Raw genomic sequence first — 71,599 nt, 5'->3', positions numbered from 1 at the left:
TGTGCTCTTGAGCAAGGCACTTAAACCTAATTGCTTTTGAAGGTCACTCTGGATAAGAGCGTCTGCTAAATGACTAAAATGTAAACAACACTTTTTACCTCAACACCAAGAGTTTAACACCCGCAAATTTGCTCAGATAGGGAACGCTGGTAATACACACACCATCTTTGGATCAATGTGCACCCTCATCTCATGTGTGTTCTGTCAATCACAAGCCACATAAAAGACGAGATGCTAAGACTACCGTACAAAGGCAGGAGGCAGGGGCGCTCCAGTACAGTAGGTGGCTAGCTAGGATACCGGTAAACAGTGACCTTTGCCCCGCCTTTTGGGCACTGCTTTCCTGCAGTTCTGATAATGAGGCCAGGTGCTTAGCAGGCGGGAGCGAAGGACACTGTCTGCTAGCTAACACTGTGGTACACATCGGGTGGGAGGCGGGGGTGATACCGGTGTCTAGCTTGCTAGGTCACCAGTAGACAGTGGCATTTGCCATCGAAAAACTCAGATAATACCAAAATTTTAATCGCATATCCAGAACATCAAAAGTGTCACACAAGCATGAGGATGACGTGCTAAAGGGGGGGCATTCATGCATGAACAAATGGGGTGCTCGAGGGAGGAGGAGGCAATCTAAATCATATTTATATTTGACCTTTTTTTCTCTTAAAAAGCTGGTAGTCCTGATATGACAGTAACCTTTTCATAATGTTCAGGAGGAATCAGTCAGAGCTAAATGGGTCATGAATTAATCATATTCTTCAGGTGTCAGCCTCACAAAATGACTGTTATTATTTGCCGCAGCCATACTCAAGAAGTTTAAAGCGTCGTTGAAAAGTAATTTTGTCCCACAGTTGGATTCAGACAAAAAAGCGTTGAAATGATTTGGCATTAATGTTCTACATGTCAATGCACTGACGTTTGCATGTTGTCTTGGTTGTGTTTCAACAGGTCCTGGCCATCATCTCCATCCTCTTTATCGTGCTGTCAACCATTGCCTTGTCTCTGAACACCCTCCCAGAGCTGCAGGACATAGACGAGTTTGGCCAGGTGACAGACAACCCTCAGCTAGCTCACGTGGAAGCGGTGTGCATCGCCTGGTTCACCATGGAGTACCTGCTCCGCTTCATCTCCTCGCCCAGCAAGTGGAAGTTCTTCAAAGGTCCACTAAACATAATAGACCTGCTGGCCATCCTACCCTACTACGTCACCATCTTCCTGACTGAATCCAATAAGAGCGTTTTACAGTTCCAGAACGTCCGGAGGGTGGTGCAGATCTTCAGGATCATGCGTATCCTCCGTATTCTGAAGCTGGCCAGGCATTCCACAGGGCTTCAGTCTCTGGGCTTCACCCTGAGGAGGAGCTACAATGAGCTGGGCCTGCTCATCCTATTCCTGGCCATGGGCATTATGATCTTCTCCAGCCTTGTCTTCTTCGCCGAGAAGGACGAGGAGGACACCAAGTTCAAAAGCATCCCGGCCTCCTTCTGGTGGGCTACCATTACTATGACTACGGTGGGGTATGGGGACATCTACCCAAAGACTTTACTGGGTAAGATTATTGGGGGTCTATGCTGCATAGCTGGAGTGTTGGTGATAGCCTTGCCCATCCCCATAATCGTCAACAACTTCTCAGAGTTCTACAAGGAGCAGAAGAGGCAGGAGAAGGCCATCAAACGGCGGGAGGCCCTGGAGAGGGCCAAGAGGAATGGCAGCATCATCTCCATGAACATGAAGGAGGCGTTTGCACGCAGTGTCGAGCTCATAGACGTAGTGGTAGAAAATAATGGAGAGAACATGGAGAAGGTGCAGGACAACCACCTGTCTCTTAGCCACAGGAAAGAGACTCCCAAGAGGACCACCTCAGAGATGGGCTTCACTCAGTCATTAGAGCCCAGCTCACCAGACAAAGCCCATCCCGCCAGCCCTCAGCAACTCAACGCTCAGAAACTGGAGGAGATGTACAACAAGATGGCTAAGACCCAGTCTCAGCCTAACCTGAACAGTAAGGACAAGGGGCATTTGTCTAAAGCGCCCAAGAAGAGAGACGAGATAGAGATGGGTATCATTCCCACAGAGCCTGCCCCAACCACAGACATGAGGAGCATGTCCAGTATTGACAGCTTCATGAGTTGTGCTGCTGACTTCAACGAAAGTGCTCGCTTCTCCCACAGCCCCAGCACCATTGTTCCAGGGAGGGTTAGCACCAACCCCGTGCTCGAGACCACCCTGGAGCACGAGGCCATTGTGTCCCCCCACAGTGCCACCAAGGTCCCTGGAGGACGAGGCTCCAAGCACGGCCTGTTCTCTGGCAGCCCCCGGGGCCTACGCTTCAGCAACCCGCTAAAGAACCGCTCCCTCAAGGTCAACTTCAAAGGGGGGGACGCAGACCCTTCCTCCTCCTCCTTACCACAGGGGCCAGGGGGCGGGGCCCTCTCAGATAGCTCTGCCCTCTCTGCCCACTCCCTCATGAGTCCTGAGGTGTCTGTCTACACCACTGCCAGCAGCAAGACTCCACCCCCTGAGACCCTGATCCCGACAGTCTTCACATTCCATGACGCATCCATCAGTAAGTTCATTGATGCTGACACGGACGAGGAGGAACACCTCCATGATAGCTCGGGTACAAACGCCTCCCAGAGGCTTCTGGGAAAAGCCAGCCCCAAGCTCAGCTCCTACAGCAGCCACCACTGCGTGGCCAACCACCTGGAGGGCTCCCAGAGAATGCTGGGTAACAGTGTGTTCCCCTTTGAGGCCCAGTCAGGTGGGGGACAGGGGAATCATGTGCTCTCCCGGGGAGAGAGGAGTCGTTCAAACACCCATAATGAGAGCAAGTGAGGTAGGGGAGGGAATAGATAGTACAGACAGGACCCAAACAGGAGGACATTGTGTATAACTCTGCAGATCTGGTCACACACTGTAGATTTAGGCATTACTGAATCAGCATTGTGCTAAAAGAAATGTTGTTGATTTCCTTGTGTTTTCTTCCTCAAAACTGGCCTTAGTTATATGTGACTATGTGTATGCATAGCGTGCGCGTTTGTTTGTATGTCTGTAGGTGTATGTGTATGCAGGATGATAGGCAGATAAACATACACACACAGTTATGCAGTATTTTATGTATATTGTTTTCCTTTTTTTATAATATAAATAGTATATTTTCTTTGGTCTGTTATTTTATGACTCTATCTGAGAGGTGAACTTTCATCCTTGTTTATCAACACGCCTCTGCCTCCCACCTCCCACCTCCCGGGTAGCACTAACCTCATTGACCGAATATTTTCAATTCTGTACAGGGTATTCTTTGTTGTTTTGTTTGTTTACTTATTTTTTTGTTTTTGATTGTGTGTGTTTTATCCAGACAGGTTAGGGTTAGGTTTAACCCGCTCTCCTTTATATTTTAACACTCTCTCAGATGTGTGGTTGTAGTTGATTGTCATACTTCGTATCCAATCACCATTGATACTGGGGAGGGGATAATAGCATCCATTTAGGCTGGATTGAAAGTACTGAAAACACTCAGATTTTCCATTTTAAAGTTCCACATTTGTACAATTGATAATACTGTAATACTGTAATGTGCAACAAGAACATGAAAAAAGAACACACTCATTGTGCAAAAAGTTATATTTTTAAAATATATTTTTAGAATGGTATATTAGAAGAATGAATTATGCTAAACTCATAGATTTGCATTGCAATACATTGTTTTATTTTAGAGAGAATATTACAAGATAATGAATTTGTATTTTTTGCTAGTAGTTAGGGTAAATGTTTGTCCTTCTATCCTTCGTACAATGTGAATAGCTTTGTATAACACTCTGTTAAATCCAGGGCATCTTTAATCATATCATGGACCCACAAAATGTTATTAATTAATTATAACAACAATAGTTTCAAAACAGCAGAATGTCCGAAATATTTCATGAAGCCAGGACAAACTCAAACACAGCAGAGATGAAGGGAGAAGGGAGGAGTGGAAATACGGAAGGGGGAGATGTTAAGATGGCACACAGGAAGTGAGGACAGGAAGAAAGAATAGGGAAGAGCACTTTATTTTACAGAGGGAATCATGATCTCATTGGATGACTTCCACACTATGGATGGTAGAGCGGTTGACCAGCTGCCAGAATTCACAACAAGCATCATATGGCTACATACACAGACACTGACAAACACAGAGCCACTCACATGCTCATACACATGCAGTCAACACATGCTCACAGGCATGTTTTATGTGGGTTCAATCTAAACTTAACCTATCCCAGTACATCTCATAGGTAGTATCTGATACAGACCACATTTCCAGCACAATATATCCACTACCCTCATACACTTTACAATGTTAAAGATACGATTTTAATTTAGCCTTTAAAACACCCGACTAAACACTCAATATAGAGTGAGAAAAAAGTGTATTGTTGACTTCCATTGTCCTATTTTTCTATTGTCAGACTACATGCAAAGAGATAGGTATTTCTGTGCCTCTGCCAGTAACAAACTTGCTTCCCTCCCCCATCTCCACTCTGAAAAGTCTGTCACTATAGCCTCAGTTTAATAGAGCTCACATGACAATTCAATAAAGTGTAAAGCAAATAAACACAGAGAACTGGGTCACCATGCTGTCAGGGTGTGGTATTAAAGCACACAAACACCCAGGCACGCAATAAACACAGCACACACACACACACACACACACACTGGTAGCACACAGAGACACACACCCCATAGACTTAAATAAATACACACATATTTTAGAATAACCAAAGCCAAACACAATCACACATGAGGGCATGGCCTACTAAAGAAATATACTATCAAAAAATCAAAGAGATCCCAAGGGGGGGGGGGGGGGGTAGGCTGGTGTGACCAACCATTTAGTTAGTGACAGTCAGATGATGAGAGAACAGTTGGGCAGAGAGCTAGCTGTCTGTTCCTCCTGATGTCTGTAGCTATTCCTGTGGACCTCAGGCCCTAGTCCAGCCCCACTTTATATCCATAGCCAGTCCACTATTAGATTATTTTATCCCTAACAATGGAATATTGGGCCATTTAGTCTGTATTGGAATTAATTGAATAAGCATTATAGAGCATTGTAGGACACTTGACCTCTGAACACACACCCGGTAGAAAAACCATTACACCCTGACTTACCAGAGCAGCATTACTTCCTTTAAGACACATATTAAATATAGATCACTTTATCATCTATGTTCATGCTGTCCTTTTCAAAGGGAAGATTGCTATTAAATCAATAGGACTACTGTACTGAGTCAAGGAATAATGCCTGTCCGTCTCAGAATACTTTGTCAACTGTCCCGTTCTCTATAGCTGAAAGTCCTCGGTGGCATCTAACCTTGAAGTCGGGTTCAGTTCTCAAGCCCCCACAATTCACGTTCAAAACATTCTGTAATTGCTTCAGTGAGTGGGCCCCTAAGTAACTACTGATTATGTGCATAACATCAAGGCCCAACAGCCCCTGTATTAAATCAAATACAAACTGAATTCAGACAAATGATTCATTCAAAAATGTATTTGGATCTTTCCTGTATTAGTGGTCTTCTAGGTCTAGGATATTGATGTATAACAATCAATACATTGTAACAAAGTTGGAGATGGGGAAATGGGAGGATATATGCATAGATCATACGAAAGTCAGGGTCTCCTTCCACATAAAATACTACAGCAGAGCTCATTCACACATGGTAAAGTCAAATTTAACAATCAATCAATCAAATGTATTTATAAGCCCTTTATTTATTAAAAATAAATAAAAATGGTCACAAAGTGCTATACAGAAATCCAGCCTAAAACCCCAAACAGCAAGCAATACAGATGTAGAAGCACGGTGGCTGGGAAAAACTCCAGAGAAAGGCAGGAACCTAGGAAGAAACCAAGAGAGGAACCAGGCTCTGAGGGGTGGCCAGTCCTCTTCTGTGCCGGATGGAGACTATAAGAGTACATGGCCATTTAAGGCCAGATTGTTCTCCAAGATGTTCAAACATTCATAGATGTCCAGCAGGGTCAAATAATACAGATTTCAAACCACGCATAATGGTGATCATGATTCCTGTTTCTCTTTTACACTTTTATTTTTTTTATTTTTATTTTATTTCACCTTTATTTAACCAGGTAGGCTAGTTGAGAACAAGTTCTCATTTGCAACTGCGACCTGGCCAAGATAAGGCATAGCAGTGTGAACAGACAACACAGAGTTACACATGGAGTAAACAATTAACAAGTCAATAACACAGTAGAAAAAAAGGGGAGTCTATATATACATTGTGTGCAAAAGGCATGAGGTAGGCAAATAATTACAATTATGCAGATTAACACTGGAGTGATAAATGATCAGATGGTTATGTACAGGTAGAGATATTGGTGTGCAAAAGAGCAGAAAAATAAAAATAAATAAATAAAAACAGTATGGGGATGAGGTAGGTGAAAATGGGTGGGCTATTTACCAATAGACTATGTACAGCTGCAGCGATCGGTTAGCTGCTCAGATAGCAGATGTTTGAAGTTGGTGAGGGAGATAAAAGTCTCCAACTTCAGCGATTTTTGCAATTCGTTCCAGTCACAGGCAGCAGAGAACTGGAACGAAAGGCGGCCAAATGAGGTGTTGGCTTTAGGGATGATCAGTGAGATACACCTGCTGGAGCGCGTGCTACGGATGGGTGTTGCCATCGTAACCAGTGAACTGAGATAAGGCGGAGCTTTACCTAGCATGGACTTGTAGATGACCTGGAGCCAGTGGGTCTGGCGACGAATATGTAGCGAGGGCCAGCCGACTAGAGCATACAAGTCGCAGTGGTGGGTGGTATAAGGTGCTTTAGTGACAAAACGGATGGCACTGTGATAAACTGCATCCAGTTTGCTGAGTAGAGTGTTGGAAGCAATTTTGTAGATGACGTCGCCGAAGTCGAGGATCGGTAGGATAGTCAGTTTTACTAGGGTAAGTTTGGCGGCGTGAGTGAAGGAGGCTTTGTTGCGGAATAGAAAGCCGACTCTTGATTTGATTTTCGATTGGAGATGTTTGATATGGGTCTGGAAGGAGAGTTTAGAGTCTAGCCAGACACCTAGGTACTTATAGATGTCCACATATTCAAGGTCGGAACCATCCAGGGTGGTGATGCTGGTCAGGCGTGCGGGTGCAGGCAGCGAACGGTTGAAAAGCATGCATTTGGTTTTACTAGCGTTTAAGAGCAGTTGGAGGCCACGGAAGGAGTGCTGTATGGCATTGAAGCTCGTTTGGAGGTTAGATAGCACAGTGTCCAAGGACGGGCCGGAAGTATATAGAATGGTGTCGTCTGCGTAGAGGTGGATCAGGGAATCGCCCGCAGCATGAGAAACATCATTGATATATACAGAGAAAAGAGTCGGCCCGAGAATTGAACCCTGTGGCACCCCCATAGAGACTGCCAGAGGACCGGACAGCATGCCCTCCGATTTGACACACTGAACTCTGTCTGCAAAGTAATTGGTGAACCAGGCAAGGCAGTCATCCGAAAAACCGAGGCTACTGAGTCTGCCGATAAGAATACGGTGATTGACAGAGTCGAAAGCCTTGGCAAGGTCTATGAAGACGGCTGCACAGTACTGTCTTTTATCGATGGCGGTTATGATATCGTTTAGTACCTTGAGCGTGGCTGAGGTACACCCGTGACCGGCTCGGAAACCAGATTGCACAGCGGAGAAGGTACGGTGGGATTCAAGATGGTCAGTGACCTGTTTGTTGACTTGGCTTTCGAAGACCTTAGATAGGCAGGGCAGGATGGATATAGGTCTGTAACAGTTTGGGTCCAGGGTGTCGCCCCCTTTGAAGAGGGGGATGACTGCGGCAGCTTTCCAATCCTTGGGGATCTCAGACGATATGAAAGAGAGGTTGAACAGGCTGGTAATAGGGGTTGCGACAATGGCGGCGGATAGTTTCAGGAATAGAGGGTCCAGATTGTCCAGCCCAGCTGATTTGTACGGGTCCAGGTTTTGCAGCTCTTTCAGGACATCTGCTATCTGGATTTGGGTAAAGGAGAACCTGGAGAGGCTTGGGCGAGTAGCTGCGGGGGGGGGGGAGCTGTTGTCCGAGGTTGGAGTAGCCAGGCGGAAGGCATGGCCAGCCGTTGAGAAATGCTTGTTGAAGTTTTCGATAATCATGGATTTATCGGTGGTGACCATGTTACCTAGTCTCAGTGCAGTGGGCAGCTGGGAGGAGGTGCTCTTGTTCTCCATGGACTTCACAGTGTCCCAGAACTTTTTGGAGTTGGAGCTACAGGATGCAAACTTCTGCCTGAAGAAGTTGGCTTTAGCTTTCCTGACTGACTGTGTGTATTGGTTCCTGACTTCCCTGAACAGTTGCATATCGCGGGGACTATTCGATGTTAGCGCAGTCCGCCACAGGATGTTTTTGTGCTGGTCGAGGGCAGTCAGGTCTGGAGTGAACCAGGGGCTATATCTGTTCTTAGTTCTGCATTTTTTGAACGGAGCATGCTTATCTAAAATGGTGAGGAAGTTACTTTTAAAGAAAGACCAGGCATCCTCAACTGACGGGATGAGGTCAATGTCCTTCCAGGATACCCGGGCCAGGTCGATTAGAAAGGCCTGCTCACAGAAGTGTTTTAGGGAGCGTTTGACAGTGATGAGGGGTGGTCGTTTGACTGCGGCTCCGTAGCGGATACAGGCAATGAGGCAGTGATCGCTGAGATCCTGGTTGTAGACAGCGGAGGTGTATTTGGAGGGCCAGTTGGTCAGGATGACGTCAATGAGGGTGCCCTTGTTTACAGAGTTAGGGTTGTACCTGGTGGGTTCCTTGATGATTTGAGTGAGATTGAGGGCATCTAGCTTAGATTGTAGGACTGCCGGGGTGTTAAGCATATCCCAGTTTAGGTCACCTAACAGAACAAACTCTGAAGCTAGATGGGGGGCGATCAATTCACAAATGGTGTCCAGGGCACAGCTGGGAGCTGAGGGGGGTCGGTAGCAGGCGGCAACAGTGAGAGACTTATTTCTGGAGAGAGTAATTTTCAAAATTAGTAGTTCGAACTGTTTGGGTATGGACCTGGAGAGTATGACATTACTTTGCAGGCTATCTCTGCAGTAGACTGCAACTCCTCCCCCTTTGGCAGTTCTATCTTGACGGAAGATGTTATAGTTGGGTATGGAAATCTCAGAATTTTTGGTGGCCTTCCTGAGCCAGGATTCAGACACGGCAAGGACATCAGGGTTAGCAGAGTGTGCTAGAGCAGTGAGTAAGACACACTTAGGGAGGAGGCTTCTGATGTTGACATGCATGAAACCAAGGCTTTTTCGATCACAGAAGTCAACAAATGAGGGTGCCTGGGGACATGCAGGGCCTGGGTTTACGTTTTAGTCCGGGGACTTTCCCCTAGGCGAGAATGGAGAAACGTCGTTCTCAGCGAGTAGCCTAGTCAACAAGCCTTCTGAATGCCCGTATGTTAACAAGCGACTAAAACACTCTGGTGTTGGATGAACTTCTATGAATTTAATGTGGCTTTTATATGTTTTTGTTTCCCATTTTCTTTTGTTATAAATAAATGCGCTCTATTGGACCCTGAGCTATCTCTTTGAAACGGGCCTGCTACTTGGCCAAACCAAACACACGGACTCCAGACAGACTCATTAATATCATTCTTACAACATGGTTGTAAATATGATGTCCCCAAAAGCACAATTGATTATTTATTTGATTCATCATTTTATTTCATCATCTCCAACTACCAAACAAACAGATGCAGCCAACTGCTAATGCTCCACAAACTGAACAGAATTATCCTCCCTTTTCCAGAGAATGTATCCTCCCCTCCGCTCTCTCACGCATGTCCTATGCTGTCCTTTTTAAGTTTCATGCTTCGTTTGTACCAGTTTATTTTCTAGGGTCTTGTCTCTGTGGTGTTCTGTTGTTTGACGCATGTAGCGCTACCAAGTTGTGACACAGAAACTGTACATTTCTTGTACATAGCAAAAGCAAAATGTCTATGATCTTTTTGAATCAATGTTCTCCCTTTACTGACTGAAAACGAAATACAAGTCCAGAATGAAATATCAGTCTCTGTCTGTTCTTGTTGGTATGTATTTATAAATACATCAACGCATTTCAAACAGTGTCCAATTCCACTAAAAACGGTAAGGAACTGAATGATATTTGCGTTAGATGTCAAATGTATACAGTATCTGCTATCTAATAGCGCCCTCCAGTGTCCGAGATCTACATTGTCAAAGCATACACTCAACAAGTGAAATATTTCTGTCTCTTCTTTGGTCTCTCTCTCCATAGCGCTCTCTCTCGGGCGGTCGGTCTAATCAATAATGCAAAGAGGGAATTCCAGACCTCATTATTTTTTCATTAACATTTTATGAAGCAAAGCCCTGCCCTGGAATCACTGCATTTCAGCCATGCCACTAACTACGTTTCCATATATAGTTTTTATGTGAGTAAATTCATACCATATTAAAAAAAAAATCACGACAGCTGTGATGGAAACAGGAAGTTTGGTACAATTTCACAAATGCCGACAGATAATTTGTTCGTTCGACATGGTATGATCTTTTTGTGTGGGTAAACTTAATTACACCTTTATGCGCTAATATTGATATAATAACCATCATATCTAAGTAAACTTGGAGTCACACGGTGATATGGTGTGTGGTCCTCCCACTACAAATCGGGAAAACATGCAGTTTATTAGGCTACAGATTAAATCAATTATGATGAACTTCACAGGGTGGCGAAAGTGCACGGTATGAAATTGATGCTCCTTTCCAATAAATGTCGAGGGTCTTATTATGGTGACATGATGATCGATGCTTGACTGCCGTTTGACAAATACAAATATTGTCACTCTTATCCAAGGGTGAAAGTATATTTAATTTGACCTCCTTTGTGTGCACGCGCGTGGTACAAAAAAAAATGCAGCTGAGCGGCCCTGTACGTTCTGCCGCCGTAGGCGAGACAAAACATTGCCACCCCCATTCTATCCCTGGTAAACTATAATAGTGTACAGCAGCCGCAAGCAATAGATTTGGCCTTCGGCCATTTTTTTCTCGGCTTTTAGCCGCCCACTTCATATGCATATGCTACAAATTAAACATAATTTTAACACATCTGGTTAGTAGGCTATACATTGTCAATAACATATCCTACTATTTTCAATCTGATTACAGTGATAAAATCCCCAATGTCTCTATTAAATACGTTTTTTTGTGCGTTGGTTGGGAAAAACAGCTTGCTATAAAGAGAAAATGTCGCTCTGAAAAATTCTCAGAAGAAAGCAGAATAATGAAAATAGAAGATTCAGGGAGGAATGGACAGAGAAATAGGCATTTTACCATATTTCTCCAATGCTCACCCATAATGTCTCGTTTGCTATGAAGCGGTTGCTGTTTTCAAATCGTTAAATATTAGACATCCTTACAAATCTAAGCATGGTACTTTCAAAAGTTACTTTTCCACCCAGAGGCTCTAACGACGCAAACAAATTTAAGTTTCAACTGCTGTCTACTGGTCTGTTGCTTAACCCAACAACAGAAGGGCTTCCCTAAAAGCTGCCTGGGTTTAAGCATCTTCTCTTTTCAGAAAGTGAAAAGCTCAATTAATAGGGACAGAATAGCAAAGTGCATTGTTTGTCTTCTCGAATATCGAAGGCTGCAGCTCAGCTTCAGAATGTCAGAGACGAATCAATAAATCATATTCCTCAGTCACGTCTTTTGTGGGCATTAAAGCTTGTTTCCAGCATGAGGCATCACGGAATTAAGCATTGTAGAACGCTTTATATTACCTGGATCCTTTTTTTTTTACATATATATATTTTTAATTTAAAGATAACAATAGGTATTATTTTTTCCCTTTTCTTTAAGAAAGGTTATGGCATACCCTCACTCAGTTTGAGCCCTGGTTTTAACCAAACACACCAAGCCCCTCTCAGACTTTACGGATTGCATGGTGACAGTATTGGAGGATGTGTCTATACTGACAAATCTGTGGATAGCATAATTGCATCTGTAATAGGCTCAAACAAAGCCTTCTTGTGGTTAGTGAAGTCGAATTAAAATTAAGACAATTGTTTAAATGTATTACTTTCAGCAGCTGTTGCTGTCCATCGCTGTTTGATTATGCCGCATCCGCTCCAAAGCTGATGTCTGCCCGTTTGCCTTTTTATTTGACTTTCTCCTGCACTCTCTCCTTATTATTAATAAGTTAATGATTTAAAAAGTCTGTCTCATGACATTGTAATACATTTGGTATTCAGTGTATGGGCTGCAGAAAAACCTCATAGGGTACTACTACTCTTTCTACCCTAGGCTACATAATTTATGTTAAATTCATTTAAACTCAAATCAAATTGTATTTGTCACATGCGCAGAATGCAACAGGCATTCTTACCTTACCGTGAAATGCTTACTTACAAGATCTTAATCAACAATACAGTTCAATACAATAGAGTTAAGAAAATATTTACTAAAAAAACTAAAGTGAAAAATAAATTTGAAAAAGTAACACAAGAAAATGACATAAAAATAACGTGGATATATATAGACTGTTACTGGTACCCAGTCAATGTGTGTGTGTGGGGGGGGGGGGGGGGTACAGGTTAGTCGAGGTCATTTGTAAAGTGACTATGCATAGATAATAAACAGGTATAAGGTATTTCAGTTTTTTATTTTTTATAAATTTGCAAAAATGTCTAAAAACTTGTTTTCGCTTTGTCATTATGGGGTATTGTGTGTAGATTTCTGAGGAACATTTTTATTTAATCCATTTTAGAATAAGGCTGTAACTTAACAAAATGTGGAAAAAGGAAAGGGGTCTGAATACTTTCCGAATTCACTGTATACCATTTAGTCATTATATAGGCCATTTGGGCATGGTTCACAGATTTTTGGGTTTGGAACCTGACTTCCTATGATCATATGTAGCAAATGGACATAACACCCCGATTTGGTACATTAATACTTACATGTACCATTTGAATGTTATATATGCCATTTGGACATGGTTCTCTGACTTTTGGTTTTGGAACCTGACTTCCTATGATCATATGTTCCAAACTGACATTTTTCCCATTTGGAGAATTTAATGTGACAAGAGGACATTTTGCCCATTTGAAGTATTATATGCCTGACATGGACATAACATAGGCCTTATGGACAAAATCACATAAAATAAGACAAAACTATATCCAAACTGCTCTTTAGTAATGGATCATTGACAAAGAACAAAGAAAATGTGAAAACAGTGCAAAACTTACTTTCAAATATGCTTTTGAAATTTGTAATTTTACCCTTGAGATGTTACTTGCTGTCCATTTGCGTTATTGTTTCTGACGGTAGAGCGCACACGCCATCTATAGGATTTTTGGTTTATTGCATGGTCCATTAGGCATATGCCATTTGCAATACGTTTTGGATGATCTGCCGTCCAAATCGTTGGTATTTGCTTTTGTGTATATGGTTTGTCCAATGGCAATAAGTTGCCATTCATTTTTGCCCATAAAGCATATGGTTTCCCATACCATAGCACGGAAAAGCAACAAATAAAGCTTGACTTGCACTGGGTCAGTTGTTCGCTCTGGAGTTTGCCAAAGAGGGTTTTGAGCTTGAGCTCTGGGACTGCAACACCGCAGCCAACGAGCAGAATGCCAAGCTTGCCCGGGAACTGGGGGCCCAGGCGCAAACCTACACGGTCGAGCTTTCCCGCTGGTTGAATATTGGAGACCACTGAGCAGGTGCGGCGCGAGGTCGGCGATGTCACCATGTTGGTGAACAACACCAGGGTGGTAGGATGAATGCTGCTGGAGTGTCCTGATGAGCTGCTGGAGAGGAAGCTCCTCGTCAACTGCCATGCGCTCTTCTGGGTGAAACTACAGAAATTACAGTGCCTTGCGAAAGTATTCGGCCCCCTTGAACTTTGCGACCTTTTGCCACATTTCAGGCTTCAAACATAAAGATATAAAACTGTATTTTTTTGTGAAGAATCAACAAGTGGGACACAATCATGAAGTGGAACGACATTTATTGGATATTTAAAACTTTTTTAACAAATCAAAAACTGAAAAATTGGGCGTGCAAAATTATTCAGCCCCCTTAAGTTAATACTTTGTAGCGCCACCTTTTGCTGCGATTACAGCTGTAAGTCGCTTGGGGTATGTCTCTATCAGTTTTGCACATCGAGAGACTGACATTTTTTCCCATTCCCCCTTGCAAAACAGCTCGAGCTCAGTGAGGTTGGATGGAGAGCATTTGTGAACAGCAGTTTTCAGTTCTTTCCACAGATTCTCGATTGGATTCAGGTCTGGACTTTGACTTGGCCATTCTAACACCTGGATATGTTTATTTTTGAACCATTCCATTGTAGATTTTGCTTTATGTTTTGGATCATTGTCTTGTTGGAAGACAAATCTCCGTCCCAGTCTCAGGTCTTTTGCAGACTCCATCAGGTTTTCTTCCAGAATGGTCCTGTATTTGGCTCCATCCATCTTCCCATCAATTTTAACCATCTTCCCTGTCCCTGCTGAAGAAAAGCAGGCCCAAACCATGATGCTGCCACCACCATGTTTGACAGTGGGGATGGTGTGTTCAGCTGTGTTGCTTTTACGCCAAAAAAAAAAAAAGTTCAATTTTGGTTTCATCTGATCAGAGCACCTTCTTCCACATGTTTGGTGTGTCTCCCAGGTGGCTTGTGGCAAACTTTAAACAACACTTTTTATGGATATCTTTAAGAAATGGCTTTCTTCTTGCCACTCTTCCGTAAAGGCCAGATGTGCAATATACGACTGATTGTTGTCCTATGGACAGAGTCTCCCACCTCAGCTGTAGATCTCTGCAGTTCATCCAGAGTGATCATGGGCCTCTTGGCTGCATCTCTGATCAGTCTTCTCCTTGTATGAGCTGAAAGTTTAGAGGGACGGCCAGGTCTTGGTAGATTTGCAGTGGTCTGATACTCCTTCCATTTCAATATTATCGCTTGCACAGTGCTCCTTGGGATGTTTAAAGCTTGGGAAATCTTTTTGTATCCAAATCCGGCTTTAAACTTCTTCACAACAGTATCTCGGACCTGCCTGGTGTGTTCCTTGTTCTTCATGATGCTCTCTGCGCTTTTAACGGACCTCTGAGACTATCACAGTGCAGGTGCATTGATACGGAGACTTGATTACACACAGGTGGATTGTATTTATCATCATTAGTCATTTAGGTCAACATTGGATCATTCAGAGATCCTCACTGAACTTCTGGAGAGAGTTTGCTGCACTGAAAGTAAAGGGGCTGAATAATTTTGCACGCCCAATTTTTCAGTTTTTGATTTGTTAAAAAAGTTTGAAATATCCAATAAATGTCGTTCCACTTCATGATTATGTCCCACTTGTTGTTGATTCTTCACAAAAAAATACAGTTTTATATCTTTATGTTTGAAGCCTGAAATGTGGCAAAAGGTCGCAAAGTTCAAGGGGGCCGAATACTTTCGCAAGGCACTGTATCTGCACCACATTAATTTCACATTAAATTCTCAGATAAAATGCCTGTGTTAGAAATAAAATCAGAATTAAATCTCTTTGAATGACATAACTCGACCATTATACTTGTGCACTGTGTGCAATTGTGCAGACAATGTTTGCTCACTGAAATGTGAAAAGTGGAATATGTAACGTCAGTTGATGACATGCATGCCTCTTGAATTCAAGGCATGCATGTCACCTCAGACGTTTTCACTTACCCCACTTACCCCTGCAATCCAAAATGGCACACCACCAATTATGATGGAATGTGAATCTTCTTAGTCCCGTGCTCAAAAAATGGATAAGCTCCAGAAAAACTAATGCCTATTCATCCTATTACATGTTCCTTTCTTTCATGTGTGACACCTCACCTCAGAATTACATGTATTAAACAGTGGCCCAGGGTTACTGCAAGGATTTGGGGATAACTGATTTTACCGCTCCATTCAACAGATGACAAAGGATTTTTCTGCCTCAGATGAAAGCTAAGAACCATGGCCACAGTTGTCCAACTGAATGTATTCAGTCTTCCACATTTACCCCAGCACCTCTAAATCAGAGAGGTGTGGGGGGGGGGGGGGGGGGGGGTGCTGCCTTAATCAACATCCACGGCACCCAGGGAACAGGGGGATAACTGAATGACACATTCTTACCTTGTCAGCTCAAGGATTTGATTGAGCAACCTTCTGGTTACTGGCCCAATGCTCTAACCACTAGGCTACCTGCTGCCCCAATTGCAAGTGCCCTGGGGAAGTGCCCTTCAGCACTGCCTGTGTAGAGGTGAGACTGGAGCACTGGACATTACTTGGTTTCCTCTTCATGCTTAAATGTACTTTAAATGTCTGTTGGGTTGTTGTAAACCATATCAGATAAGATGAATGATCATACAATTTGTCATGCATCTATTGATGAAAGAAACTCCCTTCTGTTCGGTTGGTGCCTAGCCAAACTCGGCTAGACGAACTGAACGAGTGTGCTCGCTCGCATACATTCAACCTTCGCTTGAAAATACCTTTGCTTGACAAATGAGAAAAAAGTGCCAATAGTACTGTTTGTCCATATCGAAATACAGTAGCCAGTATACACTTCCTCAAAATATAATTAATCTAAGATGACTCAAGAACTTCATTAATTTTGGCCTTTTTTTCGGAGGATATCTTAGTTGCACAATTTTAAATCCAACTAGGATGTTTGGTGCAGTATTTCTGAAGTGAAAAATGTGCATGAAAATGAGTTGTCTATCATTAAATGACAAACACTTCATCAACGAATCCCTACTGTTGACCAATCACCGACGAAGGGGTGTAGACTTCGGCTTCCAAACTTTGGCTTGCCTTGAGAAATGTTTTTGTGTGCATGAACAGCCAAAATAAAACTTTACCAAGTCCAAAATGTCACAAATATCATAATATATTCACAAACTGTTCTGAATGAGAATGCCTTCGAGATTTGGTTGGGCCCCCCTGGCTAGACTAACTTGTCAGATGATCATTTTTAGATTGATAAGGCTTATTGAGTGACTGACAAAACAAGAGAAAAACTGCTGATCCACAACCAAACTTGAAACTTGCGCCTTGTATATTCTACTATTCTAACTCAACAGTCCCTCCCAATTTGTAAAAAATTATTTGGGGTCAGGGGCCCTCTAGCAGCCAGGGTCCCTAATGTCGCTTATGCCTGGAGCCGACCCTACTCGGCTGCTCGACACCATAGAGGAACAAGCAAGAGTTATTTTGCAAACCCTATCAGTAATGTTTATAGGCCAACATATGTAGCACTCTCTCCTTTTCACCCCTCAGGACTACCGTGCAAGTAAATTTGGGGCGGTGGGGTTTCATTAACCCATGGTTTTCTGGCAGAAGAGGACCTGGACTGCATCAAAACCACACAGGTCTGTCCTTATATTGTCGACACTGGCATGTTCGCTGGCTACGTGATGAGGTAAGACACCCTTGTTGGCCATCTAGTTCCACAATGATGCCATGACCTGTGCCATTGAACCTACTGCATCTCTTTTTGCTCTCTGGAACACTCAACAGGAAGGAGCTGCAGGGTTTAACTCCACCCTGGACACAGTGCAGACAGCCTTGGCTGCCATCCTTGGGGACAAGCACATGATCATCATACTATGCTTTATGTACATTCAGTACCCTGAATTTAAAAAAATAAACTCACGTGATATGTTTCCTTGACCAAAAAGTAGTTAGACAAAAGATGTTGAACTATAGACTGCTTCCTTGGGAGGCCAACGTTGCAAAGTACCGCTTCATGTGAGGTGACAAGTACATGCTGCCCTTCATCAAGGCAATGGAGCAGAAGGCTGCCACTACCAACAGCCATGCTAAATCCTCATAGGACCAATCCTTCCTGCCCAAATGGGTTGTCACCAAATACCAACACCATCTGCACACCAAAGGGTCAGTTGAGACAATCTTACTACACCCTGACAGGATATCTGAAGGGTGAGAAAGTGCATTATAGCAGCTGTTATCACTTTTTAATAAACTTGTAAAATCTTCATAACAGGTTGTCAGGGTAACAATCTGCTGCATCAATTGCCATTCATGTGAATAAAATAAATGGAAATGTGTATTAAGTGTGATTTTCTTTTATTTGGGTGCCACAGCTAATCAAGAGGCTGTACACAATGACTTTCACTGAAAGTGCAAAACCCCTCAGGTTTTATACAAGATCCTCTTTACTCACATTTATAGACCGTTTCTGCACCAAGACCAGACATAACCAAGACAATGCTAGGCGCAACTACATGCAGAGAAACATTTTAAGTCCTATATTTTGAGGTCATGACCACCAGTCCTCCATAAGAGTAAAAACAATGGAAATCCAACTATTGAAAAAAATGGACAAAGAAAAAAAATACTTCTCATTTGATTCTGCAAAGAGTCATGAAGTCCAATTCAGCCAGTTAACTCCAGAGTGCTGTCGATGTTGGTCGGGGTTGTCAATGTATGTTCAATGACAGGTCGTTATTATGGCAAAATCGACAAACAAGCAGATATTGGTCATATCAAAGCATAACATTCACAAAGTTGAGTGTTGGTGAAGCCAACCTTCCACAACTTTCCATAACTGCACAGCATGCCAATAAAGGACAAAGACAACTCCACCCCCCCAACAAAAAAAACTATTGCTCTTCCATTTCTTTTAACACCATTTAAAAACCCTTAAAAATCCCAATTCGTAGATGAACATGTTGACCCATTGTCCAAGTATCCACCATGAGAAGTCAATTGATCAGTCTTCGTTTTGTCCATTCAATCCTGATGAGTCAGTCCCAGTGTGGCCCATGGGCGACAGTGCCCAGTTATTGTGCAGTGTGGTGTCTTATGCGTCAGTGAGGAAGCTTCTGTGTCCATCTTCACACCAGCTGTACAGAGGCAGCCTGCAGGTAACCCTGCAGGTACTGGAGAGCCTCAGCGTTCAGGCTGGTGCTCAGCATAGAGGGTACCTGCCATGGGAGGAAAACAGGAGAGATTCACTCAACTGAAAGCATATATAGTACTCAAAGAAAAATAATTCAGGGAGGCATTAGCAATCTAGAAGCCAAAATGTTGTACACTACACCCCGCTCTGCTATTCCCGGGGCCTCACAGTCTATGCTGGGCTAGAGCACCTTCAACGCTCGGTTGGGTGACTGGCTCTGTCAGCTGGGGCTTCACTTTTATAAGTAAGCCTTGTCCGAGACAGAATGCACCATAAGACAGGAACCCATCTTTAGTGTCTGTAGTATGAGGCAGCTTGTTGTACAAGTACACCCCTTTGAAAGAACACTAGTCTGTCGCAAGGTCGTACCCCCTATTCAACTCATTAATTCTGAGTGCCAAACAGACATTAGGAGCCATTTTAAAGTCTTTGGTTGGACTCGTCCTGCTATCAGGCCAACCATCCAATCTCAGAACGGACACTAACCACTAAGACAGTTGGTACTTAACTTTCATACCATGTCGTTTTGCTTAAAATGACCGACTAAAATCATATGAGAGTAGAAGATTGGAACACAAGGTGGACGTGAAAATAAAGAATTTGCTAGCTAGCATTAGCTCTCTCTTGGAGTCTTGCTGTGTAGTTGTTCCTGCTATAAGGGAGTGATTTAGTCAAGAGGCCCACTGCATTTCAATAAATCAACTTACCCGTCCGGGACATGCAGTAGAGAGCTTGTGGAGAGACTGCGCTAGCAGGATCTTGGGGTTGCTGACCACATCGCCGATGGGGTCGTGCTCCTTCTTCCCAGCAAAGGCCAGCTGGGAGAAAGCAGTCTGGTAACCGGGTGTGTCCTCTATGTCAATGAAGTGCTCGTCATCAGGGATGCTATCATCCTCTGGTAGCTCAAATAGCCCAATGAGGGCCTGAAGCAGGGGGGTCCTAAAGAACAAACAATTTAGCAGGCCATTAATTTAGTAAAAACACTGCAAAGTGTAATAATATTCCAGGACAGTTTCTCACCAGAGTTTGGTGTACTCAGTATCTATCATGGCAGGGCACTCAGTGAGGATCTTGGTGATGCCCACAGCACAGATCTTCTTCTCCACTGGTCCAGACACTTTCTGCACCTCTGGAATGACTATCTTCTCCAGCACCATGCCAAACATCCTACAAGAGAAATTAGACTCAGCACTGAGAATACCTCTCCACGTGGTTCTTATCTTTTATCATTTATGAAGGCCTATAATATGGAATATGATAAAACATTCCGAGCTCAGCCTAACATGCCATGCAAGTGTGTGTAATGCAGTACGAGGACATGGTTGGCCTTTAAAAGCCAAAAGGGACAACTGACTGGCATGTATGCAGATCAATGTAAATGAGTCATCTGCACACTCCGTTCCAAGGCTACACTAATGGACATAAACTGAATCAAACGTGTCAACGGTCAGTCTCATTTAATCTGACAAGAGATACTTACTTTGGCTGTATGCTGTCAAAAATCTCCTGCAGAGCAATGGCTCCGTACTTGACACCATAAAGATTGATAAACACCATGAAGCCTGTGGAAAATAGGAGGGCCTGTGAAAATGTGCAGCATTGAGAGATCAGAGAGCTCATTCTAAAACTAGGTTAATATAACCCTACACACTCCTGTTGTGCTAGCATAACAAAGAGGATGTGGGTGCAGTTTCAATTATACTTCTTAACCTGTCTGGGAACACAGCCAATGAAATTGCAGGGCGCCAAATACAAATCAACAGAAATCTCAAACATACAAGTATTAGGCACCATTTTAAAGATAACATTCTCATTAAACCAGCCAGTGTCTAATATCCAAAATGTGGAGCTTTCGCTGTAAAGCAAACGATTATGTTAGGTCAACACCAAGTCACAGAAAAACCCAGCCATTTTTCCAGCCAAAGAGGAGTCACAAAAAGCACAAAGAGATAAAATGAATCACTAACCTTTGATGATCTTCAGATGACACTCATAGAACTTCATGTTATACAATACATGTATGTTTTGTTCGATAAAGTGCATATTTATATCCAAAAATCTAATTTTACATTGGCGTGTTATGTTCAGTAGTTCCAAAACATGTGGTGATTTTACAGAGCCACATCAATTCACAGAAATACTCATTATAAAATGTTGATGAAAATTCAAGTGTTATGCATGGAACTTTAGATAAACATCTCCTTAATGCAACCGCTGTGTCAGATTTCCAAAAAGGTTTACGGATAAAGCATAATCTGAGTACGGCGCTCAGAGCCCAAAAAGCCAAAAGAAATACCCGCCATGTTGCGCAGTCAACAGTCAGAAATGGCATTATAAATATTCACTTACCTTTGATGATCATCAGAATGCACTCCCAGGAATCCCAGTTCCACAATATAAAATCAAATCAAATTTTATTTGTCACATACACACATGGTTAGCAGATGTTAATGCGAGTGTAGCGAAATGCTTGTGCTTCTAGTTCCGACAATGCAGTAATAACCAACAAGTAATCTAACTAACAATTCCAAAACTACTGTCTTATAGACAGTGTAAGGGGATAAAGAATATGTACATAAAGATATATGGATGAGTGATGGTACAGAGCAGCATAGTTAAGATACAGTAGATGGTATCGAGTACAGTATATACATATGAGATGAGTATGTAAACAAAGTGGCATTGTTAAAGTGGCTAGTGATACATGTATTACATAAGGATGCAGTAGATGATATAGAGTACAGTATATACGTATACATATGAGATGAATAATGTAGGGTATGTAAACATTATATTAGGTAGCATTGTTTAAAGTGGCTAGTGATATATTTCCCATCATTTCCCATTATTAAAGTGGCTGGAGTTGAGTCAGTGTGTTGGCAGCAGCCACTCAATGTTAGTGGTGGCTGTTTAACAGTCTGATGGCCTTTAGATAGAAGCTGTTTTTAAGTCTCTCGGTCCCAGCTTTGATGCACCTGTACTGACCTCACCTTCTGGATGATAGCGGGGTGAACAGGCAGTGGCTCGGGTGGTTGTTGTCCTTGATGATCTTTATGGCCTTCCTGTGGCATCGGGTGGTGCAGGTGTCCTGGAGGGCAGGTAGTTTGATGCCGGTGATGTGTTGTGCAGACCTCACTACCCTCTGGAGAGCCTTACGGTTGTGGGCGGAGCAGTTGCCGTACCAGGCGGTGATACAGCCCGCCAGGATGCTCTCGATTGTGCATCTGTAGAAGTTTGAGTGCTTTTGGTGACAAGCCAAATTTCTTCAGCCTCCTGAGGTTGAAGAGGCGCTGTTGCGCCTTCTTCACAATGCTGTCTGTGTGAGTGGACCAATTCAGTTTGTCTGTGATGTGTATGCCGAGGAACTTAACTTACTACCCTCTCCACTACTGTTCCATCGATGTGGATAGGGGTGTGTTCCCTCTGCTGTTTCCTGAAGTCCACAATCATCTCCTTAGTTTTGTTGACGTTGAGTGTGAGGTTATTTCCCTGACACCACACTCCGAGGGCCCTCACCTCCTCCCTGTAGGCCGTCTCGTCATTGTTGGTAATCAAGCCTACCACTGTTGTGTCGTCCGCAAACTTGATGATTGAGTTGGAGGCGTGCGTGGCCACGCAGTCGTGGGTGAACAGGGAGTACAGGAGAGGGCTCAGAACGCACCCTTGTGGGGCCCCAGTGTTGAGGATCAGCGGGGTGGAGATGTTGTTGCCTACCCTCACCACCTGGGGGCGGCCCGTCAGGAAGTCCAGTACCCAGTTGCACAGGGCGGGGTCGAGACCCAGGGTCTCGAGCTTGATGACGAGCTTGGAGGGTACTATGGTGTTGAATGCCGAGCTGTAGTCGATGAACAGCATTCTCACATAGTTATTCCTCTTGTCCAGATGGGTTAGGGCAGTGTGCAGTGTGGTTGAGATTGAATCGTCTGTGGACCTATTTGGGCGGTAAGCAAATTGGAGTGGGTCTAGGGTGTCAGGTAGGGTGGAGGTGATATGGTCCTTGACTAGTCTCTCAAAGCACTTCATGATGACGGAAGTGAGTGCTACGGGGCGGTAGTCGTTTAGCTCAGTTACCTTAGCTTTCTTGGGAACAGGAACAATGGTGGCCCTCTTGAAGCATGTGGGAACAGCAGACTGGTATAGGGATTGATTGAATATGTCCGTAAACACACCGGCCAGCTGGTCTTTGCATGCTCTGAGGGCGCGGCTGGGGATGCCGTCTGGGCCTGCAGCCTTGCGAGGGTTAACACGTTTAAATGTTTTACTCACCTCGGCTGCAGTGAAGGAGAGTCCGCATGTTTTCGTTGCAGGCCGTGTCAGTGGCACTGTATTGTCCTCAAAGCGGGCAAAAAAGTTTAGTCTGCCTGGGAGCAAGACATCCTGGTCCGTGACTGGGCTGGTTTTCTTCTTGTAGTCCGTGATTGACTGTAGACCCTGCCACATACCTCGTGTCTGAGCCGTTGAATTGAGATTCTACTTTGTCTCTATACTGACGCTTAGCTTGCTTGATAGCCTTGCGGAGGGAATAGCTGCACTGTTTGTATTAGGTCATGTTACCAGTCACCTTGCCCTGATTAAAAGCAGTGGTTTGCGCCTTCAGTTTCACGCGAATGCTGCCATCAATCCACGGTTTCTGGTTAGGGAATGTTTTAAATCGTTGCTATGGGAATGACATCTTCAACGCACGTTCTAATGAACTCACACACCGAATCAGCGTATTCGTCAATGTTATTTTACGCAATACGAAACATATCCCAGTCCACGTGATGGAAGCAGTCTTGGTGTTTTATCAGCTTGGTCGGACCAGCGTTGGACAGACCTCAGCGTGGGAGCTTCTTGTTTTAGTTTCTGTCTGTAGGCAGGGATCAGCAAAATGGAGTCGTGGTCAGCTTTTCCAAAAGGAGGGTGGGGCAGGGCGTTATATGCATCGCGGAAGTTAGAATAACAATGATCCAATGTTTTTCCAGCCCTGGTTGCGCAATCGATATGTTGATACAATTTAGGGAGTCTTGTTTTCAGATTAGCCTTGTTAAAATCCCCAGCTACAATGAATGCAGCCTCAGGATGTATGATTCCAGTTTGCAAAGAGTCAAATAAAGTTCGTTCAGAGCCATCGATGTGTCTGCTTGGGGGGGGGGGGGGGGAATATATACGGCTGTGATTATAATCGAAGAGAATTCTCTTGGTAGATAATGCGGTCGCCATTTGATTGTGAGGAATTCTAAAATCAGGTGAACAGAAGGATTTGAGTTCCTGTATATTTCTGTGATCACACCACGTCTCGTTAGCCATAAGGCATACGCCCACGCCCCTCTTCTTACCAGAAAGATGTTTGTTCCTGTCGGGGCGATGCGTGGAGAAACCCGCTGGCTGCACCGCCTCCGATAGCGTCTCTCCAGTGAGCCATGTTTCCGTGAAGCAAAGAACGTTACAGTCTCTGATGTCCCTCTGGAATGCTACCCTTGGATTTCATCAACCTTGTTGTCAAGAGACTGGACATTGGCGAGAAGAATGCTAGGGAGTGGTGCACGATGTGCCCGTCTCCGGAGTCTGACCAGAAGACCGCCTCGTTTCCCTCTTTTACGGAGTCGTTTTTTTGGGTCGCCGGCTGGGATCCATTCCGTTGTCCTGGTTGAAAGGCAGAACACAGGATCCACTTCACAAAAATCATATTCTTGGTTGTACTGATGGTGAGTTGACGCTGATCTTATATTCAGTAGTTCTTCTCGACTGTATGTAATGAAACCTAAGATGACCTGGGGTACTAATGTAAGAAATAAGACGTAAAAAAACTAAAAACTGCATAGTTTCCTAGGAACACGAAGCGAGGCGGCCATCTGTCGGCGCCATGGCAACCATCCGTGTATGTTTGATTTGTTCGATAAAGTTCATAATTTATGTCCATATACCTCCTTTTGTTAGGGCGTTTGGTAAACAAATCGAAACGCATTCAAGTCCAGCAGAATGCTCGGACGAAAATTTCTAAAAGTTATATTACTGGCTGTAGAAACATATCAAACTATGTATAGAATCAATCTTTAGGATGTTATCATAAATGTTCAATAATGTTCCAACCGGAGAATTACATTGTCTGTAGAAAAGCAATGGAACGAGAGCTGCCTCATGTGAATGCGCGTGACTAAGATCGAGGCTGCTGGCAGACCTCGGACTCATTCCCCTCTCATTCAGCCCCCCTTCATAGTAGAAGCCTCAAACAAGTTCCTAAAGACTGTTGACATCTAGTGGAAGTCTTAGGTAGTGCAACAACCAATAGCCCACTAACTTCAACAGGGGCTGAGTTTAAAAACCACAAACCTCAGATTTCCCACTTGGTTTGGATTTCTTCCTCAGGTTTTTGCCTGCCATATGAGTTATTTTATAGTCACAGACATAATTCAAACTGTTTTAGAAACTTTCAGAGTGTTTTCTATCCAATACTACTAATAATATGCATATATTAGTTATCTGGGACTGAGGAGGCGGCAGTTTACTCTGGGCACGCTTTTCATCCAAAATGCTGCCCCCTATCCAAAGAAGTTAAATAAACATGCCAAAAAAAATTTAAGCTATACTCACTCTTGATGAACTTGGTGGTTTTGGAGCTCTGCAGTCTCTGGAAGAGCAGGATGAAGATCTGTTTCCTGTACTGAACAATGGACTCCCTGAGAGGGAGTGAACAAAATAACTCATGATACAGCCCCCATGTCAACTACACACAAAGTTCACCGTTAGAAGACAGAGGTGGAGGCTGTTGACTCACGTCGGCATGTGCTCTATGATACTGTTCATCAGGTAGAAACCTTGGTGGTCATTGGCCTTGGAGGCTATGAGCTTCTGGAAGACTCCTAGCAGGCCAGGCTGTATAGGGAGAGCACTTTAACATCAGATTATCACAACTAACTAATTGCATGCATCAACAGGTAGATTAAGACAGGAGGTTGCAGAAAAGTACAGTAAGACTCCTCTTATTACAGTAAGAGTCATCTTACCATTTACATACCCCCAGCTGTAACTCACTATTTTGTCAGCAGCAGAGCTGGCTATGGTGGCTCCCCCCTTCTCCAGATATGCTTGAAGCAGGCGCACCAGAGGGGGAATGTTGCCAGTGCGTTCCCACAGTACAGGCTGCAGCAGGTGGGGGAAAAGGGCCATGTAGGAGTTGGGGATGGAGCTGGTGTGGATCTCCAGAAGAAGGGACATCACCTGGAACACGTACGGCACAAACTCTGCAACAGGAAGCGGGACATTTGATGTAAGAAGGGCAATGTGTAGTTTGCCAACAACACGGCATCCATGCGATTCAGAGGATGGCTTTTCAACCCCTTCATCCACCTACTCAGTTTCCTAGGCATGTTCTAGTCAGACAGGCATCTTAAGCTCAACATGAACTTCTATAGCCTGCTTCTTTCTAGGGTACAGCCACATACCCTGTACATCATTCTGTAGGATCTCAGTGAAGACTGGGAAGAGGGCCTCCTCGAAGCTGCCCACAGTGGTTGTGTTGGCCTTGCAGGTGATACGGATGGACAGGCACAGGGACTCAAACAGGTAGTGGTTAAAGTGAGGCTTGCTGGGGTTCTGGAAGAGACATGATACAGGTAAATACCAGGGCTGGAAATTGCCATGGACCTCACGATACGATATCACAGCACTTACGTGCCAATACGATATTTATTGCGATTATATAGCGATTCAATGTTCCAAACACAATGCTCATCATATATCTGCTGCAGAGGGACAAGAGAGACAGTCACAGAAATATAAAAAAGTGCTGAAAACAAATTGGCCCCCTATTTAAAAAGATGGAGAACAAGCTATGAAGCAAAAATACTGGCGTTCTTGTACTTGGTACATCCAAGTAGCGCAATAATTGTATGGCGATATTTTCAAATACGATACTAATAATATCCTGATATGTAACTATCGATGGTGCCAGATTTCCTCCAGACGTGACTCTTGGCATTCAGGCCAGAGTTCAATCTTGGTTTCATCAGACCAGAGAATCTTGTTTCTCATGGTCTGAGTCTTTAGGTGCCTTTTTGGCAAACTCCAAGTGGGCTTTCATGTGCCTTAGGACTAGCTTCCGTCTGGCCACTCTTCCATAAAGGCCTGATTGGTGGAGTGCTGCAGAGATGGTTGTCCTTCTGGAAGGTTCTCCCATCTCCACAGAGGAACTTTAGCGCTCTGTCAGAGAGACCATCGGGTTCTTGGTCACCTCCTTGACCAAGGCCCTTCTCCCCCGATTGTTCAATTTGGCCGGGCAGCCAGTTCTAGGAAGAGTCTTGGTGGTTCCAAACTTCTTACATTTAAGAATGATGGAGGCCACTGTTCTTGGGGACCTTCAATGCTCCAGAAATGTTTTGGTACCCTTCCCCAGATCTGTGCCTCGACAAAATCTTGTCTCAGAGCTCTACGGACAATTCCTTCAACCTAATGGCTTGGTTTTTGTTCTGTGGGGCTTTGTATAGACATGTGTGTGCCTTTCCAAATCACGTTCAATTAATTTAATTTACCACAGGTGGACTACAATCAAGTTGTAGAAACATCTCAAGGACGATCAATGGAAACAGGATGCACCCGAGCTCAATTTCAAGTCTTATAGCAAAGGGTCTGAATACTTCTGTAAATAAGGAATGTTGTTTTTTATTTTTTATAAATGTGCCAAAACTTCTAAAACCCGTTTTCGCTTTGTCGTCATGGGGTATTGTGTGTAGATTTCTGAGGATTTTTATTGATTTAATCCATTTTAGAATAAGGCTTTAACGTAACAAAATGGGTCTGAATATTTTCCGAAGGCACTGTATGTTATGGCGAAATTGTGACATTTTGGTGTTCGGCAATTTATTCCCAGCTGTTTATCTTGAGGCAAGTCGAAGTTCAGTAGTCCACGCCCCTTCATCTGTGATTGGCAACAGTAGAGATTTGTTAATTAAGTGTTTGTCATTCAATGATAGACGACTATTTTTCATGCATTTTATTCACTTGAGAAATACTGCACTAAACATCATAGTTAGATGTAAAATTGCACGACTAAAACGTCCTCGACAAGTGTCAATTTATTACAGATTTCTTGAGTTGTTAATCTTAGATAAATTTAGAGACGATTTTTTGGAAGTGTACTAGCGTCTCAAGCGGGACAAACCGTAATATTGCCCATTTTTTTCTTGTTTTGAAGTGAAGGTATTTTAAGGGAGCATGCGAGAACAGACATGAATTACGCCTAGCCAAGTTCTGCAAGGAGCAAACCGAACCTGTGTTTCCGGATGCCTTTAGACAATGCAAGTCAGCTCATATGTACATGCATCCACAGCAATGCAGACAAGAGATGTGTGTGACCTACCCTGCTGACCAGCAGGAGCTTGTGAGTGAGCTGGCCAATCAGAGTGGGGATGTAAGACACGATGGCCTCCTGCAGGAGGGAGAAGCTGCGCATGATGGCTGGAAGAGAATAAAGGAGAAGTCTGGGTGGAGGACAAGGATCAGTACACACTGAAAAACGTTGTCTGCAACCTTAAAAGGTGACATTAGGTCCTCCGTGACGACATTAAGCAAAAGGACAGATAGTTAAAAATACAATGAAAGCCATAGAAGTTATAAGCAGAGCATGTAACACTCAAACTCAAGTACCTTTCATGACATATTCATTCTCTGAGGAGCCAGGCAGAGCCAGAGCCTTGAACAGGTTGTTTAGCAGCTGTTCTGTGAAGGGGGCCATCTCTGCAGGAGTGATACTGAAACATACGATAACAGATGATTAATCACTACTGACATGAGGCACCAAAAGTTACAAACTAAGGTTATTGGTAATGACCAAAGTTTTATTAACAAACAAACTACTATGGATGTGGTGTATAGTTGATTATATTTGTGTAGTGTGGTGTTGGAAAAGACAAAGTCTTTATTTAATTATCTAAGTATAGATGGTTACTACTCACAGAGTAGAGTTGTTGGGGCCCCTCATGGTGAAGAGTCTCTCCAGTGCATGGGCAGCGTAGGTGTGCTCTACCGTGCTCTCTGCCTGCAGGTGGGCCACCAGCAGAGGGACAGCCTGCAGCAGCTGCTCTTTGGGCAGCTGGAAGACAAGAGGGGACCGAGGACTGGTTATTCACGGGCCCCTGCAAGCGTTGACGTCAACCCTTAGTAAATGAGCTGAACTCGTGAGAATGAATTTTTTCAGAGGGTAGAGAAAACAAAATCATACCTGACTCCTGAAGATCATGACATATTTGATGGCATCAGCCTTCAACACTGGGAACTCATTGACTATAATAGAACAGAGTAAACATGTTCCATAAAAGTGCAGCTATAAAGCAATCCACAGCTGTGATGGTTAATTCATTGTTTGTTTTTAAGTTCAACTTCATATTTACCGTTCTGGGATTTGAGGTCTGTGAGAATGTGGTTCACAAAGAATTCTGTAAGGTTCACCAACTCATTAGCTTGCGTGATACCATGCTGAAAAAGAAACATTTTGTCTGTGTAATTTGCTCAATGTCTCTACTGCAATAATATTTACACTTGAAGTCAGAAGTTTATACACTTAGGTTGGCATCATTAGAAGCTTCTGATAGGCTAATTGACATCATTTGAGTCAATTGGAGGTGCACCTGTGGATGCATGTCAAGGCCTACCTTCAAACTCAGTGCCTATTTGCTTGACATCATGGGAAAATCAAAAGAAATCAGCCAAGACAGCAGAAAAAAAATGGTAGACATCCACAAGTATGGTTCATTCTTGGGAGCAATTTCCAAATGCCTGAAGGTACCATGTTCATCTGTACAAACAATAGTACGCAAGTATAAACACCTTGGGACCACGCATACCATCATACCGTCTCCTAGAGATGAACGTATTTAGGTGCGAAAAGTGCAAATCAATCCCACAACAACAGCAAAGGACCTTGTGAAGAGTCTGGAGGAAACAGGTACAAAAGTATTTATATCTACAGTAAAACAAGTCCTATATCGACATAACCTGAAAGGCCGCTCAGCAAGGAAGAAGCCACTGCTCCAAAACCACCATAAAAAGCCAGACTACGGTTTGCAACTGCACACGGGAACAAAGATCGTACTTTTTGGAGAAATGTCCCCTGGTCTGATGAAACAAAAATAGAACTGTTTGGCCAGAATGACCATCGTTATGTTTGGAGGAAAAGGGGAGGCTTGCAAGCCGAAGAACACCATCCCAACCGTGAAACACAGGGGTGGCAGCATCATGTTGTGGAGGTGCTTTGCTGCAGGAATGACTGGTGCACTTAAAATAGATGGCATCATGGAGGAAAATGATGTGGATATATTGAAGCAACATCTCAAGACATCAGTCAGGAAGTTAAAGCTTGGTAGCAAATGGGTCTTCCAAATGGACAATGACCCCAAGCATACTTCCAAAGTTGTGGCAAAATGTCTTAAGGACAACAAAGTCAAGGTATTGGAGTGGCCATCACAAAGCCCTGACCTCAATCCTATAGAACATTTGTGGGCAGAACTGAAAAAGCTTGTGCGCGCAAGGTGGCCTATAAACCTGACTCAGTTACACCAGCTCTGTCAGGAGGAATGGGCCAAAATTCACCCAACTTATTGTGGGAAGCTTGTGGAAGGCTACCCAAAACATTTGATCCAATTCTGACCCACTGGGAAAGCGTTGAAAGAAATAAAAGCTGAAATAATGAATTCACTCTACTATTATTCTGACATTTCACATTCTTAAAATAAAGTGTTGATCCTAACTGACCTTAGACAGGGAATTTGTACTAGGATTAAATGTCAGGAATTTTGAAAAACTGAGTTTAAATGTATGTAAACTTCGGACTTCAACTGTATAACCCATCAGATGTCACAAACAGACCCAAATACAATAGGCATAATGACCTAATCATACCTTTGCTGTCTGGGCTTTTGAGGCCAGAGATGTGACCAGGTAGATGGCAGCGTCTTTGTGCTTCCAGTTCACCCCTGGATTCTTGGCATACTCCCCAAGCATGGAGTTGACATAGCCAGAAAAGATGGCTGTGACCGGGCCCTCAAAGAACTTACACAGGCCTCTCACCAAGTCACAAGCAGCCCTGCGCCGAGTGTCTATGTCTGCAGGAAGGAGACAGAACCGAGTGGTGAATATCAGTGTGCCTTGAATACCTAAACTTCAACAATCCTCCAGTTCAATTTTGGCCTTGAGTTTAAAAAAATGTTTTTACCTGATCCTTCAAGATCTCTTCGGATATATTCCTCAGAGTTATCCTCAAAGGCCTCCTCATCAGCGCCTAGAGACAGAAATCTATGTATCAGTATCAAAGACCATTATGCAAATCGTTGCCATTAATGTACAATGGCAAGAGCAGAAACAGTCATGTAGCCATTCATCCCCAAGATACTGTTTCAGTCTAAACTCACTTCTGAACTCCATGTTGGGCACAATGACCTTCTCACAGATGCTGGTGAGTGTGTTCTGGTCCTCAAACAGATGCTTGTAATGGGGCCTTTCACACACAGATGCCAGGAACTGAATAGCATTGCTCACAAGCTACGTCACAAACATAAAAGGAGCAAACATATTATTTTACCTTTATTTAACTAGGCAAGTCAGTTAAGAACAAATTCCTATTTTCAATGACGGCATAGGAACAGCGGGTTAACTGCCTTGTTCAGGGGCAGAATGACAGATTTTTACCTTGTCAGCTCGGGGATTCGATTATGCAACCTTTCAGTTACAAGTCCTACGCTCTAACCACTAGGCTACCTGCCGCCCCAAGCAAACATATTAGCAGGTGGTCAACATGATCTATTGATAAGCTACATGAATGTATCAGCAGTCTCACCAGGTCATACTTGACCTCCTGGCCAGTGGAGACCAGCAGGTTCCAGATAGCGGTGACAAACCGAGGCAGGTAAGGCTGGAATTCTTCATCGTACTTCTGGGCGTACAGAGCAGCGTTGTCACAGATCTGAGACTTGAGCAGCTCCAGAAGACCTGCCTCCTCTTCATCCTGTTGGGAGGAAAATACCGTATCACAAGTTTAATCAACTGATTCATTAATAGCCACTTGAACATCTTACAGTGAAAGTGCTGTTAATCACCAGGTCCACGCACATCTGTTTGTAGTAGCTTGTTATCCAAGGTCAACAAGTTATGGAAATTAGACATCCAGGTCTCCATGTTGTCCTCAAATAACTCTGGAAGGTCCTGTGAAGGCAGGGACAAAGATGGAAGAATGAGATAACTCCAGTAAAAAAGCACCACATTTAAATACAGCAAGTCCTTGTGGGCATAAAGCAGGTAAGAGGCAGGGGGGGACGCACCTGAAAGTTGAGACTGTAGAAAAGCTTTGAGATCAGAGTAAGGGACGAGAAGAGGATCTTCAAAGCATTGATGTCCGTCGCATGGGTCTGACACAGCTCAATGGTGGCCTGAAAAAAACAATAGACATTAATAGCAGACAATGTCTTCCCATGTCTGAATAATTAAGGTACTACAAAGGGACGGCAAGCAACAATTTCCAGACATGTTGTTTTTACTTGAAATACACTTCAATTGTTCAAGTTGATTAACTCTGAAACCAATCCACCACTAACCTTGAAGAGTTCAGTCAGTGGATTCGCAAATGTGTCCAACACCAGCTTAATCTCCAGCCATAGCTCATTTGACTTAAACTCATGTCGATACCTGGGAAAACAGATGATCAGTGTTAATATCTTTCAAAATGAACCACAAAGACATGATTTACTATGACACCTATCATTATAGGGCCACGTGTCATGCTCATGATGGTTTACCTCTTGAAAAGTGAGTGTGCGGTTCGGAGCACTCCGTTAATGATGTGGAAGTCTCCGCTCTGGAAGCGGGTCACCATCTCTGTCAGGAGGTCCGGCCATTTCTGAGGGAAGTCCTCTCTACCGATGATGCTGATGGCATCACTCAACTGTAGAAGAACAGTAAATACAGAAAAACTGAACCATCTCTACAAATCTCCCTTTTGATTGTTTTCATGTATTATTCTAAAGGATTGGGAAACCATGGATTCCAAGAACCTCATGAAACTCAAAACAAGCACCAGCCCACTGACTTTGATTTAGAGTAGATGAACAGGTAACAGGTCTTGACTCATGTGAAGACATACCTGTTTCTGAATCTGTTCAGGGCTGCTCAGCATCAAATTCACAATGTTGGCCTTGATCGTGGTTCGGTCCGGATCTGAGATTTTGTTGGGTTCGTCTTCAATCTGAAAAAGACAGAATACAAAGTAACACTTGTCATGCCAACATTGGGACAACAATACTTGCACAACCCATAACATTTGTTCCAATATTCAGGCCACCACCACTAACTTACTATGCGCCAGTTCCTCTTGATGTAATTTTTGAAGGTGACAGCTGCACACACCCGGATCACATTGTCTTGGGATTTCTCCAACAATGTAAGCAGCAATATTGGGTAATTCTGGTTCCCTTCAACTGACTCAAGAAATTTTTCAGCTGGAAGAGGGAAATAAGAACATTCCAGTCAAGCACTGGAAAATTGTACATAACTGCTCAAGTATATATCATTGTATATGTTTATTGCTACCATGACTGATCAGGGCATGAGTATTTTAAAATTAACAAGCATTCTACTCTGAGCTCCCATACCTGGACGTCTTACGGATGGATCTGGGTCCAGAGTTTTGCGCATAAATTCTGTGAGGGTCTGAAGGTTTCCATCATTTAGCTCCATGGTGCCCTGGAAATATGGTCAAAATCAATTCGTTAGTGACTAGTACCATTAACTGATTGTCTTCGCTACAAGCTCATGAAAAGTTATTGACAAAAAAAACGCAAATGTTACATTCACCCGATCAATATATGATTGAGTAAGTCATACTAGCTCGCGATACATCACTAAAACACCAGGTACTGACAAATACTTTGGCCTAAAGCTAGAAAATGTTAGCCCATCTTTGCCGTCCGTGTGACACATGTTTGGAATACAATTTTAAAATGACAACCTTTGTGCTCCAATGAAATTCGTTATTTTCCTCTACGTCAGACACTTTACCCACTCACAGTAAATCTAGGGAAGGACTTTGCGGGATGCCGTTAGCTAGCTAAATTAGCATGGTACTCTGGCATGGTGATGCTGATTCAAAATACTTCAGTTTCAATACTTTAGGTCAACTGTAGGGCAGGTTGCTTATATCTCAAATATCCAACACTTGTTTCGAGGATATAAAACGTAGCTACGGAGTAAGTAAATCACAGCAAGTTCACTTAATGACTGCGCAAGTTAGCTAGATAGTTTGGTAGCCAACTAGCCATAGCGGTCTGGTAGGCTAACTTTGAACGTCTTCTCACGACTTGTACGTTAGTAGCTAGCGAGATGATATTGTGTTACACTTGGTTAGGCCAGATAGCCCTTTCTGCAACAATTCATTTTCTGTTAAGGGAACACAGCTGGCTAGATAACTAAACGTGAATAGCTAGCAAGTATCGCAGTGACATTGTTCTACTAGTAAATGTTTGCTGATGCTAAATTATCCACGATGGGCAAATTAGAAACGGCTACCGCAGTTTTCCGTCTTTCTACAAACAAGCCAGTAATGTACATTAAACTGTATAATTTGATTCAGCGGTGAGATGTTATACCTTCTCTTGCTTTGAGTTGTCTCTCAGCCGGTATGTGCTGTTGTATGATTCGCTGCTGCCTGACTAACGTTAGCTTGTTTAAAGAAATCTCAAGCCACTGACTGCGCGGTATGTGTACAGGGCATGCGCAAAATAAGTTTGGAAAACCACGCTAGACACGCCCCTGTGCACTTGAAAGGGAGTGAATGGCGTTGGCAAGTGTTCAGAACAGATGCTATGCTATGTTATTGATTCATTTATCACTGTTATTGATTGATGAAGTGTGTTCACCTAGTTATAACCTCGTATTCATGTCATGGAAGACCAATAGAACAACTTAAAGAGAAGAATCAAAGTGTCTGTTGGTTCCTCTTTTCTTGTCTGGTGCCTTTGAGTCAGGACATGGCTGCCCACTAGAATGCTCCATATTGCATTACAGATACTAAATTAGCCGTCAAGAACAAGTCTATTCTTCATTTTTTATGAAAACTTTTATCCATCACAGAGAAACATTTAATACAATAATAATGCACTTGTTAGAACAATTAAGATGTCAATACAAAACAGCTTGAACAGAGTAAGCAAGCTCATTTAACCATTCTACAAACGAATGACAACTTTAACATGACAACAACATTAACACTTTTTTAAATGAGCCTAAACCCGCTTTCCTGTCTGACAGTGTAAGGAGCAGTGGCTCAGACATTCTACAGGTTGTACGTCTGGCGGATGTTCATTGTGTCACGCAGCATCAAGTCTCGCAGACGCCACAGTGCGTCCGCCATGGTGGAATGGGCGCCCTTGCTCTTCAGCCAATGGGACGGCAGCCGGCTCTCCTGCTCTTTGGTCAGCCGCACATCTTTCTTTCGAGCTGCTCAAACATGTCCACATACAGAAGACATACACAAGGTCATCACACTCACATACTTCTGCTCTGATCTTAATGCAAAAATGTATCAAGGGAAATTATACATGCATTCACGATACACCATGCAGGTGAATCGATAAATTACAATACTGTCTGTATATACATTTCTGTTATTCAATAAGGCAATTTACTGATAAATCAATCTCTGACATATTATATAAGTGATTTGTAGATTTGTTGTGGTGTGAATCACTTTCTTTCAGTGAGGAGAACTCACCTGAGAGAGTTTGGTCCCACTTGCTGATGGTGGAGGACTCTGCATTGAGTCCCTCAATGTACTTCAGGTACGCCTCCGAATGGAGCAGGCGCTGGGGCTTGGGTGGCGGGGCTACAAATATGGGTGTTGAGGGCTGCTGGAGGGCAGGCTGGCCCTGTCCTGGATAGGGTGGCGGGGCCTGCTGCCCAAGACCAATCTAAAAAAGCATCAAGGGCCTCTTTACTTCTCATACACAAATACAGATGTGAGTAATGATGTGACTAATAAAATAAACATTTACAGTCTATGTGCTTTTCTTAAATACAATTGTATAGAAGTGTAGATTACCTGGGTTCCATAGGCTCCAGGGGCACCTGTGTTGACACCTGTAAGGAAGGCATCAACAATCACAGAGTGCTCCAGACCACAGCTGTCAGCAGCTGGCCATCTTGGATTGTGTTGTGTACTACTGACTTTACTACTGCTCTTTTAAGAAAAATACAAATTTGGGCCATTACAGCCTCTCAGCAACAATCTGCATTCAAGGTAAGGGTACTTCAGGGAATACATGACCCTGTTGATGAATCACTCAATGACTGAGTATCACTACAGGACCTCAGCCTATGTTACAGGTAGCCCCTTCAGTGAGTTAGAGTGGCATACAGGAAGCATCTGCAGTGGCGTGGCAGGTAGGGTGGCTGTGAAAGTGCTCTTACCCGGGTATGGCATGCCAGGGAACCCAGGGATGCCTGGCATTAGGTGATGATGGGGCAAGAGAGGCAACCTCATGTGATGTGGTGGCATGCCAGTCATACTAAACATGCCGTCAACTAGGTCCTGCAGCATCATGTGTGGCATATATGAACCCATCATGCCTTTGGGGAGGAGGGTATAGCAACAGATGCATGCATCAGTGCGACATGCAACTGCAACTAGCTAGCAGAGATCATGCACTAGCTAAATGACTAAACATTCATCTAGATTTAGGATATTTGATCATCCATAATCAGACATTCATACACATGTAATTCATTCACAAATCACAAGCACTACTTGAATCAGACTGATGGTAGAATGATGCAGTGAAACTGGTAAGCTTCTAAATAAATGTTGAAGCAGTATATCATTGAAAAGAGGGGAAAGTACAGTACTAGAATAAAGATTAGTAATGAAGAAATTAAAAAGGTACATTATTGCAGCTCCAAGTGTCCCCAGGGGGGTGCATGCCCCTCTGTTATGGGATACCTGACACATGTCATGCTGGGATAAAGCAACACCATTGGGGTCGGGGGAGGAACCACCCTCATCAGAGCCCTACTGGGGTACCTGCTCTAGGGAAAGCCAGCTGCTGGGCAGCCCTCTCCCGCTCCTGCTGCTCGGCAACTTTAGCTGCTCGCTCTGCAAACACAACAAACACACACACATACTAATACAACTTTTTGCAAGGGAATTTGCAGAGATACTACTGCAAGGGGCATTGAACAAACTACCACAGTCTAAGTACATATGTAAGATCTTTTACCCTCATACTCAGCTTTCTTGGGAGACTCCAGGTTCCTCCACTCGGTGCCCACCAGACGGCTGAGTTCCCCGAAAGAGAAGTCTGGGTGTTGGGCCTTGATGACCGCTCGCATCTCACTGCTGAACAGGATGTAGCCACTCATGTTGATCTTCCTCTTGGAGCCCTCCTTCTTGGACATCCCCTTCATGGACTTGGGAGTGGACTGCAGTCAAGTAAGGGAGAGTGTGTCATGTCATCTCTCTACTGTCATTGCTATACACACCTCCAACTGGATGGCTAAGAGGCCTTTTTCTTGAATCTCACCTTGAACATGCAAATCATTTGAGACATGTTTTGTTTCAATCAGGATGCATGCAATTCAGTTGACACGTCTTTATCAGGGTGTGACGATCTTACCAATAACTTTTGAGACAAATGTAAAAGAGCTTTACCTTCACAACATGACCACACATTTGCCCAGTGTATGTTGCTGCTCTGACCTGTGGAGGGGTGTAAGGCATGTCCATGTCGCTGCCTGCCATGGGGCTCTGGAGCTGGGGTATGGAGGTGTCTCCCAGCTCCCCATCATCCTCCCCCAGGTCCTCCAACTCCTCATCTGTCATGTCGGCAAACTTGGCCTCCAGCACTGCGATCTTCCTGTCCAGCAGAGGGGATGGCTCCTTCTGGGGCACGATCAGCTTCCTGTACGGGACACGTGGAATAGACTGCAGTTACACCTGGGTGTTGAGTTCTGTTCTACCTTAACTAAAAGGAGTGTTTTTGACTGACTCCGAACTCCCCCTTTCAGGGTCACTCAATTCTGCTTTACTACGTTGTGGAATGGTTTCTAACTATTGCTGATTATGCGACAGTATCTTGAGGCACGTAAAAAGTCAAGCCACTCACCTGAAGTAATAGATCTCGTCCTCCACCACCTTCCCAGAGAGGGAGAAGCGCTTCAGACCCTTGAACTTCTTCATCTGTTTGTCACTCTCGATGTAGCGACTCTCACAAAGCAGAACGTCCTCCTCAGGCACTTCCGTGGGCCGGCACGAAAGGTACTCCTTGAAGGAGGACACCGCACACTTCCCTGTGGAACAAGTCAACAGAGAGGGATATAAGCATGGCACATGCCCGGTGAAATACAATCAACCCATGCACTTAAAACTTGTTTCTCTTCTCAACATTTGAAAATAACATGGCATATCATCAACCCAATAATAGGGTCTGTTATCAGGGCAGAGAGAATACCTATGATACAGGTCATGGGGCAAGACTCCTCCAGGTTGCTAAGGAACACTTCCTTCTTGTAGAACATCCTGGTGGGCTCGTGTTCTGTCTCCTCTGGGTGGATGAAAATAGGCCCAAAGAAGTAGGCCGCTCCGTCCCGCATCCACATCTTCTCAATCCTGGCAGATAAAAATAAAACCCACTTTATTCAACTAAATAAATAATCACTATATATCAAGCAACATCCCATTTTGGAAATTGTGTCTGTAGAGTTGTATTTACCCTACCTGCCTACTCGGTGGCGCACTAGTCCATGTGAGCGAATATAGATGCAGTCTCCCACTTTCAGCCAGGTGTCATTGTAGCAGAGCTGCTCATAGTATTGGCAGCCTGGCTCCCCATTGGTCATGTCCAGGATTACATCCTCCCTCTCCTACACATACACACGCAGTATGGTTGTCTTTGTTTGCACTCTGTTGGATCACATATTAATCCAATTTAATCTCATTCCAATTGCCCAATATTTTCTAACCACTCACCTTATCCATAGTGTCCAAGGCTTTGCCCTCTTCTTGTATCTCTGCAGGCTTCTCTTCTTCTTGTTTAGGGGCAAACATGGATGCAACCCGGACTACAGGCAACGGGACGCCCCGAGGGACAAACCTAACGGAGCTCAGGGGCATGGTCCACATCTTGATCTTCTTGAAGGACTTGGTCTTGGCTGAGTAGCGAGACTCACAGACATACACATCGTCTGCTCTGAAGCCCTCTGGGTGAAGCTTAAAGTAGTCCTGGGATCAGTTACAAAAAAAAAGCCAAGGCCAATGATTCACTTGAAACGTTTTATGCTTCAACCATATTAGAAAGAGCTGGAACATGAAAATGGAAATAGAAAAGAGCTTAGTACCTTAACAAACATGACAACACATTTGCCCAGTATCTTGCTGACAGGAATCTTGTTGAAGTAGTCGCTCTTGAAGACCTCCTTCTCCAGGAACTTGCGTGTAGCGAGATGGAAGGTTTCATTCGGCCTGTAGAACCAGCAGCCATACAGCCACTTCTCACCTGGAATGGGGAGGGAAGTACACAGAGCAATACTTTTACAAAAGGACAGCACAATTGATACAGCAAAAGGAATGATTGAATGTGACAAGTCGGGCCATTTCCACAACAAAATGTAAATAGAATACAGAATCACTACTAATGCTTTTCAGTAGTGGTTGTGCAAAGCCACCAACCTGCATCATCCTGCCACAGTCGCTCAATGCAGACGATATGCGGCTGCAGGTTGGGCTCAGCAGGCTCCACGTACACATAGTCTCCCACGTGGTACATGCTGTCTTTGAAGCTGCAGTCCTGGCTGTAGGTACGCTGGAGACCAGACTGCCACGCCCCTCCAGCAGGGTCCTCACTCTTCTCAGCTTCTGTGGATTCACAACTCAACTCAGTTAATCAGTCAGTCAATAAATACTATTTCATAGGGGCATAATGATGACTAAAGCCCTATAACTGATGCCACTGGGTAACTGTTGTTGGACACTGCTTGATTGGTGGAATAGGTATATCTATCTGCCTTGCTACAAGTTGCTAGGGTCAGAGTGTCAGTGAGAGCTTACCTTTTTTCTCCTCCTCCCTCTTGAGCTTGTCCTCCTCTATCTCCTTGGGCAGCTTCTCCTTCTTCTCCTTCTCCACGTCACTGTGCAGGTGTTTGGAGGTGTAGCTGAGGGCGGGGGTGAGCAGGATCTCTCCATTCTTACACAGCTCATCTCGGATCCGGATGAAGAACTGCTGCAGCTCCACCGCATCCTCAAAGATCTCAGAGTCCGTCCTGGAGTGACAATCACATATACTTCAAATATCTCATTGGATGTTCTAACTGTTAAATGCACAGAAATGATCTCTATGGTTGATATTACCCAAATATTGCAGAGAGAAAATAAAAGAGAAAATGGCAAACACTGTTTCCTAATTGTGCCCCACCTGTGCATGCGCCTGGCCTTTTCCAGCACCTCAAACATGTGATCCTGGAACACGTCCAGTCTCTTGTAGCGTCCCCGGTCCACGTTAGCTCTGATGATCTCAAAGTTGAGCGGCGGTCTGTCGGGGCTGCCGGGGTCAGTAGCGGGGATCTCAGCCAGCGAGTCGCTGTAGCAACGCCCCTCGTCATCCTGGTGACCAAGCACGGAGACGAAGAGGCTGCGGATGAGCTCCTGGATGAGGCGGGCCACGTCGGGCACATGGGCGTCCTCGCCTCCCTCCAGGTCCCGGCGAGTCTCCAGCAGAACACGGTGCAGCACAAGAGCGTCGCGGTAGATCAGAGACTCTGGCTCATTGTAGGTGCAGGCGTTGTTGAACATCAGCACCAGGTCCTCCACCAGTGCGTCTACATCCTGGTACTTGTTGGCCAGCATGTGGCTCCTGACCTTTTCCATGTCCACGGGCTTCTTGATGGCGATGTAGTAGTTGGGCAGTTCGGCGCGCGATGGAAGCCGCAGGAAGATGGTGCTGAGGCGGCGGCCACGCTTGTCTGTGAAGTTCTTCACCGCCTCATACAGCTCGTTCAGCTTCTGCTGCAGGGGGGTCAGGTACTTGGACTTCTTAGGCGTGATGCCACTCTTCCCTGGAATTACAGAGGGGGTGTGTGTATTATTATTTTGGGGATGAAGTGATAATGCGAAATGACTAGACTAAAATGACATCCATGTACTGTATCTGAATTATTTAAGCCAAAATGTCATCAACGTACTTATTTTCAACTTTGGTGACATGTCATCATCGTCAGGCGTTGGACCAAGATCCCTCCGTTTGTCTTTTATGACTTTCTCCAGGACGTTGGCATCGTTATAGACCTGGAACAACGCCAAGTGTTCAGTGGCAAAATTGAGGGGCATTTAGAGCCAAATACATAGTTGCTACACTGCATACTGGTGACATTATGGAAATGTAGTTTCTATCTTAGAAATCATGATTCATGATTAAAGGTAAGACACTAGTACGTTACTGCTAAATAATCTAGTAAGCACATTTCGTTGCCCTGAGTCTGACCCCTGTTGGCCCATCACCTGTGAGCCCTCCTCATTGTAGTGGCGTGCGTTGCGGAACATGAGCTTCATGTCCTCCAGCAGAGCGTCCTCAGTCATGTACTTCTCAGAGCGGATGTTGTGGTCGATGATCCTCAGGTCCACGGGCTCCAGGATGATCTTGTAGTAGTCCGGGTAGTCCTTCTTGGAAGGCTTGACCATGAAGAGCTCACAGAGCCTCCGGCCTGTGCCCATCTCCCGGGCCTCCGTCACTGCGGAGTACAGGGCCTTCATCCGGTTCTTCTTGGTGTTTTTCTTATGGCTGGTGGTCACAGGGATGTGGGTTAGTTAAAAGAAGGAAACATTGCCTTGAAGGATCAATAAAAAACAATGCAATGATATTGTGGCCAAAACAATCATTTTATAAACCAAAAGTACAGGGACTTTTTTTTTGCAGAAGGAGCCTGGCATTTACTATTACCTCTGCTGAGGTTAAATAAGTAGTGCGTACCTCTTCCTCTTAGTGCTGCCAGTATCAGACATGGTAGAAGAGAGCATGCTGTCCCCATCCATGCTGTCGTCCTCCCTCCTCAATAGCTCTGTTCTCTTTAGCTAGGAAAACCACACACACACACACACACACAATATCAACCAGCTGCTCTTCCTCCCACACGTTCATGAATATAAACTACCACCTCTAACTCTCCCCATCTCTCTCTAACATATCTCCACTTACACAAAAGTAGTGCACTCACAGACATAAAAGCCATCATGGTTTGGCAGGTCCACTATTTCATTTTCTATCTTTTGATAAGTACAACATGCAACTATCCACCAAATAAATGATTGCAACCAAGTACAGTACATAGAGAACACTGCCCAAGACACTATTGCATAGTAACACAGGTGTGAGTCAGACCTAATCAATGTTTAAAGGTCCCGTACAGACAGAGACAGTGAGTCAGACCTAATCCATGTTTAAAGGTCCCGTACAGACAGAGACAGTGAGTCAGACCTAATCCATGTTTAAAGGTCCCGTACAGACAGAGACAGTGAGTCAGACCTAATCCATGTTTAAAGGTCCCGTACAGACAGAGACAGTGAGTCAGACCTAATCCATGTTTAAAGGTCCCGTACAGACAGACAGTGAGTCAGACCTAATCCATGTTTAAAGGTCCCGTACAGACAGAGACAGTGAGTCAGACCTAATCCATGTTTAAAGGTCCCGTACAGACAGAGACAGTGAGTCAGACCTAATCCATGTTTAAAGGTCCCGTACAGACAGAGACAGTGAGTCAGACCTAATCCATGTTTAAAGGTCCCGTACAGACAGAGACAGTGAGTCAGACCTAATTCATGTTTAAAGGTCCCGTACAGACAGAGACAGTGAGTCAGACCTAATCCATGTTTAAAGGTCCCGTACAGACAGAGACAGTGAGTCAGACCTAATCCATGTTTAAAGGTTCCGTACAGACAGAGACAGTGAGTCAGACCTAATCCATGTTTAAAGGTCCCGTACAGACAGAGACAGTGAGTCAGACCTAATCCATGTTTAAAGGTCCCGTACAGACAGAGACAGTGAGTCAGACCTAATCCATGTTTAAAGGTCCCGTACAGACAGAGACAGTGAGTCAGACCTAATCCATGTTTAAAGGTCCCGTACAGACAGAGACAGTGAGTCAGACCTAATCCATGTTTAAAGGTCCCGTACAGAGACAGTGAGTCAGACCTAATCCATGTTTAAAGGTCCCGTACAGTCATCCTATCTCCCAAGTAAAAATAGCCTTTGAATGACCAAAACATAACCCATAATATTTTTACACTATTAAAAAGCTCAGATTTAAAGAAATTGTACCTTTTCTCAACTATCAGGAAGCCTGAAAGAACAGGCTGAGTGGGCGAGGAGCTTATATTCATGAGCTCGCCTTGACTGACAGTTCTTTGAAACAACCTTGTGGTCATTGACAGGTAACAAGGTAAATAATGGGCCATGTCATTGATGACAAGATAAACATGTCATCCCGAGCCTAATTAGTATCCCACTGGGTTGAATCAACGTTGTTTCCATGTCATTTCAATGACATGACATTGAACCAACGTGGAATATTCGTTGAATTGACGTCGGTGCCCAGTGGGATGCCTCAACCCATTTTCTCTGCAAAATGCTCTCATGGTCAACAGAGCTGATCATGGACTGTTGGATATCCGACAAACAGCAGCAATACACAATTGCATTTCTATTGTTTTGTAAATAATTACAGAATAAAGTTCACTGATACGCTTCTTCACAATAATTAGTAATTACATGAAAACAGCATACAATAAGTGTACTGGACAATTTATTGGTGCCTCTGCATTAGCATTATAAATGACAATATGTTCAGAATTGTACGCATTGATCAGACATTTATTTATTTACAATAGGCCAGCATTGCCTAAATATTGATCAACATGAACACTCATGAGAAATAAAGGCGAGAAATAATGGTGAGACATCATTTGACATAACATAAAGTATTAGAGCCATAAGCCTAATTTAGTCACCCGGCCGCCCTACAGTGTGTAGGACCCAGTGATTCGTGCAATTTGTAACACTCCCAACCGAATGCTTGAAAAAAACATATGTACAAGTGAATTACTTAGGCTTTAGGAAATACAACCAACTACAGAGATTCATAGGAAGCGTGAGAGGACGGGGACCCATGTACCACGCTTCAATTAAGCAGGCTTAAGTCACCCACAAGATTGAAGCGGGAGACAAATTCAACCATGGCCTCCTTGTCAGGCCTCTCACAATGGGCAGACAGGGGTCCTGGGATGGACAGCTCACAGTTTCCCCACATACAGCGCTGGTTCAAGGATGACCTCGTTGAAGAGGAGACCCAGGAGCCTGTCTACGTAGCCTGTATTGTTTTTGAAAAAAGAAATGTTTGTTAAATGGGTAGTGAAGTTAAACAACCTTTTATTTACTGTTCTGATTTATAATGCTATAAATTCATTGATGAAGTGATCTACTCATTCTACAATGTGTTTTTGAAGTACTGAATTTGATATATGCAATATTTGGTCGTGCACCTTTTTTGAAACTTTTCTATGCCTGAAATGCTCAATTGATTTTAAATGAATAAATATGACTTACAGTATGTTGGGTCTGTCTTCACAGGCTTCACAGCATACCCCCCTTCTTTGCCTTGGGAAAGCTGGTTTTGTATTACAGCATTCCTGATGCAGTGGTTGCCTGGGAAGCTGTGCAGAGGGAGTGGATGTTGAATTTTCTAAAATGTCTATCATGACAGCTTGATGATAGTGGAAAGACAAATGGAGAGGGAATTAGCCAGTAAGACAACAACCCACACAATGGAATGGCAAAATGTGATTTTCAGGGGTAAATTACAAATACTATACACACCGTAACTCCTTAGTGGACAACCTTCCTTCGTGCCAGCTGTGCGCTGGCAGTTCTAAGACTCAATGTTGGACGCTTAGGGATGGAAAAACCAAAACCATATAGTGACTATTAGGTGTGTTATGGAAAATATATAATTCACAAGTCAAAGCAGCCACAGCCGAATGATCTAACGTTAGACCCGCGATCCCCCCCTAAATGTTGGCTACCGTGTCAGACTTATCAAACTCCAATACTCACATCATGGTCAGCGCTTGCAAGATCCACTGTCAATGATGGTACAGAATCCGTCTTCAGGATTAGCTTCCTGGCAAGACCCATCAAATGTTCTCCCCAACTGATAAAGTAACTTCACACTAAATGTGCACTGCACACGCGTGACATGATCATCATTTTCGGTGCAGCCTGTCCATCCGAAATGAAAAGCAGCCATTGCTGTCAGATGTCTTCATAAAAATAGTGTAAGTTTAATTTTACACTATGGAATCCAGTCACAACACAGTGTGCTTTTGACGGCATGCTGGTAAGTAGATTGCTAGCTAACAGTCACACCACAGATTAAAAGTTACCAGTATCTTTGGTTGTATGTTCTGCGTAGGCGCACATGTGATGCCGGTTTTAAGGCGGTACATATTTAAATGAGTTAAGACGATAAGACGCTACTTTTATATGACGTTGCATAAAGCCTGAAGTAAATCCTTGGTAATGCCTGCCTCCTGAATCCAAGTGTTTGGCACATAGGGAGGGGACCAGTAACTTTATGATCAATGTACCAGCTACAGTCAGTTTTCATACTACTTTGAACTGGTTCCATTCAAATATCATCCAATTTGATGAAAAACACGATTTTCAATGTCTGGGACCTCTATAGAGAGGCCTGAGAGACCAGATTGCCTAAGCAGCAGTACCATCTCATTGTTAGTTAATACTCCAGCAATGTTACACCCAATAATCGCCATAGGATACTTTACAGCCCACTAAAAACCACACAGATGCTGATACACAACTACAGCAGAGCTTGGGTTTGAACTTGAGTTTCAGCATTGGCAGCTCATACACCCACTGACCTGCTGAATGTGCTGGAGTTTCAACACACGCTTATAGATAGAGGAATGAGGCACATTGTAGCGCTTGGCGTTCTCAAACATCAGAGTGAGGTCGGCGTCTAGCTGATCAACACTCTCATACTCGTTGTTCTTCATCTTGTTCCTGTGTGTGGAGAATTAAGGGCTCTCACATTTGGAAAAGGATAGAGTAGAAATACACTGTACAGCTCATGCCATGTCATGCCACACAAAACATAGAGCAACTGATTTGAGAAAATTATGAAGCCTGAATAAAATGTTCAAGACATTTTAGAACACCTACTCATTCAAGGGTTTTTCTTTATTTTTACTATTTTCTACATTTTAGAATGATAGTGAAGACATCAAAACTATGAAATAACACATATGGAATCATGTAGTAACCAAAAAAAGTGTTAAACAAATCAACATTTATTTTTTATATTTGAGATTCTTAAAATAGCCACCCTTTCCCTTGATGACAGCTTTGCACACTCTTGGCATTCTGTCAACCAGCTTCTTGAGGTAGTAACCTGGAATGCATTTCAATTAACAGGTGTGCCTTGTTAAAAGTTAACTTGTGGAATTTCTTTCCTTTTAAATGCGTTTGAACCCTATTTGGTAAAAGACGAAGTCCATATTATGGCACGAACAGCTCAAATAAGCAAAGAGAAATGACAGTCCATCATTACTTTAAGACATGAATGTCAGTCAAGTGAAGTCGCAAAAATCATCAACCGCTATAATGAAACTGGCTCTCATGAGGACCGCCACAGGAATGAAAGACCCAGAGTTACCTCTGCTGCAGAGGACAAGTTCATTAGAGTTACCAGCCTCAGAAATTGCAGCCCAAATAAATGCGTCACAGAGTTCAAGTAACAGACACATCTCAACATCAACTGTTCAGAGGAGACTGCGTGAATTAGGCCTTCATGGTCAACTTTCTACAAGGTCAAAGAAACCACTAATAAAGGACACCAATAAGAAGAAGAGACTTGATTGGGCCAAGAAACACAAGCAATTGACATTAGACCGGTGGGAATGTGTCCTTTGGTCTGGAGTCCAAATTTGAGATTTTTGGTTCCAACCGCCGTGTCCTTATGATCTCCGCATGTGTATTTCCCACCGTAAAGCATGGAGGAGGTGTTATGGTGTGGGGGTGCTTTGCATTTGACAGTGTATGTGATTTATTTAGAATTCAAGGCACACTTAACCAGCATGACTAACACAGCATTCTGCAGCGATACGCCATCCCATCTGGTTTGGGCTTGGTGGGACTATCATTTGTTGTCAATGACCCAACACACCTTCAGGCTGTGTAAGGACTATTTTACCAAGGAGAGTGATGGAGTGCTGCATCAGATGACCTGACCTCCACAATCCCCCGACCTCAACCAAATTGAGATGGTTTGGAATGAGTTCACCACAGAGTGAAGAAAAAGCAGCCAACAAGTGCGGGAATGTGGGAACTCCTTCAAGACTGTTGGAAAAGCATTCCAGGTGAAGCTGGTTGAGAGAATGCCATGAGTGTGCAAAGCTGTCATCAAGGCAAAGGGTGGCAACTTTAAAGAATCTCAAATCACTTATTTGGTTACTACATGATTCCATATATGTTATTTCATAGGTTTGATGTCTTCACTATTATTATACAATGTAGAAAATAGTAAAAAATAAAGAAAAACCCTTGAATGAGAAGGTGTTCTACAACTTTTGACCGGTAGTGTACATCTTGAAGGCCAGATTACGTAAATCACACTTGCATGAATTTGTTTCAAATAACCTATTTTGTGGAACAGCACAATCTGCCATTTATTTAGCAGAGGTCCTTCCAATGGCTGGCCTACCTAATCTGGTGCAGGGAGATGGGCTGGCTGATCTGCTGGAAGTAGTCTGGGTAGTCTTTCCTGGAGGGCAGCTGGAGGAAGGGCTCGGAGATGAGTTGGCCCTGGCTGTTCCTGCCGCCACGCACAGCCTCGTACAGCTGGAAGATGGGGTTACTCATGTCCATGCTGTGGTGCATGCTCTCTGCCTCTGACTCCCCCTCGTCATAGTGGACAGACCCTGGGCAATGAGAGAGACAACTGATTCAGACAGATGGAGTCCGAAGTATTCTGACAAACCCTCATACGCCAGTTTACTTTGCACTGCAATGTCCCCTCTGTTCTTATATGTTCCTCCAAAACAGCTAAATTAGTGTAGTGAAGACCAGTGAGACGTACCAGCCAGAATGCCATCGTCATCACTATCATACTGAAGAGCCATGGTAATAGCTGAGAGCCGGTCTCCCTGGGCTGACCTTCTGTTCCTGACACACACACAGCTGTTTAATTCATGGAAAAATGCTTCTAAGTGTTGCATGTTGTTTGTTTGACTCGTAGTCTACTTTCTACCATGTCTATGGTGTTACTTGCCTGATACGAATACTGGACTTGATTGGCTCAGCATGCTCAATTTCTGTCTTTCTCTGTGCAAAGACCTTTTTGATGGTGTTGGCATCCTTAAATGAATAAGAATGAGAGAGTTATAACAAACAAAACTGACATAGAATTCTGACTCAATTCTGAATGTGAGGACAGCATACCTTAAAAACTTGTGACCCAGGCTCATTGTACATTTTAGCATTCTTAGCCAGAAGATCTATGTCTTTTGCCATGGCACCAACACTTCTGTAGTGGCTCATCTAAAAAATGAATAGACCAGTGATATACTGTACGCACACCGTAGTGTTACTTTAACCCCTTACAGTACATTCAGTCAGATGGTTGGGTGGCATACCTGTATCTTCTGGGCAATGATTTTCAGATCTATTGGGTCCTTTATTATGGCATAATAGTCTGGGTATTGCTGAGGGGAAATAAATCAAACTGTATAATATGTAAATATTAAATCACAAAAATATGCAAAGGCCAGTTTCAAAGATAATTGTTCTATTACCACTTTAGAGGGCAGTTTCTGGAATAGATCACTGACGAGATGCCCTGAGGGCTCGGAGAATGTCACCACAGCATCCAGCAGCTGCTCAAGGACCTCCTTCAGGCAATTGGGTGCATTCTGTCATTCAAAGTAAAACACAGTCATAAGAAACACTTACAGTTCAACAGAGTGAGCAGATATCTTCCATTTATTTGCCATGTTGTGCTATGTTTTGAGGGTTTACATGTACTACATGTGTGACAGGTTAGTCATCGTGTAATAAAATAATTGTCATGCTACATCGGAAGTACTGGTGTTACCTCATCCTCATTTGACCCTCCAGGATTATTTTGTGCATCGTCCCCGTCCTCATCATCGTCATCATAATCCCCCCGCTGAACAAACTCATTCTTAGTGCGCAGGTAGAGGTCCCACAGCTTACAGGCTGCTCTGTACTCTGGAGAATCCGACTACAGACATGCAACACATTCCCTTTCATATGGTTAATTCCAGGATTTAGGCCCGAGACAGGGCATTTATTCTGAAAACTCCTTCATACAAAACATGCCTTGTAAACATGATTTGTCTCACCTAAAGAATCCAGTAAATGTGTTTGTTATTACAGGGAGAGATACATTACCTTGTAGTATGCCTTTGCATTGTTGAATAAGAGCTGAAAGTCAGCCGTTATCTGCTCCACATCATCGTACTCCTCCATCTTCAGCTTCTGCTGGATCTTCATCATGTCAATAGGCTGAGTCACAACGTCATAGTAATCCGATTGATTCCTTCAACACAGAAAACACAATAGATAAGTTCATTTAATGAGGCTTATGTTCGTAGAAATTGAAACTTTTTTTTTTTTACCCATTCTATGTTAACCATCCTCTTTACCGTCTCTTTGGTGCTCTTATGAACAGCTCACATAACATTCTTCCCTGGTCATCCTTATAATCTCTGATTGTGTTGTACAATTCATGGCATACTGCAATCTGGAGGCAAGACATAGTGGATGAATACAAAACAATACAGGAAAGAACAATGTTTATGAACACTCAAAAACTACACATGAGTTTGACTTGTGACTGTGGATTTAGAGTTCACAAAATTCAATCATTAATTTTTGGGGGAAGACATTAAACCCGAAAGGCATTACCAGAGAAGTTAAGTACACACAATATATTTGAATCTGAATGCAACGTTTCCACACAAAAAAAAGCTGTTAACTGAACTTACTGGATCAACAGTGGGAATATTTGAGGTTCTTCTCCTTTTCCGACCTACCGAAGATGCTGAGGATGAAGGCTGTCCATCGTCAAAGTCCCCCCCACTGACACTACTAGAGGGGGACGTAGCCCTTCTCCTTTTTGAGCCCATGAGTCTAATACCTGGAAAGAAGAAAAAGGAAAAATAACTACAGCATTTTATGTCAATTTACCTAAAATGTGACAAATATTGTAGTAATATTGTATTAACATTATGATCAAAAGGGCGCTAACCCTGCTTCAACGCCATTACCTAGAATATAATAAAGGCCCTGATCAGTGTTTACTGGTCCTCATTCGACGACTCTTCACTGTCAGATGTGGAGAGCAGTTGGGTGCTGATTTGACAGATGTCTGGGATAAAGCAGCTGTAGCCTAATGTGGTCATTTTATTCCAAATTTGCTGTGTCACCATTAACACTACTGACAGATGAAAACATTCTTGTTTCTCTTTTGCTGCGAGATGACAGAGCCGTTGTGGCAATAATGACTTTACAGACAACAATGGTAAATCTTGCTTGCTAGCTGGCTAACAGTAACGTTACCTGGCTGGCCTCCTCAGCATCAATTACGGCAAGCTAGCTAACGTTAGCTAGCTAACGCTACCCATCATCTCCAGACACACAAAGACAATGCTGTGAATAAGTAACTAAATACTTAACCATACTGATCGGTGAATAGTCATCGTTCAAAACTGCAAGATATTACCTTTAGTCTCGTACAAACCTTAATCTGTAGAAGAGAATGCAAACCATTCACGAAAGCTGACAAATTTGAGAGAAAAAATTGGTGTGGACCTAGCAGCAGTGAAGACACAGCCGATCACTTCCGTTATAAACTTCAAAATAAAATCTGACTCGAATTTTACTTTAATGATTTGATATATTCTAATCATTGTAGGCTGCGTTTACAGTGTAAGACAAACGTTGATATTTTGCACAATTAGATCTGAACAATATCTGATATGAAACGACCTGATGTGATTGGTCAAATTACCAATTAGTGGGGGAAAAAATATCAGAATTGGGCTGCCAAAGACAACAATCTGCCTAGCTTTTATTTGGACTATTGTAGTAATTTTAGACCAAATCAAAGTTTATTGGTTGCGTACACACATTTACCAATGTTATTGTAGTTGCAGCGAAATGCTTGTGTTTCTAGCAACAACAGTAATACTTAGAAATACATTTAAAAAAATACATTATCCAGAATAATTTTCTAAAATAAGGTATATAGGATGAGCCATGACTTGAATACAGTATATACATATAAAGTGGGTGAAACAGTATGTAAACATTATTAAAGTGACCAGTGTTCAATGACTATGTCCATGTACGTAGGGCAATAGTCTCTAAGGTGCAAGGTAAAGTACAGTGTGGTGGCCGGCTCCAACAGTGACTAAGGTTCAGGGCAGGGTACTGGGACCAGAATCTGCCTAGCTTTTACTTTGACTATTTTAACCCTTATAGACCACAGTGGATAAAATTACATTGACAAGGGAACCTGATACAGTCCTAATTAGATTAGCACTCCAACTCTGAGACACATCCCATGTGCTCAAAACAGGGACACTCAAATCAAGAGGTTTTTGGGCTTTTATTTTGACAGTGAATTCCAAAAGTCACTTTTTAATTGTTGCTAGCTGTTGCTTATTGTTGCCAGTATACAATACAACAGCCACAATTACATATTGCATAAATGAAAAATGTTCTAGAAAGAAAATAAAAGTTTTTCTTTCATCAGTGCAATCTAATGGGAATGGAAACTAGTGTGCACAAGCAGACTTAATCAGACTTTTTGTTGTATTTGTATGGTCCAAAGTCACTTACTGGAAAATGCATGAGAGGAAACTATGTTTTAGGCCCCAAACATTCCATTCTCCCATCAGTGATCCTCTGCTACTATGCTGCTTTTTGTATATAGAGGATTCCCAACACCTTTGTCTCCTACCTCGGGTCTTCAGATGTTTGGAGAACGTTACAGAGAATATGATACCTGTTTGGCTGTTCAACATCTAGACAGCAGTGTAGTATTGTTGTTATAAAACCATATGCACAGATTTATTTAGTTTATGTCACTCCTAAACCTCAGGTACAAACCTGAGGTTTGTACGAAGCCTTTGCCCTAGGTCAAAAATGCTGTGTATTTTATCTTCAACCTTTGCCTGCCTCGGAACAACCGCTAGCGCGCGCTGTTGTTATTGTTCCGAAAAATTCTGCCCTGTTTACATTAATGGAGTGGCTACTGATAGAGTTTCTGTATCCCAGTTAGCACATCCTGAAACTATGGATATTTATTCGTTTGTGCAGGATTTTTCTCTACATAGCTGAGTGCTGCCTACGTAGCTGTTGTGCTGAGTGCTCTGTTGCCACTACACTCCCCCCTCCTAGATCGGCTTTGTCTGTTCATTAGTGTAGCCTAAAAACTTAATGTTGTACACAAAACTGTTCGAACTATTACCTTCCATGCCTCAGTAAGCATAAGCGTGATTTCATTTCCTTTTTTTCAGGAGGGGAGTAGGCTACATGCCAGTGGAGGCTGGTGGGAGGAGCAATAGGAGGACAGGCTCATTAATGGCTGGAATGGAATAAATGGAGCAAAGTCAAACATGTGGTTTTCATACGGTTTGTTGGATGTGTTTGATACCATTCCATTAATTCCATTCCAGCCATTACAATGAGCCCGTTCCCCTATAGCTCCTCCCACCAGCCTCCACTGCTACATGCAGCTATTTAAGGGAAAAGAAAGGGTAAGACCAAATCAGTTGTACAACTGAACGCCGTCAACTGAAATGTGTCTTCCGCATTTAACCCAACCCCTCTGAATGAGAGAGGTGCAGGGGGCTGCCTTAATTGACATCCATGTCTTCGGCACTGTTTGTTTATATGTTTTACACAAAATACCTTATTGGCATGTTCGTACAAACTTTGTTGTTGCGAGATCAGCAGCAGGACGAGTATGCAGGTCGGCAGGCTAGCCAGTAATCTGAAGCTACGGGAGCTGTAGGCCGCAAGCAATGGCGGGAGAAGAAGAATATTGGGACAGGGACACAAAGGTGGATTTCTGAGTAGGAATGGAGGGGAAAAAATAGGAAGAAGTGGTTGAAGAGAATGAGGAAAGCAGAGGTTGGATATGAATTTGAGGCATATGGCGATAAAAATGGAGATGGGGTGTCGAGGAAGATTGGTGTCAAGCACAAGCGGGGTGAGCCGTGCGCCAGAACAAGTTCTTTGGGGGAAATGGAAGTGAACAAGGGCGAGTTAGGTGAGGTGGAAGGTGTGGTGAAGAGCTTGGAGCGCAAGCCAGTCATTGATGGACATGATAAAGAAGAATCTAGTCCAGTTGGAGGGACATTTTTGGAGAAAGTCCTCACCCAGTGGTGAGAGTGGTGATGAGTCATTGTCAGTCCTTTTGAGTTTTGAGTCTGAGTTTTTACCTGACAAAGTTATTCTGGGATATAACAGTTACCCTGTTAGAGCTTTTGTGCCGAATTCGTTATGATGTTTCAGGCACAACAGTTATGCTCATGTCACAGCAGTGTGTATGTAGGAGGGAGATTCCAAGATGTGGGAAGTGTGCAGGAGGGCATTGGACAGAGGAATGTGTAGTTTCGGTGGATAAAGTTGTTTGTGTCTACAGTAGGGGTGCCAATGTTGCTGGGATTCAGAAGTGTCTGGTGCCAGAGTGTCAGGTGGAGGTGGCCAGAGTCAGAGTAGTGCATAAGTTGTCGTAGGCTGAGGGAGTGAAGTAAGTAGAGGAGCATGGGTCAAGGGTGAGGGCCAGAGAGGATATTTGTGAGTAGTGGACCTTATGCCAGCACAGAGGGATAAGCCAACAAGTGATATATGCTTCAGCAACTGTACCTCAGAAATGGAATGTAAATCACATTGAACTTGCCCATTGTCAGAACTTGCCCCTTGTCCGACTCTTTTTACCGGTCCGGATACATGCTTGGCTGCCTAAAACATTCAACTGCCCAGAGGTGGAAGGCAGCAAGACACAGGGTGCGTTTGAGTGGTAAGACAAAAGCAACAGATTGTAGATGAAAGTCGGGGGAGGTGCATCTGTGACAGACGACAGTCGGACACTAATGTGGTTTTCCAGCAGCAAGGCTCAAATCAACATGGCAGTGTTGCCATTGTTTATAAAAGCTTTTCTTTATAATGTCGAAATAAAAATGTCTCCAACCCCCATATCAGTATAACACACACACAAACTGAAGTCATATGTTTAGGCCCACATTATACAATCAGTTAGTGACAGAGAGACTCAAATATTACATTCATATCCACTGTATGACATGCGTCGTGACAAGGTTGGTTCCTGTTTCAGTCATGTCTTTGGTCACTTTCGCATAGTCAAACAGAAACACCCTAATGATTGGTTAACAATAGATCCTCCCACATGCAGGTGATGGCTGCAGAATGAAGTTGGTAAAGAGCAAGTTCACAAACTTGCAGTCAAAACTTAGTGACCTTTGTTTGATCACATGATTTTTGTAAAGTTCATGCAGTCGACATTTAGACCAAAGACAGAACAGTATGAAGATAGGCCGAAACTGCTTCTCCAATATAAATCCCCGATAACGCTTGTAGGCGATGTCATGGCGATGTTGGCTAGTTAAGCTCATGCACAGAAACACTAACAGTCATCTCGTGCTGAGCTGCGCATGTGCAGGCCGTCAAATCAAAAGGCACTCCTGCGATATAAATTAAAACATGTCAGTTGGTCACTTTCACGAGGTTGGAGTAATAACATGTTCAACTACTTAAGACATTGGCTTGAATCTAGGTTGTGCCTTTAGATTTAAGAAAAATTACAACTAAGGAAGTATTTTTCACTTCTCTCATTGACCCCTCAAACCACAAACCCCAGCCTGCCTGGTCTGTTTCACATATATTCCCGGCAGTCTCGCGATGTTGCGCCTTTGGGTTTGGAAACTCTGTGTGTAGGTGCAAGTTGGACAAATTTTAAACCAATAATGCAACACTGGTCACCGACTTGACAAAAGTGATCCACACGAACGCCCCCACAGACAGGCAGTTTAATTAGCAATTGAATGTTATTTTTTCATCATTGTAAACATTGGCTAAACTGTGCAGGAAGCAGACAGGGAGTCAAGTAGTGTTTTTTTTTCAGGAACTACGATATGGCAGCAACTATAAAGATTAGCCTACGTCATCACACAAAATGTGTCCAAAGTGTAGGGACTGTGCCCTGCTTGTACAACTACAATATCCGTTACAACAGACAGACAGGAGAAGCCTGTAGCCTTCATAATATCTTTTGGAATGTTCCTTCTAATCTCAGCAGAGTTTTTATTTCAGCTGTTCAGATATACTGTATGAGGCGGAGACACTGGGCACGTTTGAGTGGTAAGGTGAAAGTAGCCGACTGTAGACAGAAGTCGACTTTGGGGACTGTAGACAGAAGTCGACTTTGGGGAGGTTCATATGCACCGACAGCAAGTCGGACATCTTCTGCTGTTTCTATGAAAAGAGACAATGGAAGATATGGTATTCACCTTTGTTATTGCTGATGAAGCCGATATTGAAAAAAATATATATTGACATATATTTTAACAACATGTATGTAAATGTATTTACGTACATGTAAATTACAGATATCTAAATGTATGTGTAAGCCTTATAAAGTGAACAAAAATATAAACGCAACATGCAAGAAATAAATTTGTTTTACTGAGTTACAGTTCACATAAAGAAATCAGTCAATTGAAATAAATTAAATAGGCCCTAAATCTATGGATTTCATATGACTGGGAATATAGACATGCATCTGTTGTTTGCACATACCTTAAAAAAAGTTATGGGCGTGGATCAGAAAATCAGTCAGTATCTTGAGTGACCACCATTTGCCTCATGCAGCGCGACACATCACCTTCGAATAGAGTATATCAGGCTGTTGATTGTGGCCTGTGGAATGTTGTCCCCCTCCTCTTCAATGGCTGTGCGTATTTGCTGGATATTGGCGGCAACTGGAAGATGCTGTCGTACACATCGATCCAGAGCATGCTCAAGGGGTAACTTGTCTATTGAGTATGCAGGCCATGGAAGAACTGGGACATATCCCAGCTTCCAGGAATTATGTACAGATCCTAGTGACATGGGGCCGTGCCTTATCATGCTCACTCACACAAGAGGGGATGGCGGCAGATGAATAGCACAACAATGGGCCTCAGGATCTCATAACGGTATCTCTGTGCATTCAAATTGCCATCGATAAAATGCAATTGTGTTCAATGTCCATAGTTTATGCCTGCCCATAGCATAACCCCACCACCACCGTGGGGCACTCTGTTCACAACGTTGACATCAGCAAACTGCTAGCCGACACAATGCCATAAACACTGTCTGCCGTCTGCACGGTACACTTGAAACTGGGATTAATCCATGAACAGCACACTTCTCCAGTGTGCCAGTGGCCATCAAAGATGAGCGTTTCGGTTAAAATGCCGAACTGCAGTCAGATCAAGACCTTAGTGAGGACGACGAGCAGATGAGCTTCCCTGAGACATTCTAACAGTTTGTGCAGAAATTAATTGGTTGTGAAAACCCACAGTTTCATCAGAAGTCCAGGTGGCTTCGTCTCAGACAATCCTGCAGGTGAAGAAGCCAGATGTGGAGATCCTGGAGTCAGCATGCCAATTGCACGCTCCTTCAAAACTTGAGATCTGTGGCATTGTGTTGTGTGACAAAACTGCACATTTTAGAGTGGCCTTTTATTGTCCCCAGCACAAGGTGCACCTGTGTAATGATCATGCTGTTTGATCAGCGCCTTGATATGCCACACTTGTCAGGTGGATGGATTATCTTGGCAAATGAGAAATGCTCACGAATAAGAATGTAAACAAATGTGTGCACAAAATGAGCGAAATAAGGTTTTTGTGGGGTATGGAACATTTCTGGGATCTTTTATTTCAGCTCATGAAACATGGGACCAACAATTTACATGTTGTGTTTATTTTTTCGTTCAGTATATGTACATACACTGAGTGTACAAAACATTAAAGACACCTTCCTAATATTGAGTTGTACCACCCCCACCCATCTTTTTTTGCCCTCAGAAGAGCCTCAATTCTTGGACTCTACAAGGTGTCGAAAGCGTTCCACAGGAATGATGGCCCATGTTGACTCCAATGTTTTCCACAGTTGTGTCAAGCTTGCTGGATGTCCTTTGGGTGGTGGACCATTGTTGAAACACACAGGAAACTGTTGAGCATGAAAAACCCAGCAGTGTTGCAATTCTTGACACAATCTGATTTGCCTGGCACCTACTACCATTCGCCATTCAAAGGCACTTAAATATTTTGCCTTGCCCATTCACCCTCTGAATGGCACACATACACAGTCCATGTCTCAATAGTCCCAAGGCTTAAAAATCCATCTTTAAACCTGTGTCCTCCCCTTCATCTACACTGATTGAAGTGGATTTAACAAATGACATCCATAGAGCTCTACAGTGGGGTCGTAATACCAATAAAACTTGGCTCCTGAGTGGCGCAGCGGTCTAAGGCACTGCATCTCAGTGCAAGAGGCGTCACTACAGTCCTTAGTTCAAATCCAGGCTGTATCACATCTGGACGTGATTGGGAGTCCCATAGCGTGGAGCACAATCAGCCCAGCATCAGCTGGGGTAGGCTGTCATTCTAAATAAGAGTTTGTTCTTAACTGACTTGCCTGGTTAAATATGTATATTTTTTAAATAGCGGTCAAACAGGGAAATGGTTCCAATAGTTTTTTTCACCATTCATTTTTCTCAGGAGATTTTAGAAACATTTCAAATAAGGGCTGTGTTTCATGTAGGCTTACCCTGGTGTGACGTTTTGATAAACATTTAATTCTCTCTCGGACAGGGTGACTTTCATCAGTATACTCAGCTCTATTTACAGTACTTTCAGATTCAAAGTAGACATCATGTAAAACTTTCAATCCCTGCAAGCTCCTGCATGTCATCTCTAGCCGACACCTTTGCTAACAGGTATTGTATCAATTTAAAACTTGCACAGGAAAGTTAACAGAATTGTCCATTCAAATAAATGTAGCCAATTTATTAATTACTACATGTAACTAAAATTAGATAACTATTCCAGAGATTCTTACTTTTGCCTTGATTCTGCAGTCTCGTCCAGATCATCATGGCATTTGTAGTTTTTAGCATTAGCAGTTAATTAGCATTTCATTTTTGAGGGGTAAATACATATTTAGTACACTCAGTGCATATTTAAATATATTACAAAATTGACCATTTTCATATATTTCTACAGACTGTGTATGTTTATATATTTAAACATGCACTCCGTAACGACGCTATTTATGCAAAAGTATTAGTGGATTTGGCTGTTTCAGCCACACCCGTTGCTGACAGATGTATAAAATCGAGCACACAGCCATGCAATCTCAATAGACAAACATTGTCAGTAGAATGGCCCATACTGAAGAGTTCAGTGACTTTTAACGTAGGATGGCACCTTTGCAACAAGTCAGTTTCTCAAATTTCTTCCTTGCTAGAGCTGCCCAGTCAACTGTACGTGCTGTTATTGTGAAGTGGCCACACAAGCTCACAGAATGGGACAGCCAAGTGCTGAAGCGTGTAGCAGGTAAAAATCGCCTGTCCTCGGTTGCAACACTCACTACCGAGTTCCAAACTGCCTCTGGAAGCAACGTCAGCATAAGAACTGTTCGTCGGGAGCTTCATGAAATTGGTTTCCATGGCGGGGGCAGCCGCACACAAGCCTAAGATCACCATTCGCAATGCCAAGCGTCCGCTGAAGTGGTGTTAAGCTCGCTGCCATTGGACTCTGGAGAATTGAAAACTCATTCTCTGGAGTGATGAATCACACTTCAGCATCTGTCAATCCGATGGACAAATCTGGGTTTGGCTGATGCCAGGAGAACCCTACCTGCCGAATGCATAGTGCCAACTGTAAAGTTTGGTGGATGAGAAATAATGGTCTGGGGCTGTTTTTCATGGTTCATCAGTTCCAGTGAAGGGAAATCTTAACGCTACAGCTTACAATGATATTCTCAAAAATTCTGTGCTTCCAACTTTGTGGAAACAGTTTGGGTAGGCCCTTTCCTGTTTCAGCATGACAATGCCCCTGTGCACAAAGCGAGGTCCATACTGAAATGGTTTGTCGAGATCGGTGTGGAAGATCTTGACTGGCCTGCTCAGAGTCCTGACCTCAACCCCTTAGAATACCTTTGGGATGAGCTGCGAACCAGGCTTAATGGCCAAAAATCTGTGCCCGACCTCGCCAACGCTCTTGTGACCCTCTACTCTTTTCTATTTTTACCAATGACCTGCTACTGTCATTAAACAAAGCTTGTGTCCATGTATGCTGATGATTCAACCATGTACGCATCAGCTAAAGAAGTCACTGTAACCCTTAACAAGGAGTTGCAGTCAGTTTTGGAATGTGTGGCCTCCTGAGTGGCACTGTGGTCTTAGGCACCACATTGCAGTGCTAGCTGTGCTATTAGAGGTCCTGGTTCGAGTCCAGGCTCTGTCGCAGCCGGCTGTGACCAGGAGACCCATGGGGCATCGCACAATTGGCCCAGCGTCATCCGGGTTAGGTGAGGGTTTGGCCAGCAGGGATATTCTTGTCCCATCGCGCTCTCGTGACTTCTGTGGCGGGCCGGGCGCAATGCATGCTGACACAGTCGATAGGTGTATGGTATTTCCTCTGACACATTGGTGTGGCTGGCTTCCGAGTTAAACAGGCATTGTGTCAAGAAGCAGTGCGGCTTCTCGACCTTCTCCTCTCCTGAAACCGTACGGGATTTGCAGCGATGAGACAAGACTGTAACTACCAATTGGATACGATGAAAAAGGGGTAAAAAAAAACATTTTGGAACGTGTGGCCAGTAATAAACTGGTCCTGAACATCTCTAAAACTAAGAGCATTGTATTTGGTATAAATCTTTCCATAAGTTCTAGACCTCAGCTGAATCTGGTAATGAATGGTGTGGTTGTTGAACAAGTTGGGGAGACTAAATGACTTGGTCTTACCTTAGATTGTAAACTGTCATGGTCAAAACATATAGATTCAATGGTTGTAAAGATGGGGAGAGGTCTGTCCGTAATAAAGAGATAATCTGCTTTCTTGACACCACATTCCACAAAGCAACTCCTGCAGACTCTAGTTTTATCTTATCTTGAATATTGTCCAGTCATATGGTCAAGTGCTGTAAAGAAAGACCTAGTTAAGGTGTAGTGGTCCCAGAACAGAGCTGCACGTCTTGCTCTTCATTGTAATCAGAGGGCTGATATTAATACCATGCATGTCAGTCTCTCTTGGCTAAGAGTTGAAGAAAGACTGTTTTTCTAACATTAATGTGCTGGAAATTCCAAATGTTTTACAAACATAACTTACACACAACACTGACACCCACACTTACCCCACCAGACATGCCACCGGGGGTCTTTTCATTGTCCCCAGGTCCAGAAAAAATTAAAGGAAACGTACAGTATTATAAAGAGCAATTATTGCATGGAACTCCCTTCCATCTTATATAGCGCAAGTGAACAGCAAACCTGGTTTCAAAAAACAAATAAAGCAACACCTCATGGCACAATGCCTCCCCGCCATGTGACCTACTGGTTGTGTGTATGTACTGACATGTACAGTGCATTCAGAATGTATTCAGACCCCTTGACTTTTTCCACATTTTGTTACATTACAGCCTTATTCAAAATTTGATTCAATATTTTTTTCCACCTTAAATCTACACACAATACCCTATAATGACAAAGTGAAAACTGGTTAAAAATAAACAATAGAAATACCTTATGTGCATAACTATTCAGACCATTTGCTAAGAGACTCGAAATTGAGCTTAGGTGCATCCTGATTCCATTGTTCATCCTTGAGATGTTTCTACAACTTGATTGGAGTCTACTTGTGATAAATTAAATTGATTGGACATGATTTGGAAAGACACACACTTGTCTATGTATGGTCCCACAGTTGACAGTGCATGTCAGAGCAAAAACCAAGCCATGAGGTTGAAGGAATTGTCCTTAGAGCTCCGAGACAGGATTGTGTTGGGGCACAGATCTGGGGAAGGGTACCAAAACATTTCTGCAGCATTGAAAGCCCCAAACATCACAGTGGCCTCCATCATTCTAAAATGGAAGAAATTTGGAACCACCAAGACTCTTCCTAGAGCTGGCCACCTGGCCAAACTGAGCAATCAGGGGAGAAGGACCTTGGTCATGGAGGTGACCAAGATCCTGATGGTCACTCTGACAGAGTTCTTCTGTGGAGATGGGAGAACCTTCCAGAAGGACAGCCATCTATGCAGCATTCCACCAATCAGGCCTTTATGGTAGAGTGGCCAGACGGAAGCCACTCCACAGTAAAAGGCACACGAGAGCTCACTTGGAGTTTGCCAAAAGGCACCTAAAGCACTCTCAGACCATGACAAACAAGATTCTCGGGTCTGATTAAACCAAGATTGAACTCTTTGGCCTGAATGCAAAGCGTCACGTCTGGAGGAAACCTGCCACCATCCCTACGGTGAAGCATCGTGGTGGCAGCATCATGCTGTGGGAATGTTTTTCAGCAGCAGGGACTGGGAGACTAGTCAGGATTGAGGGAAAGATGAACAGAGCAAAGTAATGAGAGATCCTTGATGAACCTGCTCCAGAGCACTCGGGACCTCAGACTGGGGTGAAGGTTCACCTTCTAACAGGACACTGACCCTAAGCACACAGCCAAGACAATGCAGGAGTGGCTTCAGGACAAGTCTGAATGTCCTTGAGTGGCCCAGCTAGATCCTGGACTTGAACCAGATCGAACATCTCTGGAGAGACCTGCAAATAGCTGTGCAGTGACAATCCCCATCCAACCTGACAGAGCTTGAGAGGATCTGCAGAGAAGAATGGGAGAAACTCCAAATACAGGTGTGCCAAGCTTGTAGCGTCATACCCAAGAACAGCAAAACAGCACAAACAAATAGGCTGTAATCGCAAAGGTGCACAAAGGTGCTTCAACAAAGTACTGAGTAAAGGGTCTGAATAGTTATGTAAATGTGATATTTCCAGGGTTTCTTTTCATTATGGGGTATTGTGTGTAGATTAATGAGAAAAACATTTAATTTAATCAATTTTAGAATAAGGCTGTAACGTAACAATGTGGAAAAGGTCAAGGGGTCTGAATACTTTCCAAATACCTTGTATGTAAGTATTTTGTCTGTAATGTCTTTTTGTTATGTGTCGGACCCCAGTAAGGCTAGCTGTCACCATGGGGGTCCTGAAAAATCTAAAGTCTAATGTGAAATCATGTGAAAATATGTGTGTTTGGAATACTTCACATGTAACATTTCACATTTTTTACTTGTTTTTTGAACACTTCAAATGTGACATTTTGCACGTGAAATCAGATGAAAATGTGTTTTTGGAACACTTCATGTGACTTTTCATATGCGACATTTCACATGTGGGAACGTGTTTTTGGAACACTTCACATGTGATTTTTTTATTGATTTTTTTACTTCATGTGATCACAAACCACAGAAGGACATAAACAGCAATAACATACAAAAAAAACACAAAGAAAAGCAAAGAAAAGGCATGACATCAGGCCCTATTGACGTGGTATTTGGTCCCACATCAATCTTTCTAGTGTATAATAGTGTTTAACAGTTATTTTGAAATAATCCAATACTAACATATTTGTTTTCTTCCCCGGCAGATTAAAGAGATTATATATAGTTTTGAATCTGTCCCTTAAGTCTACCAAAAGAACTGTTTGTGTAGTGATTACAAAGTCTTTCTTTGCTGCACCTGACCATATTACTGGACAGTAATCAAGATGGGACAAGATCAGAGCCTGAACAACTGGTACAGTTGATCTTTTATAATTTTTTACTCAACCTTTATTTAACTAGGCAAGTCAATTAAGAACAAATTCGTATTTACAATGACGGCCTACCAAAAGTCAAAGGCCTCCTGCGGTGACCGGGGCTGGGATTAAAAAAAAAAAAAATAGGACAAAATAAATCACGACAAGAGAGACACCACAACACTACATACAGTGCCTTGTGAAAATATTCGGCCCCCTTGAACTTTGCGACCTTTTGCCACATTTCAGGCTTCAAACATAAAGATATAAAACTGTATTTTTTGTGAAGAATCAACAACAAGTGGGACACAATCATGAAGTGGAACGACATTTATTGGATATTTCAAACTTTTTTAACAAATCAAAACTGAAAAATTGGGCGTGCAAAATTATTCAGCCCCTTTACTTTCAGTGCAGCAAACTCTCTCCAGAAGTTCAGTGAGGATCTCTGAATGATCCAATGTTGACCTAAATGACTAATGATGATAAATACAATCCACCTGTGTGTAATCAAGTCTCCGTATAAATGCACCTGCACTGTGATAGTCTCAGAGGTCCGTTAAAAGCGCAGAGAGCATCATGAAGAACAAGGAACACACCAGGCAGGTCCGAGATACTGTTGTGAAGAAGTTTAAAGCCGGATTTGGATACAAAAAGATTTCCCAAGCTTTAAACATCCCAAGGAGCACTGTGCAAGCGATAATATTGAAATGGAAGGAGTATCAGACCACTGCAAATCTACCAAGACCTGGCCGTCCCTCTAAACTTTCAGCTCATACAAGGAGAAAACTGATCAGAGATGCAGCCATGAGGCCCATGATCACTCTGGATGAACTGCAGAGATCTACAGCTGAGGTGGGAGACTCTGTCCATAGGACAACAATCAGTCGTATATTGCACAAATCTGGCCTTTATGGAAGAGTGGCAAGAAAGCCATTTCTTAAAGATATCCATAAAAAGTGTTGTTTAAAGTTTGCCACAAGCCACCTGGGAGACACACCAAACATGTGGAAGAAGGTGCTCTGGTCAGATGAAACCAAAATTGAACTTTTTGGCATCAATGCAAAACGTTATGTTTGGCGTAAAAGCAACACAGCTGAACACACCATCCCCACTGTCAAACATGGTGGTGGCAGCATCATGGTTTGGGCCTGCTTTTCTTCAGCAGGGACAGGGAAGATAGTTAAAATTGATGGGAAGATGGATGGAGCCAAATACAGGACCATTCTGGAAGAAAACCTGATGGAGTCTGCAAAAGACCTGAGACTGGGACGGAGATTTGTCTTCCAACAAGACAATGATCCAAAACATAAAGCAAAATCTACAATGGAATGGTTCAAAAATAAACATATCCAGGTGTTAGAATGGCCAAGTCAAAGTCCAGACCTGAATCCAATCGAGAATCTGTGGAAAGAACTGAAAACTGCTGTTCACAAATGCTCTCCATCCAACCTCACTGAGCTCGAGCTGTTTTGCAAGGAGGAATGGGAAAAAAAGTCAGTCTCTCGATGTGCAAAACTGATAGAGACATACCCCAAGTGACTTACAGCTGTAATTGCAGCAAAAGGTGGCGCTACAAAGTATTAACTTAAGGGGGCTGAATAATTTTGCACGCCCAATTTTTCAGTTTTTGATTTGTTAAAAAAGTTTGAAATATCCAATAAATGTTGTTCCACTTCATGATTGTGTCCCACTTGTTGATGATTCGTCACAAAAAAATACAGTTTTATATCTTTATGTTTGAAGCCTGAAATGTGGCAAAAGGTCGCAAAGTTCAAGGGGGCCGAATACTTTCGCAAGGCACTGTAAAGAGAGACCTAAGACATCAACACAGCATGGTAGCAACACCACATGGCAGCGGCACAACATGGTTACAGCACGAAATATGGTACAAACGTTATTGGGCACAGACAACAGCACAAAGGCAACAGCACAAAAATACATCACGAGAAGCAGTCACAGCTCAGTAAGAGTGTTCATGATTGAGTCTTTGAATGAAGAGATGGAGATAAAACTGTGCAGTTTGAGTGTTTTTTGCAGCTCGTTCCAGCAACAGTCAACAAAGAGCTATTTGAAAGTTTAATGCTTAAAACCAGCAAATCAAATTGTTTGACTTTGTGGAGACAACTGAGCATTGAAGGTGTTCCTTGGTAAAGATTACCACTCCACCTCCTTTGGAAGATCTGTCTTGGCGAAAAAGGTCGCAACCAGAAAAGTTAACATCAGTATTCAAAGCACTCTTTCTTAACCACATCTCAGTAATGACCATCACATCTGGATTGGAGCTATGAACCCACACTTTCAATTGATTAATTTTAGGTAATAAGCTTCTACTGATATTGTACAGGAAACCAAGGCTTTTACGAGTTCAGAACTCAATGAAACAGTTATCAGAGCACAAGTCCGAAATGGGGCTAGAAACAGTAGATGGGCCAGGGTGTACATGCACATTTCCAGATATCATTAGCAGCAATACAATCATGACATTTGAATGTGTATCAGATGGCCACAAGATCAGATTGTACGGCAATTTCATCAGGTAACATGAATACAAAGCTGGTAAGAGGTGGTTAGAATAGGAGGCCAATCGAGTTTTAATTGTTTTTATTTAACTAGGCAAGTCAGTTAAGAACACATTTTTATTTACAATCACGGCCTACACCGGCCAAACCCGGACGATGCTGGGCCAATTGTGCGCTGACCTATGGGACTCTCAAACACGGCCGGTGATTGGGAGCTTGGATTCAAACTAGGGTGTCTGTAGTGACACCACTAGCACTGAGATGCAGTGCCTTAGACCGCTGCTCCACTCAGGAGCTCAAGATCCAGATTCAGAGTCTGAGATTCAGTCTGTCCCACGGTTGGGTTAACAAGCCACTTCATAGTCAACAAAGCACGTAGGAGTCGTGAGGCAAATAGCATAAAGTTCATTGTGTGAAATACGCAGAACATCTTATGACAGACATACCTCTCCCCATCTTTGTCAATATGACTTGGCCATGATAACGACCATCCAATATTCTGCCTAGGAGTTCATCTTCTTCATCTTGTTCAATGGTCACCCTTTATGCACAAATCCAGTGGAGATTTAGGTCTAAGAGAATACTTTTATTATTAATTACCCACTCTGACACTGACTGTAACTCCTTGCTAAGAGTCTCAGTGAGCTCACAGGCTGTAGGTGCTGATGTGTAGTGTGCAATCATCTGCATTCTTAGTAATTTTGGCTTCTTGTAAAACACGTGGCAAATTATTTGTAAAAATAGAGAAGAATAGCTATCTAACATTGAACCTGGTTGGTGAGCTACCTGCAGATTCATGCAGGATAGTGAGGTTATGAGTTGGGATTATGGTTCATTGTTTAGCTAGCTAGCTACATTGCTAAACAAAAGACTCCACTATGCAAGTAACCACTTCCCTACACATTCTGTATCCTCTGCATGTGACAGTTAAACTTTGATTTTATTTGATATAGTATGTGTTTACCAGAGACGGCAATGTGAAGAACATGACCTGCACCAAAGTCAAATTAGGATATAATGTCACACTCATTCCACAAATTCACTTTTCACAAGGCACACCTGTTCATTGAGGTGTGGAATAGAGTTCCATGTAGTCATGGCTCTATGTAGTACTGTGCAACCTCCCATATTTTGTTCTGGACTGGTGGCATGTCTTGTGGGATATGCATGGGTGTCCGAGCTGTGTACTAGTTAGTTTAAACAGACAGCTCGACACATTCAGCTTGTCAACACTTCTTACAAAAACAAGTAGTGATGAAGTTAATCTCTCTTCCACTTTGAGCCATGAAAGGTTGACATCATTAATATTAGCTCCCCAGATACTTTTATTTTAATTTTCCTAAGTCCCTCTTTGTGGCACCTGACCACACTACTGAACAATAGTCCAGGTGTGACTAGGGTCTCTAGGATGCGTAGTGTCAGTGTTTGTTGCTGGAATGTCATGCCTAAATTTGCCTTATTAATAGTGTGGTATAGAAGGCAGAGCAGCGATTTATTATGGATAGAATTCTCCCCATCTTAGCTACTGTTGTATCAATATGCTTTGACCATGACAGTTTGCAATCCAGGGTTACTCCAAGCAGTTTAGTCACCTCAACTTGCTCAATTTCCATATTTTCATTACAAGATTTAGTGAATGATTTGTCCCAAATACAATGTTTTTAGTTTTTAAAATATTTAGGACGAACATATATCCTGATACTTATTCTGAAACTAACTGCAGCTCTTTGTTAGGTGCTGCAGTCATTTTAGTTGATGTAGTAGCTGACGTGTACACTGTTGAGTCATCCGCATACATAGACACATTGACTTTACTCAAAGCCAGTGGCATGTCATTAGTAAAGATTGAAAAAAGTTATGGGCCTAAACAGCTACCCTGGGGAATTCCTGATTCTACCTGGATTAAGTTGGAGAGGCTTTCATTAAAGAATACCCTCTGTGTTCTGTTAGACAGGTAACTCTTTATCCACAAAATAGCAGGGGGTGTAACGCCATAACACATGATTTTTTCCAGCAGTAGACTATGATCGATAATGTCAAAAGCCACACTGACAAAACAACAAAACAAACCCCCACAATATTCTTTATCATCAATCATCAAGGCCAATCATTAGTCATTTGTGTAAGTGCTGTGCTTGTTGAATGTCCTTCACTATAAGATTGCTGGAAGTCTGTTGTCAATTTGTTTACTGTAAAATGGTCAAACACCATTTTTTCTAAAAGTTTACTAAGTGTTGGTAATAGGCTGATTGGTCGGCTATTTGAGCCAGTAAAGGGGGCTTGACTATTCTTGGGTAGAGGAAGGACTTTTGCTTCCCTCCAGGCCTGAGGGCACACACTTTCTAGAAGGCTTAAATTGAAGATATGGCAAATAGGAGTGGTAATATCGTCCGGTATTATCCTCAATAATTGTCCATCTAGGTTGTCAGACCACGGTGGCTTGTCATTGTTGAAAGACAAAATCCTTTTTCACCTCTGCCACACTCAAAAGTACAATGCTTGTCTTTCATAATTTTGTCAGATAATCTTGGATGCGTAGTGTCAGTGTTTGTTGCTGGAATGTCATGCCTAAATTTGCAAATCTTACAAATGAAAAATATATTAAAATAGTTGGCAATATCAGTGGGTTTTGTGATGAATGAGCTCACACATGCTTTTCCAGTTCTGCCCACAAATGTTCTATAGGATTGAGGTCAAGGCTTTGTGATGGCCACACCAATACCTTGACTTTGTTGTCCTTAAGCCATTTTGCCACAACTTTGGAAGTATGCTTGGGGTCATTGTCCATTTGGAAGAACCGTTTGCGACCAAGCTTTAACTTCCTGACTGATGTCTTGAGATGTTGCTTCAACATATCCACATAATTTCCCTTCCTCATGATACCATCTATTTTGTGAAGTGCACCAGTCCCTCCTGCAGCAAAGCACCCCCACAACATAATGCTGCCACCCCCATGCTTCATGGTTGGGATGGTGTTCTTTGGCTTGCAAGCCTCCACCTTTTTCCTCCAAAAGATGGTCATTATGGCCAAACAGTTCTATTTTTGTTTCATCAGGCCAGAGGACATTTCTCCAATAAGTACGATCTTGTCCCCATGTGCAGTTGCAAACCTTTTGTACCTGTTTCCTGCAGCATCTTCACAAGGTCCTTTGCTGTTGTTCTGGGATTGATTTGCCCTTTTTGCACCAAAGTACGTTCATCTCTAGGAGACAGAACGGGTCTCCTTCCTGAGCGGTATAACGGCTGTGTGGTCCCATGGTGTTTATACTTTCATACTATGGTTTGTACAGATGAACATAGTACCTTCAGGCATTTGGAAATTGCTCCCAAGGATGAACCAGACTTGTGGAGGTCTACAATATTTTTCTGAGGTCTTGGCTGATTTCTTTTGATTTTCCCCATGGTGTCAAGCAAAGAGGCACTGAGTTTGGTCTTGAAATAAGTAGGTCTTGAAATACATCCACAGGTACACCTCCAATTGACTCAAATTATGTCAATTAGCCTATCAGAAGCTTCTATAGTCATTACAGAATTTTCTGGAATTTTCCAAGCTGTTTGAAGCTTATTTCTTTCATATTTTGTGAACAAATATGTTTACATCCCTGTTAGTGAGCATTTATCCATTGCCAAGATAATCCATCTGCCTGACAGGTGTGGCATATCAAAATATCATTACATAGGTGCACTTTGTGCTGTGGACAATAAAAGGCCACTCAGTTTTGTCACACAACACAATGCCACAGATGTCTGAAGTTGAGGGAGATTGCAATTGGCATGCTGACGGCAGAAATGTCTACTAGAGCTGTTGCCAGAGAGTTCAATGTTAATTTCTCTACCGTCGTTTTAGAAAATTTGGCAGTACATCCAACCAGCCTCACAACCGCAGACCACGTGTATGGCGTCGTGTGGGCGAGTGGTTTGCTGATGTCAACGTTGTAAACAAAGTGTCCCATGGTGGCGCTGGGGTTATGGTATGGGCAGTTATAAGCTACAGACAACGAACACAATTTTATTTTATGGATGGCAAATTGAATGCACAGAAATACCTTGATGAGATCCTGTGGCCCATTGAGAGGCCCATTTTATTTAAGGTGTCTGTGACCAACAGATGCATATCTACATTCCCAGTCATGTGAAATTCATAGATTAGGGCCTAATGAATTAATTTCAATTGATTTATTTCCTTATATGAACTGTAACTCATTAAAATCTTTAAAATTGTTGCATGTTGCATTTATATTTTTGTTCAGAAAACAAAAGGTGCTGTAATTTCTACGCGTTTCACAAGATATGGATAAAAATACCCTCAAATGAAAGCTGATAATCTGCACTTTATGGTGCAGATTTATAGTGCACTCTCCTGTATCAACATTTCCAAGCAAACAAAAACAGGGGGAAGGGAGAATCTGTAGACATGCTGAGATAAATGAACATACTCTTTGCCAGAATTCAGCCAGCCTTCACAAGAGCATAACATATGCAAATATGTCCCCTTTTGTGTTTTACACCTCCAGCAGAGGAATGCCATTTCTGAGTGCATGTTATTCAGTTTCACTGGAATAAAGTATGTTCTATGGATGGTCTTAAACCGCAGTAATTTATGTCTGAGATTACATGAAGATGACTGGTCATTCAAACATATCCGTATCCATTCAGCATCATCAATAGTGTCTCCCAGGTCTTCCTCACATTTTTGTTTTACATGTTTTGTGTCATCAGGAAAAACCTCTATCAACTGTTGATACAGTTTGAAAATAATTAACTTTAGAGGTTTGTTAGACTGCCTTAAAATATTATAGTTTCAATCTTTGACGCTTCTGGCTTGTCCAGTGTTTACTGCACAGAGGGAATAAAGTGTTGCATCTGTGCATCATGCTTCTTTTATTTCACAATGTACACCATTTAAAACAGCCAAACTTCATTCACAACAGTATTCAGTTGGTAAGACACAGACATTCAGTCAATACTAGGAATTGATTGTCCACAATCTATGTGTTATCCCAGCAGAAAAGAGAAATAGGCAAAATAACATTTAGATTCAGAGTAATAAAGAAATGTAATAATTTATCTGAGCAAACCAGAAACCTTTCAATATACAAATTCAAACAATACTTTAGAACCATTTAAATATAATAAATTGGAAGGTTGTGCAGGACTATAGTAGATGAAAGTATCATTCTATCTTTACAGACTGCTAAGAGTATTTATCTTGTCGATTATGTCAGTGTATTATGTCTGTTGTTTGTAACAACGTGTTATATGTGAAAATGTGATTGTATTATAAATTATATTTGACTGTTTAAGGACTTTTGGAAGATTAGGCCAAAAAGAGATCATTATAAAATAAAATCACCTCAGCACCATCACAGACTGGTCTTCCCTGGTTGCCTGACCCTGCTGAGACCCCTGTAACCATCTGGTCCTGCTCAGATGAGCCATGACAAATAATTACCTTGTCATACATTTATAAATGATATTATCCTAGAATTTAATCAATAGTTAAATAATTGAAATTACCATTATTCCCAGATCCCAGACTGTTGCCTACCCATCAAATCAAGATGGAACATTGTATCCATTCACTGATAGTTATAAGATAATGCAAAATTCACCTGAGCTCTGTAGGCTGGTCTTCTCTAGCTGTCTGACCCTGCTGGGACACCTGTCACCATCTGATCCTGCTAAGACATGATGAGCATAGTGTTGTGTAATGACTGTGCACCATGACAGTGAAGCCTGTAGAGTTGTTTATACCTTATACCGTGTCAGTGTGAAAAGTATGGAATTAGCTAGAAAAACTGACAGATCAATAACATTACATTGCTATACTAACTAATAGAAACTCCAATTGCGCTGTCAAAAAACATCAGAATATTGGTCTTCAATCGTTTGGCCGCTGGTTTCATCGTTTGATTCAGGTCTAGTGTGATCGAGGGAGAAATAATAGCTAACGTTAACCAACTGTTGGATAGCGCTAATGGTACATCAACTGGCGAAAATGAGCCAAGTTAATTTACTTCTGTTGAAACGAGACAAAACAAACGCTACAAAACATTTCAATATATACAACAGCTGTTAGATACTCCTACCTGACATATAGCTAGAGCTGAACTGGCTGTGGTAGAACTGGCTTCTAACAGAACTTCAGTCGAGAG

At 42.9% G+C, this 71,599-nt stretch overlaps 3 protein-coding genes and 1 pseudogene across 19 annotated transcripts; 2 read left to right on the top strand and 2 right to left on the bottom strand.

The window, feature by feature from the left end:
• The first annotated feature begins 231 nt into the window (after positions 1-231).
• LOC110494257 (potassium voltage-gated channel subfamily B member 1-like) lies at positions 232-3,736 on the top strand. The gene is made up of 2 exons (XM_090204192.1): positions 232-279; positions 949-3,736. The coding sequence occupies exons 1-2, from the start codon at positions 232-234 to the stop codon at positions 2,833-2,835; spliced, it is 1,935 nt and encodes a 644-aa protein (XP_090060318.1). The 3' UTR covers positions 2,836-3,736.
• Positions 3,737-13,558: 9,822 nt separating this feature from the next.
• Positions 13,559-17,858, top strand: LOC149976046 (retinol dehydrogenase 10-like; annotated as a pseudogene).
• A 237-nt stretch (positions 17,859-18,095) lies between these two features.
• On the bottom strand, positions 18,096-34,705 carry LOC110494256 (exportin-2). Of its 2 annotated transcripts, none has more exons than XM_021569189.3 (25): positions 34,556-34,705; positions 33,563-33,653; positions 33,267-33,409; positions 33,055-33,156; positions 32,711-32,856; positions 32,510-32,600; positions 32,237-32,344; positions 32,028-32,120; positions 31,756-31,923; positions 31,331-31,460; positions 31,135-31,200; positions 30,822-31,024; positions 29,315-29,399; positions 29,146-29,207; positions 28,880-29,016; positions 28,572-28,675; positions 28,285-28,382; positions 26,372-26,522; positions 25,962-26,170; positions 25,705-25,802; positions 25,521-25,606; positions 20,428-20,509; positions 19,968-20,114; positions 19,655-19,886; positions 18,096-18,972 (listed from the first exon to the last, which is right to left on the bottom strand). In XM_021569189.3, the coding sequence occupies exons 2-25, from the start codon at positions 33,645-33,647 to the stop codon at positions 18,883-18,885; spliced, it is 2,916 nt and encodes a 971-aa protein (XP_021424864.3). In that variant the 5' UTR covers positions 33,648-33,653; positions 34,556-34,705; the 3' UTR covers positions 18,096-18,882. The 2 variants fall into 2 exon arrangements, with proteins under 2 accessions (XP_021424864.3, XP_090061810.1); XM_090205684.1 differs by lacking the exon at positions 34,556-34,705 and adding an exon at positions 33,765-33,919.
• A 301-nt stretch (positions 34,706-35,006) lies between these two features.
• On the bottom strand, positions 35,007-51,082 carry LOC110494255 (protein polybromo-1). Of its 16 annotated transcripts, none has more exons than XM_036950349.2 (30): positions 50,784-51,082; positions 50,029-50,180; positions 49,687-49,784; positions 49,433-49,580; positions 49,113-49,262; positions 48,814-48,930; positions 48,655-48,723; positions 48,461-48,559; positions 48,291-48,376; positions 48,099-48,184; positions 47,724-47,940; positions 45,883-46,024; positions 41,921-42,021; positions 41,452-41,731; positions 41,136-41,238; positions 40,370-41,009; positions 40,006-40,217; positions 39,628-39,813; positions 39,297-39,454; positions 38,929-39,180; positions 38,677-38,822; positions 38,411-38,568; positions 38,066-38,249; positions 37,612-37,861; positions 37,181-37,382; positions 36,985-37,056; positions 36,375-36,533; positions 36,007-36,044; positions 35,680-35,875; positions 35,007-35,405 (listed from the first exon to the last, which is right to left on the bottom strand). In XM_036950349.2, exons 2-30 carry the CDS (start codon positions 50,167-50,169, stop codon positions 35,242-35,244), a joined length of 4,854 nt encoding a protein of 1,617 aa, XP_036806244.2. In that variant the 5' UTR covers positions 50,170-50,180; positions 50,784-51,082; the 3' UTR covers positions 35,007-35,241. The 16 variants fall into 16 exon arrangements, with proteins under 16 accessions (XP_036806244.2, XP_090061796.1, XP_090061798.1 ...); XM_090205670.1 differs by having other exon boundaries at positions 37,660-37,861; XM_090205672.1 differs by having other exon boundaries at positions 37,660-37,861; positions 48,099-48,178.
• Positions 51,083-71,599: the final 20,517 nt, after the last annotated feature.

This window comes from Oncorhynchus mykiss, chromosome 17 (assembly GCF_057628025.1).
Source record: "Oncorhynchus mykiss isolate SJ-2025 chromosome 17, ASM5762802v1, whole genome shotgun sequence".
NCBI classification, from domain to species: domain Eukaryota; kingdom Metazoa; phylum Chordata; class Actinopteri; order Salmoniformes; family Salmonidae; genus Oncorhynchus; species Oncorhynchus mykiss.
Note: the sequence above shows the minus strand (reverse complement) of the source record. Positions and strands in the feature narration are given on the sequence as shown.

Bases quoted from the DNA above. Each gene is read 5' to 3' on its own strand.
- LOC110494257 (XM_090204192.1), top strand. From the start codon at position 232: ATGCTAAGACTACCGTACAAAGGCAGGAGGCAGGGGCGCTCCAGTACA. The intron at 280-948 runs GTAGGTGGCTAG...GTGTTTCAACAG, and splicing joins GGCAGGGGCGCTCCAGTACA to GTCCTGGCCATCATCTCCAT.
- LOC110494256 (XM_021569189.3), bottom strand. From the start codon at position 33,647: ATGGAGCTAAATGATGGAAACCTTCAGACCCTCACAGAATTTATGCGC. The intron at 29,400-30,821 runs GTATGATTAGGT...TTTCTTTTTCAG, and splicing joins CAAAAGCCCAGACAGCAAAG to CATGGTATCACGCAAGCTAA. The intron at 26,171-26,371 runs GTATGTGGCTGT...TTCCTGTTGCAG, and splicing joins CCTACAGAATGATGTACAGG to AGTTTGTGCCGTACGTGTTC.
- LOC110494255 (XM_036950349.2), bottom strand. From the start codon at position 50,169: ATGGGCTCAAAAAGGAGAAGGGCTACGTCCCCCTCTAGTAGTGTCAGT. The intron at 41,732-41,920 runs GTACGCACTACT...TGTGACCACCAG, and splicing joins GGCAGCACTAAGAGGAAGAG to CCATAAGAAAAACACCAAGA. The intron at 38,569-38,676 runs GTAGGGTAAATA...TTTATCTGCCAG, and splicing joins GTGCGCCACCGAGTAGGCAG to GATTGAGAAGATGTGGATGC.